Source organism: Rhipicephalus sanguineus, chromosome 11, assembly GCF_013339695.2.
Source record: "Rhipicephalus sanguineus isolate Rsan-2018 chromosome 11, BIME_Rsan_1.4, whole genome shotgun sequence".
Taxonomy (NCBI): Eukaryota; Metazoa; Arthropoda; class Arachnida; order Ixodida; family Ixodidae; genus Rhipicephalus; species Rhipicephalus sanguineus.
The window spans coordinates 33686381-33758469 of NC_051186.1; the positions used below are offsets into that span (position 1 = coordinate 33686381).

At 47.1% G+C, this 72089-nt stretch overlaps 1 protein-coding gene and 1 long non-coding RNA gene across 2 annotated transcripts in view; both read right to left on the reverse strand.

The window, feature by feature from the left end:
* Positions 1-9347: 9347 nt before the first annotated feature.
* LOC125756394 (keratin, type I cytoskeletal 9-like) lies at positions 9348-57337 on the reverse strand. Its single transcript, XM_049411093.1, has 9 exons — positions 57310-57337; positions 54963-55079; positions 34067-34195; positions 23076-23114; positions 22682-22746; positions 20922-20975; positions 15536-15598; positions 11949-12011; positions 9348-9503 (listed from the first exon to the last, which is right to left on the reverse strand). The coding sequence occupies exons 1-9, from the start codon at positions 57335-57337 to the stop codon at positions 9348-9350; spliced, it is 714 nt and encodes a 237-aa protein (XP_049267050.1).
* Positions 57338-66566: 9229 nt separating this feature from the next.
* LOC119375587 (uncharacterized) overlaps positions 66567-72089 on the reverse strand; it is a 7918-nt gene continuing 2395 nt past the window's right edge. Inside the window, exons 2-3 of the long non-coding RNA XR_005180400.2 lie at positions 69586-69618; positions 66567-66614 (exon numbers count right to left, since the gene is read on the reverse strand). This is a non-coding gene — a long non-coding RNA (uncharacterized LOC119375587). The remainder of the gene's footprint in view (positions 66615-69585; positions 69619-72089) is intronic.

A 72089-nucleotide genomic window follows, 5' to 3' on the forward strand; every position in this document is an offset into this window, starting at 1 on the left:
CGTAAGAATTTAGAATTATGTCGCGAACAAGGTGGGTGTGAAGTGTCGTTCAAAACTTGATTATGTTTGAATACCGAGCCAGAATAATTTCTTTCAAGACTCGGACGTCGTGCCAGAGCAATTTGAAAGAACAGGTCGAAAGTTGCACAAATTAGCGGAAAAGTGACAAAATGCCATAAAGATAGTGATCTGCTAGTGACCAAGGCTCTCAGCATGCCGGTACGTTCTAAGCAAAATTACCCGAAAGTGGAGTAACGCAGCGCAATAGGAGCGCGCGATGAACGGATAGACCTTTGAAGGAGCAACCGCAGAGGAATGCGTGCCGCGTGCAAACCAGTTAGTCTGCAAAGGCAGCCAAGGGATCAACCGCGCGGGAGAAGCAGGCCATGTGCAGAGATACGTTTCGTGTGCAACTGTTGTCAAGGGAACTAACCGTCCTCTTCGCTCTTGGGCGAGTCTTCCTACTTGTTTTCGTGGTGGCGTGTTGTCGGTTTTTTTACTTTTATTTATTGGATACTGTGAGCCTAAACAGGCCCATACAGGAGTGAACAATGAATACATAGGTCAATTTCGCACAGAATAACAAAACAGTTATCACACTTCAGCACAGTGTTTTATGCGACAATGTTGTCTACATTGTTGGAAAAGAACAGCAGAGATTCATTTTTACATAACTCAATGTTATGCACACACTAATCTCACAGTGTAAAAGTGAATTTAGAAATGTAGAAATTCAGCAATTTGAAGTTGTCTCGCGCTCGGAGAGTTCGACAATCTAGGAACTACACCGCGGTGCCTTCGATATACGTGGATGAGCGTGTAGTGCTGCCTTTACGTTTCGCCGCACCCATAAAGTATGGAGCTTGGCTCCACACGTGGCGACGCCGCTCTGTATATCTCCGGCGTAGTCATGGCACTGCGTCGTCACCGGCTGGTAATGGCGGCCGGGAAGACAGTAGGCCTATCGGATCTATGATTTCAATCTGACTCTGGGCAGAAATCGTCGCTGGATTCTTTCGCAAGTAAGTGATCATTCTTTATTCTGCCGTACCTGTCGCGTGCGCAAAATGCATTGAGCTTGCCCGCAACGGGCTCGATCGTGTCGTATATCGCACGCACGAAATAGACCACGAAGGCCGGATTGGGCGTCAGCTTGCCCGTGCTTTGTGAGCACCTGGAAATTGGTCGCCATCACCGTCGGCTGCCCGGGCACTCGCTCATCAAGTGTTCGCCGCGGTGATGAGCTGCGGGCTCGCGATATTTGGCAGAGGCCTCGTCGCTGCGATGGCACTCGTTCGAAACGCACTGCGGTGGCCGGCAACGATCTCGGTTGTATGTCGCGTGCTTGAAGTGCACCGGCACGCGCTAGCTGGGGCTTTAGCTAGCCGACTTTGGCTGTGCCTCGGAGATTTGTGGGAATTAGTCGTCATTACCGTCGGCTACCCCGTCGCTTGCTCGCAAGCAGATCCTTCGTGGCGGCGGCCCCGCGTTTGCTCGCTGGACTGTTGCTCGCTTGAGGAACTTTGCGGAAATTTGACGCCATTAGACAGTTATAGTTTAGCTGGCTTAGTGGAATAGTGGGCTTAGCGGAATAGCCAGACCGAGACGCGCATGCGCCGTACGCTAAACGACCTGTAGAGTTTACCGTACGCACGCTATTTTTCAGATTTAGCGTTACCGTCTTTCCGTGGTTAACGTAGTGTACGTAAAACATGGCGGCGGTTTAGGACGCCCGCTTCGAACTGAATTTAGCGTTGATGTGGAGGGATCCACTTCTTTCGTAGCAAACTACTGTGTAAAATGTCTTCGCTTGGCTTCAGGTATCTTCGACGAGCAAGTATTACGGATAACTTAGCGTAGTTTTTGAGACCGCTTTAAATTTCGAACGTCCCTAGGCCTAACAACAAGATCGGTGTAAACAAATCTGAAACATCAAAATTTTCGCTTTTGGTGCGTGGTTCACATTTATTTACATTTATTGTTACTAAAAAAAGTAGTAATATTGCTGCGTGCGGGGATACACGTAAGCATTCTCAATTTTTTGCTTTTCACTTTTTTTAACATACTTACCCTCCACTAGGTGACGCCAATGTCGCAAGTTGGGCACATAAACACTATCCTGCTATACTAAAACGCGCTGTCCGCAACGAATGTTTGCGGCACGGTAACGCTATTCCCTTAACCAGCGCTATCACGCTAGCGCTAAACTTTAACCGTCTATAACCGTCGGCTTCCCCGTCGTTCGCTCGCAAGCAGCTCGGCGCCGTTCGTGTGGGCGGCCCCTCGTTCGCTCGCTCTTCTGCCGGAGGTTTGCTGGCGGCAGCGGCGTCTGACGGGCTTTCTCGAGCTGTACGACGCCGCTCGCAGAAAACTCGCCGGCACGGTGGTTGGCGGTGCCTCGGCGTGATGGCTGCAGGTGCCGCACTTGAGCTGTTACGCTATCTGGCTCGAAATGCGTCCTTGATGATGTATGACATCATGGCGAAATTATTGGCATGCCATATTTTAGGCGTGTGTTTTTATTTCACCTTGCACGTATTTGCCATGTGCGTGCGTCTTCGTCCTCTCTGTCCCGTATGGTAAACTATTAGCAATCTCTTTGTGCTTTGCAAGATGCAGCCGTTGTGTACAACGTGCAGAATGCTGTGTGCGCTGGCGCGTGCAATGCTAGCCATCTATCGCTTCCGTTGGAGAAGCTTCATAAAAAGGACTGTACGAGATATGGCAACCAGGCTGGACCTGTATAGGGCATTTTACAGTGAATTCAACGAAAGAAAGGAGAAACTTTATATGTATAGAGAAAAATAAAACGTTTCTTTGTCTCACTTTTGTCTTTCGTTGTCGCATAGACTGCGAAAACAGTGATACACACATGACTCAATATTTTGTCGCGTGTTTCTTTCCGTGGCATTTGTTGCTCACCGCGGAAAAAAAACACGCGAAAAAAGTATTGAGCCTTGCGAAGAGTTACTGTAGAAAATCATCCCTGGGAATTAACGGATCACTTGCACTGAGGATAAAGAGCTCATCCGAATGCAGTATTTGAGTGGGTCAACCGTTCGTCCGGTGAGGTGCTACTGCGACGACTGACGGTTTCCCGGTAAGGTGTAAATGTGAGGACTATATGTTAGTCCACTGAGGTGGTCTGTGGGGACCAACAGTTGTCCGGCAAGTGTAAATATGAGGACTGAATATTAGTCCATTGAGGTGATCTGTGGGGACTAACTGTTAGCTGCATGGGGACAAACTTAGACACATGGTTGTGGCAGCCCATTAATACGCAAAGGGACGAACCACACACCCATTTAACACCCTTTTGCCTTTGAGTGTACGCATATTAGATTTGTAAATTTCGACGTTTGTGAAGCGGTAGTCAAAACAACCTCTGCAGCAAATTTCAGGCCACATCAAGACGCCTCCGACGATATTTTATACAAGGAACAAAGGACGTATACTTGACGCTTTTCTTTATTACATGCAAAGAATAAAGGTGAGAAAGTTAAAAGGCACACTAATCAGAAAAACGATTTTTCTGGTATTTTATATTATTCTTCCACAATTCCAAAATAACCACGCTTGCCGCGAGAACACTCTTGCTAAGTGAGAAAACGCACAATGAGAAAATGCGGGTGGCGACGCCACCTTGAAGTTCTCGCACCAAGCGCAATGACGTCATAGATTTTGACGGCGTATACTATATCCTACGTGGTTCCTCATCGGTAAAAATGAAGTACATTGACCTCCGAGGGGGCCATAAACTTAACATACGAAGATTCAGGAAATTTCTTTGAGCCAATGTTGCCAAAATAAGACAAGTACACTTTGAAATCCGTGGCGCCACGCGCAGGAAATTTGGCGCGAAATTTAAAAATGCTACGTTGACCTTCATTTTCTTCTCTAATAATAAACTTATGCTGGTGAAATGAACGGCATAGAGTCCTCAACGTAGACTTTATCAATATAAACCAATTCATTGTTTCACTTTACTGTCCCTTTAACGCAATCCGCTTATTACATTAGGCTGATCATTCAACGCCGACACAAAAGTCCACTTATCAGCCTAGCGAGAGGTGCGTATCGGCAGACAGAGAGGATGAGATTCTGCTGCAGGTGCGAAACGCAAGAAGTGTTTCTTTAGATAGGACAAAAACTATGACAGTATCAGCGATGGTTTAAAAACCAACAAGGTTGAAAAAATATACATATAGGTGGTCTTTGAGTCGTGTACGTAAGCTGGTAATCATTGTGAATACGCCACTCAAGTGGCACCTCATTACTGACTAAATGCTTTGGCACTTCAACAGAACAACACGATGGTAAGTCTTGAAGAAGCACCGTGAAATTTCGATTTCGTTTGAAAGGAACAGCTTTGTACTCCACTGACAAGGAACAATGATTAATTTTCTTAATAAGGTAGAGTGCGTACTCATTTTTTTTCAGTCCCAGTATTTGAACTGCGCCTGCTTGCACAGTACCTACTGGCTTTATTCTTGTTAGCGGTATAAGTGCCGTATATAGAGGTCTGTGGGCCCCAGGAATAGTACGTTTAAAACTTTGCTGATAACTCTTTTTAACACAAAGTTCGGCTAGGACGCAATGATTTAGGTGGCCCCATTCAGCTGGTTGAAATAAGAGTTCAGTACCCCTTTTTGTTTCTCCTTAAGACTATAGTACATCACATTGCATTTTACTGATGAAATTCGCGTACACCGGATGAATTTCACAAGCGATCGACTCACGAAGGAAAAGGTACTTCGTAATGACAATCGAGTGAACCTATCTTTTTTGCTACAAGTGGTGTTGAAACGAAGTCAACGGTTTCCTCGTCTACTCTCTTTAATCAATTTCTAGAGTTGCATTAGCAGTGCAAGCATTGTTGTCTTTCATCAAGGGACAAAAGTGCTTTGCTTGGCCGCCACTGCCCACAGCACGGATCGCGCTACCGTTCGTTAGTTGAGAGCAGTACAAGAATGCGAAAAGATAGGACACCAGTTATCTAGCTACATGTCACTTTTGTGGGAATAGCGATTATAAGATATGCCCATGTGACAAAATTCTGGAGAACATGTGCACCAAAGAATGTCCTTGCATGATGTATCAAGGTGGCAGAACACTCGAAGGAGTATCGAAAGCGCACGCTGGAGCGCATTTCATCTTGTCTATTCTATTCCGTAGCGTGAGTTTCCGGAAAGGGCTCAGTTGGTGATTCCATCCATTTCGTTGCCAGGTATATAAATAGATTTGAATGTTTCCTCGGAATTGATGCCGAAACAGTTTCACCTGCACGCTGAGACGATACAGAGACATGCCATAAAAACTTATCGCGATGGAGTACACAAGATAGATGGTGAAAGCGATTAATTGGCACAACTTGGCTTTCGGAGCCGTGGCAACATTTCCGAAATGTATGAGACAGCCGTTCACTGTGGTTTGACATCATAAGAGTTCGATGCGGCGCTGTTTAAGCAGATGGCTATGTTAGGTAACCGAGCAAAAAGATATGCATATCAGTGATAGGAAAGGCCGGGTAAATTGCTCAGGAATTTCAGCAGGCATTCGCATCAGCAGTGTAGTTTTAAAACAATGGAATGTCTGTAATATCTCTGGCGCTCGCTTCCGTAAATAGGCAGCAGGTGCACTTACCTGCACCACCTGTTACACTACCTCCTGATGCCCCACCGCCAAAGCCATTGCCAGCGCCATAGACACCACCGTGACCACTGCCATGGACACCAGCGCCAAGGCCACCACCTACATATAACATGAACATATAACATGAACAAGTAAAGGCATGTTTTCTTACATGCACCTCTATCAAAGCCTTTTATTTGATTACATCTGGTAGATGCTGGGTACAACGAAATAAGAGATCACGCATTGGAACAAAGGGAAACTTAATACACCACCTCCTGATGCGCCACCGCCAAGGCCGCCGCCTACACAACCTGGTAGAAGTTTAGGAAAAAATAGGAGCTTGAAGCGATGAACAATCCCTAGAACACGGGCTGTCGCCGAAGTGAACGTTTCGACAAGCGGTCTTCTTCAGTGGCAGCTTCGAAGAAGACAAGACCTCTTGTCGAAACGTTTGCTTCTCCGACACCCCATGTTCTAAGAATTTTTCATCGCTTCATCAACATATAGCATAAATAAGAAACATGTTTCTTTACCGGCACGACCATCAATACCGTTAATTTGATGAGTTGTCATAGCTACTGGGTACGGCGACATAAGAGAGCGTGCATATGGAAGTACTCAGTTATTGGAATAAAAGACATTCCGAGAGATCTATGCAGGCCATGTGACGTAGTTAGTTAGGCTTATTTCGAGAACAAGGCAGATGTCACATGTAAAACAAAACCTGTTATATTTCAATATGAACGTGGCATTATTTGCTACACGAATCGGACGTGCCACATAGAGTACATTCGGAAAACTGGTCAAATGTCGCATAAGGTGGCGGGAAGGTCACAATATGCTCGCCGAAAGTATATTGATCTGTGAGTGCCAAAAGTTCTCACCATGCTGACAAAAATGATTAGATTTGTGGACTTCGAGGGTTGTCAAACGGCAAAATTTGCTTTCCTTTTGTAAAGCTCTCTGCAACGTAGTTCAGGTCACATAATCACGCCTGGGGCGATCTTTTATATAAATGGCAAAGGGCGTATATTTGACATTGCTTTTTTTTTACAGCGAAAGCTGTTGTGAATCACAACAACCAATTTTGGCGCCGTAGTTGTCTGCCGCCGCCGTCTGTGTCCGTAACCGCTATCGCGCGAAGTCAAGAAATTCGGCAGATCCCACGCCTCGTGGGAATCGGTTTCACGCGAAGCAGTCAGCGAGTACTTCTATGCTGTAACTTATGGCTTTGAGCCGAGCGTTACGAGGTGGATCGACGTGTTTTTGTATGTGTAATAGTTGTGTGCACATCGTGAGCTTACCAGGCACGTCGACAACGCTGGCGTTTGAAGGGTAAATTGTGGTGAGACGTTATGCCAGCCCTCACGTTAGAGTACATACGTCAGTATTATCGAAACTAAGTGCACGTTATGGTGGAGTCATGTGAATGTCATACGTAACCTTTGATAACGTATTTCTCCGAGTCGAGCAATGCTTTGCTGAATCATAGGAATACAAATGTAATGTTTATTAGCCTGCTATAGAAGCGGAGCTAACACTGGAGCCACAGACGTTAATCTGATATGACGCCTCTATCGTAGGAGTACATATGCAGTGTTTATCACTTCATTGTAAGATAGCCATCACCACAACCACAATTGACGTTGCACGGACATTACACCTACATAGGCTGTTTTTCCAAACCAGTATATAGACCTGACATTCCTGTGGTAGAATACCTGATAGCCACGCAGAATGCTTGAGTTCGATTCCTGCTGGGACTTTTTTTTATTATTTCCATTCGTCGGGTCAACGCTGCCGATGTCGGTTTTTCCTGCGCTCTCGCATTTAAATACCCGACGCCAGTTCTCGCCATTCCCGGGTAGATATAAACTGTCAATCACCTCTAGCGCATACCCGTACACCGCAGGCCGTGGTAAACGGGTATGTGCGATACATGTCTCGAGGAAGGTTTGACAATGTACGGGACCGTCATATTCACGCGACAGTCATACTGATCCGACAGTCATATTCATGAAATCCCCTTACCCTCCAATGCCAGGTTTGGCCTACACTAAGTTAAGGAGGCGATTACGAGAGCACCCAGACGTAGGCGGCTAAGATAGATAGATAGATAGATAGATAGATAGATAGATAGATAGATAGATAGATAGATAGATAGATAGATAGATAGATAGATAGATAGATAGATAGATAGATAGATAGATAGATAGATAGATAGATAGATAGATAGATAGATAGATAGATCAGGCCCGTAGCCAAGAGTGGCGGGTCAGTTGGGGTAGTAGGTGTTTTTACCAAAAATTAACAATTAAAATAGGTGTTTTTCTCAAATAGTCAAGGTTTTCAGCAAGCGCCCCCCCCCCCCGTCGAAAAATATTCCTGGTTACGGGCCTGACGTAGACAGAAACGCTTAAAGTGCCGAAGCCTGGCCGAGGAATGCTTCGCATTTAAAAAATGAAATGAGAAAAAGTATCTGGACCAAAGATCTGAACCTGGGCCCTCTGCGTGGCAGCCGAGTATTCTACCACAGAGCCTCATTGTTTTCTTTTTCTTTAATGCACAGAGCCTCACTGGTGCTTAAAAGAACTTCGCAAAAATACCCTATACAGGTGTCATGTCGGGCAAGGAATCCTGTTAACACCTGTAATATAGTGTCGTAGAAGACTAAACTAACAACCAGGCATCCCACAATGCAAACTGCGCAACAAGTGGGTCGTTCAATGCTTCCAACCCATTACAAAGGCTCAGCTATAATTCTCCATCGTCATCGGCCAAAGCACAAACAATGTGCACGTAATGCCTTACAGATCTTTGGCAGATAACAGGCTTCTCCTCAGAATGACGAATAATGGCATAGTGGGTGCTTCCCTACTTCATAAAAATTACGGTGATTTATGGCATAGTGGGTGCCTTGCATGCGTATTTGTATTAGTTGCCCCAAGAGAGTTTTTAACGGGCTCTAGAAAGAGCGGTCTTCCAGCTTTCGCTGACTGTGCTGTGTGTTAGGCGCAGGAGTGGCAATTTTTTTATAAAACGCAAGTAAATGTCAGAATGTTTGGCTCCAACAGCTCATTAGGTTAGGCTGCACATTCAACGCCGACGCTGGAATACACCAATCGAATTTGCGAGAGGTCCGTATCAGTAGACGCAGGAAAGGACACTCCTCTCCACATGCGAAAAGCGGGAGGCGTTTCTGTGGACATGTCGAAAGCTGCACCACCAAAAGCGATGACACGAAAGCTGGCAAATTAGATGACAACGACAAGGACGACAACAACAACAACAAGTTCAGGTGGTAAGCGAGTTGTGTCCGCGAAACAGTTTTAGCTCCACGTTCAGACGATTCAGAGACTGGCGTCAAAACTTGTTACGACGCAACTCACAGAAAAATGGTGGACGCAATAAATGGACACGATGTGCCTCTGGGTGCTCTCGCACAACCTCTGAAACGTATGGGAAGGTGTACACTGCTATTTGGCATCATAAGGTGTCCATTGCAGTGTGGTTCCAGCAGACGAGTGTATTCAGCAACTCTTAGCAGTAATACATGGATGTCTGTGAAACGACTGGTCGTGTAAATTATTCAGGAATCCTAGCAGAAACTTGCATCAGCAGCGTATCGCTTCAAAATAATGCAATGTTTGTAATGTCCTTGGCGCGCGCTTTCGTAAGTAGGCAACCGGGGCACTTACCCGCACCACTTATTGTTACACTGCCTCCTGATGCGCCACCGCTTTCACCGCCCAAGCCAGAGCCAAGGCCGCCAATATGTCCACTACCGTGACCAGCGCCATGGCCACCAATGCCAAGGCCCCCAGCGCCAAAGCCACCAGCGCCATGGCCGCCATTGCCATGACCACCACCTATCGAACATGTAACATGAATAAGAAACATCCTGTTTTCTTATATGCTCCACTATCAAAGCCTTAAATGACACACTAAACACGAAATTTGACCGTCGGCGTCAGTGTCCCACGTCGTCGATGTCGTTGGGGACGAGTAGTGCGAAAAATCATCATCACGTGTTGACGTCAGCAATTGACGACATCATAACGTGACAGATCGCCAAAATTTGTCACGTCGTCATGACGTTTCAAATTCTGGCGTGACGTCATCTGACGTAACGCCACATAATCCCGTTGTAGCGCCCTCCTTTTGGTGGCGAACAAAACAGGAGAGCGCGCGACCTCGAGAGAAGAAATTAAAGACGGCGCTTCTCAGTGGGACGTGAAGAAACGGCTCGTGTTTACTGCTGGCGTCGATTCTGGTTCAGCCGTCTCTTTCCGTCGCTCCTGTAGCATAAGCCTACACTGTCATCACATGGCATCGTAGCTTGATCAAAGGTGCGCTGGCCACGGAGGTAGTGCAAAACCAGGGGAGGCGCCTCCGATCCTGTAGGCAGTGCGGAACCACGCTAGTTGCACAAAGCTTTCCGAGGTTGGCGGGGCGGGATAAATAAATCTAGGGAGCCTACATGACTGGCCGTCTCCCTAATACATCAGCTGAGAAGAAAAAGAAAATGGCTTTTGCCTTCGAGTCGCCTTAGATGAACGCACAAGGGACACTGTGATTTTCCTTGATTTCGAGAAGGCTTTCAATAAAGTACCCCCCAACCGGTTATATCATAAACTCTCAATACTAAATTTTAACGCCTATGTATTAGATTGGATTCGAAACTTCTTAACTGACAGTAAAAAAATTTGTTTACGCTAATGGTCACTCTTCTGCTCTTTTTCTCGTTGGTTCCGGTGTTCCCCAGGGAACTGCACTTGGTCCCCTGCTCTTCCTTGTATACGATAATGACTTACCGACTACAATTTCATCAGAATTACGCTTCTTTGCTGACGATTGCGTGCTCTATCGCCAGATTATTAACAATAGCGACCTACTATCCCTTCAAACTACTAATCGTTTTCTCATCGAAACTTGGTGTAAAAGATGGCCAATGAGCTTGGTACTAACATGTACTCTCTTTTATATTTTTACCCCAGGCTGTGCTATGCCGTCCGCGCATATTCAATTAATGGTTCCGTCATCGCCTCTGTAAGCGCTTGCAAATACCTTGGTGTCAATCTCTGCTATAGAGACGGACACCAAGGTGTAGAGACCATATCAACATATTAAAAGAAATACAAAATCGGGCAGTATGGTTTATTTCCTCTCATTATTCCTATACCACAAGTACACCAGTTCTGAAGTCGCGAGCTAACCTACCTAACCTTGTGCTCCTCCGAAAAGGTGCCCGTCTTTCCCTATTCCACAAGTTATTTCATGCACCTCGCCGGGCCTCCAATATTTCGCCAGCCTTCCACCGTTCCAGCCGCACCAACCATGACAAGGTCGCGTGTCCTCCTCCAGCCCGAGCCACTAGTCACCTATATTCATTCTTTGTCCGAACATCAAGTGACTGGAATGGCCTTCCCACTTCAATTGTGCCTCATGAAGACTCTCTTCATTTTAAGTGCAGTATCGAAGAACTAACATGTGTTAAATAAAATGCATGCGCCGAACCCTCACGTAAAACCCCTCCTGGTGCCTTTCAGGTATCGGAAATAAATAAATAAATAAATAAATAAAGTCATCAATAGATACTTTAATCCAAGCAATTGCGATGTTAAATGGTTCTTGCTCTGTTTATTTTCATTTACACCAAAATGCCTTTGATTTAGTCATTTAAATAACTACGTCGCAGTTGTTTTCATACACGCATGACTACTTATGGCTACTTTTACTGTCCTTAGGTCAAGTTGGCTACTTTTTGGCTAGTTTTTCCAATTTTCGGCAATTTTTGCCTTTTCGACGTGGCAACCCTGCATAGCGTGGGTTGCTAGAAAGGGCTTAGTTGATGATTGCATCTGTTTCAATACCACATATATCAGTACGTTTAAATGTGTCCTCGGAATTGATGCCGAAACAGTTTTTGCTGCACGTTAAGACGATTATGAGATGTCGTCTAAACTTTTAAGATGGAGTTCCCAGAAGAGATGGTGCAAACGATAAATGGACGCAGTGTGGTGCTCGGATCTGTGGCACCTTCTCCTAAACGCATGGGAAGGGTATACACTGTTATTTAGGTATCATAAGGGTTCCGTGGTAGCATTGTTCAAGCAGACGGGTATGTTAGGCAACTCTGAGCAATAAAATATTCATGCCTGTGGAAAGAATGGTTTTGTAATTTACTCAGGAATCCCGGCACACATGTGCATCAGCAGTTTAGCTTTAAAAGAATGCAATGGCTGTAATATCTTTGGCACTCGTTTTTGTAAATAGGCAGCAGGTTAACTTACTTGCACCAGTTGTTACACTACCTCCTGATCCGACACTGCCAAAGCCGCCGCTAGCGCCAAGGCCACCAGCGCCAACACCAGCACCTGCAGAACATATAAAATAAATTAGAAACGTCATGTTTTCCTACATGCACCACTGTCAAAGCATTTGATTTGATGACTGTGGTATATACGGGGTACAACGGGATAAGAAATCATGCATGCAGAAGTACTTAGTTGATGGACAACAAGACATTCTAAAAGCTCTAGGGAGGCCATGTGTCGTAGGTATTTAGGTTTATTTTGGCAACAAGGCAAATGTGTCATGTAATTTAAAGCCTGATTTTGTTTAAATATTAATCTAGAATTAGTGGCTACACGACTCGGACGTGCCCCTAGACTGCTCTGGAAAAACTGGTCGAATGTTGCGTAAGGTGGCGGGAAAGTTGCAAAGTGGTAGCCGTAAGCATATTGTTCTGTGAGTGACAAAAGCACTCACTATGCCGGCACAATGACTCGATTTGGGGACTTCGAGGCTTGTCAAGCGGCAAAGCTTGCTTTCCTTTCATAAAGCTCCCTGCAACAGAGCTTTATGAAGGGCACAAGACATATATTTGACGTTTTTTTTTTCACATAAAGCACGAGATATAAAGGTGGGGTCGTTTCACGCAGACAGCTTATTAGTAGAGGCCGGATTTTAGACAAATGCCTATTTTGTTCCTTGCTCTCCTATCGCGCCACTTTGATATATATGAGCATGAATTAGACGTTAAGAAAGGCTTTTATAGAGTTTTTATAGTGCCTATAAATGCCCATCTTTCGCGTTCGTGCCTAAATACCTACAAATGCCTATAAATGCCAAAATTTGCACTTATATGAACACTAATAGCCTCAAGTGTCACTCCCGGGTGCAGTTTGAGACCGTTATTCATGTTACCGCGCAACGTTGACTGTTCGGAACAATGGGGTTAAACCTAGTTCTCTATTTCAACCAACTCCCTTAAACAATCGCTAGCAGCAGTGAAGTGGGACAAGCCGGCGAGCATTCGCCGCCGCACTGACAGGGCGCGAGCGGTTAGCGAATGCGAAAACGCAGAGAGCCGTCAGCGGAAAGGAGAGTGAAGAGCAAAAAAAGAAACAAACATGTGATGTGCATGCGGCTTTTGTGTGGTTTGTAATTGATTTTTTATGGTGTTCACGGCAGTAGCGTAGACAGAAGTTTTTTCGGAGCAGGAGTTGGGGGGGGGGGGGCGTTCTACCACACTTTATGTATGCTCGTGCTTGCGCTTGTATCTGTGCACACGTGCAAAACGGAACAGTTTCGGGGGTGAGCGGTTAACCCCGTTAATCCTCATTCTGGCATTTTAGTGACCTGGCTATCTGCTCCTGCTCTGCTCTTCTCAGTCATGCCGAAAAGACCCAGGAGTGTGTTGATTCGACAGTGGAGACTTGATCCACCGTGCACAACACAGTAGAGACCGTGTTCTGCGAACCGTGAGGGACAAAGCACAATCGCACGACTATGTTCAACTGTTGGTACCTTTGTGCCATCCTAAGCAATACACTTTTCGTTTTCCTGTCGTATATAGAGGTCGCGCACGTCTTCGTTTGAAATTCCTTGCATTTATGTTAAAATTTATTCTGCCTATATATACAATAATCGAGGCTAAAACGTTGTTTTGTCTGCCTATTTTTGGCACCTAAAACAAGCTTTTTTAATGCCTAAAAAACCGGCCTCTACATATTAGGTACTATAGGTTAGGCTGGACATTCAGCGCCTATACTCGAGTCCACCAATCGACATTGAGAGAGGTGTGCGTCAGCAGAATAGGAAAGGAGACTCCGCTGCACATGGGGAAAGCGGGAGCTGCTTCTTTGGACATGAAAAAAGATACACCAGCATCAGCGAGGACACAAAAACCGGCAAGTCTGACGACGACAACAATTTAGGTGGTCTTCGAGTTGTGTCCTCAAAACTGTTTTAGCTCCATGCTAAGACGACTCAGTGACTGCCGTCAAAACTTGTTACGATGCAACTCACGGGAGAGATGGTGCAAGCAATAAATAGACACAATGTGCTTCTCGGTGCTGTGGCACAACCTCTGAAATGTATGGCAAGGACATACACTGTTATTTGGCCTCATAAGGGCTTCGTTTCAGCATTGTTCAAGCAGACGGGTATTTTAGGTAACTGAGCAATAAAATGTGTTTCTCTGTGCAACGAATGACTGGGTATAAATTATTTAGAGATCCCAGCACACACTTGCATCAGCAGCGTATAGCTTCAACACAATGCAATGTCTGTAATATCTCTGGCGCTCGCTTCCGCAAATAGACAGCAGTTGCGCTTACCTGAACCACCGCCTCCTAATGCGCCACCACTTCCACCACCAGCACTGCTGCCAGAGCCAGCGCCAAAGGCAGCGCCATGACCACCTACGCCAACGGCAGCACCTACAGAACATTTAACATGAATAAGAAACGTCACGTTTTCTTACATACACCGCTATCAACGCCTTATATTTGATCACTTGTGGTAAATACTAGATACAACAAAGTAAGAGATCATTCATACAGAATTACTTAGTAATTGGACGACAAAGAACTGTACATGAGCGACGAATGGCGCTGTGGCGGTGAGACATCTCATTGGATCAGCCACACAACAATGTTGAGAGAAGAATAGCGATTGATTTACATCTTAATCAAATCGTAGGGTCACGGTTATTTGAAGTTGGAAAGTTTTAATTTGCGATGCCAGATTGACCAAGCTCTAAAGCATGCCTCTTTATTTACGCATGTACTGCTCACTTTGTGAAAAATTATAGGGCAGGTACATCTATCTGTTGGGCCCCCTGCTCCACCAGAACAGCTTGTAATATATGAAGTGAAAGAAAGATAATTAAACGTAGAATGTTTGTCGTCGTGCTTTTTAAAAACACAGTTTTCAATTGAAGGCGTACGCACATACTGACAAAAACTGATGTCTCTTCACGAGCCTTAATGCCCAGGTACGCACGCTGCACAAAGCACTCCTGCATTAATCTCTATTACAACAGCATGACAGATACAAATTCCATCTGAACATGGAAGATACCTCCAATAAGCTCGCTCAATTCTCTCATGTACAAGGTCGAAGCGCTCCCGAAAAAGTTGGCGGTGGTGTTGTTTAACGTCCGTCAAAACATCTGCCTTTCTTTGTCAAAAGTAGACAGAGAAAAATGAGCAAAACTGTTTAGCAAGCATAGACACCACCGAGCCCAAGAACAAGTTTTGGAGAAAAGTGGTAATGTTGTTAGAGAAAAAAAAATCAGAAAAGTTGATTGGTGGATGACAATAACCAGCGACATTGAGTTGCGGAAAGGGGGCCATCAATTAGAATACGCTTAGGAGGCACATGAGCGCTATTTTAGTTTCGCTTAGGTAACATGCATAAAGTAAGGAGGATGCACAAAATTGCTAGACGTGTTTAGTGCGCATCGCTTATAGCAACAGTGGCGGTCCAGTTCACATTAGAATATGGGGTACCGGTTGTCGCACCACTAAAACCTTTCCAACTTCCAAGTATTGTATAGCCTATCATGTACCGATAATCTTCGATTTTGTGAATCAAGAGGATGTGTCCCTACCCAAACCGCCGGGCACACCACCTGCTGATCCACCTGCTCCGGCGAGATTAACACCTCCAGCTGCTGCAAAAAAAGGTATAGCATGCAGCCAGAGAATGTAAAACTTCCTCGAGTACTGTGGAACTATTTTATTCTAAGAAATTTAACATTTTTCAGTTATATTATTCTGCAGTACGTGAGTATGCCCGCAAGGTTAGCGTTCTTAGCTAGTCGTAATCTACACCTTGTTAATAAAGTCACAGTTTCGCCGTAGCGGGGAAGCAGTGAATGCGACAGCAACAAATTGTATTGCTATACGAAATAAGGCTAGCAGCTAACTCTCTTGGTTTCGATCTCGGGCCACTCTACAATTTATGCTTGCCTTTGAGTGACTTAATGTCGTAAATGCTAATTTACAGTGGAGCTGAGGGGAAGCCTCAGCTCTGTTTAGGCTTTCCTCAGCATTCGGGACCACGCCCTTACGGTCAAAGTTCACATTTGCTGCTCGACGCAGCACCTGCCCCACCTCCATCCCCCCTCCTCCAGCGTCCATGCTCCTTCGCCCGAGGATAGACAGGCGGGGCGTTTCCTCTCTGCTTGAGGCACAATCGGCTGCAGGCCTCGCACGCTGGCTGATGCTATCGTATGCGCCCTCCGTGCGACGGAAATGAGCGGCTCGTTTCATCTCTGCTTCACCGTTCGTCGCCCCCGATTGCGCGCTTTTACCCGCGGGTAGAACATGTTATCGACTCGGACTTTACACCGAGCATGATGCCGACGGCGACGGCAAAAACGCCTAGAAAGTGTCCATAAAATTATATCGCAATAAAAACGAAATCAAGTAAATGAGCCCATTATAAACAAAAGTATATCACTTGAATGTCCAGTTATATTAGTATTCGCTCACAGCTAGAGCGCTAGGAATGGTGGGTATGACAGTTAGACCACAAAGAGACACTGACACTTGGCTTAGGAGTGCTTTGATCTGGGCGAGTTGGTGTGACGTCTGCAATGTTAAACAGCACGAAAGACGAGTACAGAAGAAGACAGCACTGGTCTTGTGTCTGCGTGTTTTCTTGGGTCCTCCTCTTTCGTACTGTTTAACTTAGCAGATACTGACACACTGACATACACGTGGTGAACAAGTAAAACGATACGCAGTGTAAGGAAGCGAGATGAAGGACAATCCGGAAACAGACAGGGCAAGCATTTGTGTCTCAGCTTCTCTTCTCTTGGTCTTTGCGTTATCTCTTCTTCAACATTATGAATGCAGCTGCGGTGAATATTGGGAAACGGGATAAAATAGAAGCAAGGTACTAAGTTTTACACACGCTTCGGCGTGCAATGTAGTCAAACAAGGAGGATACCACGTGACTTCATGCGAATAAGGGATGGAATTTTTCACAAACCTGCAGATAAAGAACCCGGAAATATTTAATACCATCATATTTACAGGTTGTAGGAAAATACAGACGTAAAAGTATAGGTGCATCTAAAATTAACGCATTATTAGTTTTTCAAAGAATTCCTAATATTCCGCTTCTACTTCATTCTTTAAATTTTTTCTGCCCACTCCTTCCTTTAATGAGGCGGCATTGGTCCAATTTACCATAGCGTGTAAGTAAAACGAGCAAGCAAGCGAGCGAGCTAGCGGACCGCGTATTCATCAGTTCGCATTACCACTGTAAGAGTTTCATTCAGATAATAAAACACTGTGTCATTGCACATGTACAGACGACATTTGATTTCGTAAGGAAGCAAGTGCCACTCTTACCTAATCCACCCGGCACACCAACTCCGCCAACTTCGCCAGCGCCTCCGGAAGCACCTACAACAAGAACGACGAAGCGTGAAACTTTCTGCTCTTCATACGCTAACAAAATATTTTGTTTCGTGAATAGCACGCCCTCGTAATAGGGCGAAAGTATTATTAAGTTCCCGCGGAAGAAATACTATATTGAGGTGAAAAGAAGCCCTGTGCAAAAAGTGTTTGAGTGGTCTGACGATAGGGGGTCCCTGTTTTTATAGACATCTTAGTGACACAACCACAATGTCATGCGATTTCTGAACGGATCGAAAAACATTGAAGCAAAATTGTCAAATTAATTGATTATGCAGATAAGCATGTTAGTTGAGATTTACACTACTTAGTTTATAACACAACGAAATGTTCCGCTGCTAAAGAAGTCATTCATTGCTCACTCACAGCAGTGTTGTCTGCTCCTCTGCGGTAGAAATAATCAACGTCGTTGTCACGACTCGGGGCCGAAGCACAAGCTTCTCCCAAGATATGGCATGGGGGTTGCGCCTCTGGTGTATGGCTTGCCCCAATCGCCGGTATGAAGGAGTCAAGGGCCTTCTCCAATCAAATAACAACAAGCTTTAATAATAAAGATATTTCCACAATTGTGGAACCGAACAGTTATCTTGGAAACAAGGGTGAATTAGTTATACATTCCACAATTATTGCAAATAAGTGCAGCATTCATGAAAGTTGAAATATGTAGCGAGAATGAGCAATAACGGATGGATGACCAAACAGCAAGAGCTGAACCAATAATTAGAGTTCGCAGTCCACTAAGTTCAAGCGATTGACATACGTAACCGGGTGCAGCAGAGTCCTTCAACACCGGCGCCGTTCATGAGCGACCGTCGAAGCTGGCGAGATGGTAAGCTGGCAGGTTGTACCACCTGGTAAGCTCAGGTGGTACAACGATCGCCATGGAAAAACATTGTTCTCAGCGACGAATCCGGCACCAAGAAGATTTCCTGAGATGGTAAGCTATCTTTCTGAAAAATATGCGTGGATTCAATCGTAGCCTCCTGCTACAAGCGGGTGTACGAGATTTTTCGCTTCCGTCAAGGGCTAATATATTCCTGCCTGAATGCCCTCCCAGCCACTCGACTGAAGGACGCTTCACGGAGAACTTGGTCGTGTACAATGGGCAAGCCAACTCTCTTTCTTGAACACACAGGTAGCTGTCGTAAGAGATGTGCTTCACAGAACCTTGACACCAAAACACTGCATGAAATTCATAAGGAGTTAAGGCCACAGAGTCAAAGTAACTCGCCTTTGCGAACGACGAGTATACAATTAAGGCATCTGCGCAGATTTTCGACTTCTTCCTTGACGAATGCGTACACGGCGTTTATGTCCATTTAAAATTCACGTGCTTGACAGGAAATTGCTTGAAAATAGGTCACTCATCAAGTCACCATTAGTATTTTCACTTTTTGATGAAAGTATGTCTGCGGGATATACCGACGCGTTTCTTGCAATTGTGGCACTAGGGATATTCAACAACACATCAGTAAATTGCTAGAGAAGAACAATACTGATTATCAGTTCGTCGCGTATTGAAGCATAGGAAGGAAATTCGCCGCATAATTGTGAGCAGGAGTTCCGCACTGAACTCAGAGCGTCAGCGTTAATGTGGATTTCGCGAGCGTGGAAACCTGCATTAATTATGCAATAGTCGCCCCTGCCATACAAGCAGCTTTCAGAAATATAGTCAAAGGGCTTTTAATTTATTGCTTGTAAAATAAGCTATTCCATCCAATTATTGGTCACTTCTCACGTGCGGGAGCGAGCCCTACACAATGTAAAACAACAGGAACAAAAATTCACTGACAATTACGTTACTGCCTAACGCGAATAGTGAGCGCAGCTTGGCAACGCCAACTGCGTTTGAAGCTTTGGCTTTCCGCAATCGTAGCAATGCAACATTCCTTACGTATTGCCACAGAAACTGCCAGCACTCGATTGCTACGCATTCGCTCTCTTTTGTCCTTCTTTCTAGAGCCCGTTCTAAACTCTCTTGGGGCAACTAATACACGTACACATGCAAGGTATCCACTACGCCATAAATCATAATTTTTGTGCAGTAGGACAGCAGCCACTACGCCATTATTCGTCTTTCTGCGGATAAGCAAGGTACCCGCTACACTTCTGTAAGATATACGCATTTTGTGGATGCCGCATGTGGCTGATGACGGTGAAGAATTATGCCTGAACACATTGCAGTGGGTGGGAAGCAATAAACCACGCAATTCGTTGCGCAATGAGCATTGTGTGATCACTGGTTGTTATTTCATTCTTTTGCCACGCTATATTACACAGGTTAACGCGATTCCTTGCCCGACATGACGCGTGTATAGGGTTTTTTGCTAATGAGTTTCAGGCACCAGCGTGGCTCTGTACAATAAGAAAAAAAACAGCGTGGATCTGTGGTAGAACACTCAACTGCCACGCAGGGGTCCGGGTTCAAGTCCCATTCTATCCTGGGTATTTCTTTTTCATTCATTTTTTCATGTCTATTGGTTACGCCCCCGACGGCGACGTCGCTCAACGCAGGAACCGGCGCCTAAGAGCTGCGCTCTAAAAAATGATGGTATAAGTCATTTTAGCGATCGTGGTTTCGGTGACTTTGCTATGCGCAACAAATAAATTAGGTCCCGCTGCAATACATCTTTTATTTGGTTGCTTATTCGTGGGCCTCATTGTTTCTTTGTTTGATTACATCGTAATCCAAAAAACAACTAAACAACACAGCAGGTTTATGGAGGAGCTGCGATGTCAAGCTGGCTGCCATTTAAGAAAATACTTTGAAAACGGTGGTACCACCCTAGCCCACCGGCACAGAGTACTCGGTGAGAAATTTAAGAAAGCGAAATTTGTTTATTATTTTCTCCAGTAGTAATCAACTGTTTCCCACTTTATGAATGACAAGGACAATACATTATAAATCGTGCTCTATCAGTCTAAACTAATTATATCGCTTATTTTTAGAGTGTTCTTCAGCAGTGTTTGCTCGCCTCGACGATCAGCCGCTTTCTGAGCAGTCAATCTTGAAATGTCGGAAAGGATCGCGCTTCACACCAGAAAGCAACGAAGGCGCTGTTGAAGTTTCTGCGAGCGACCCGCCTCGTTCAACGATTGTGACACTCCTGTGTGTTTGAAACTTTTTTAGCGCTCACAAAAGACGAGGACACAGAAAGAAGGTACAAACGACCGTGTGTCCTCGTCTTTTGTGCGCGCTAAAAAAAGTTTCAAACATGAATTCATACCAACTCGCCCAGCTATCAGTTTTACTCCTATGTGTGTGTGTGTGTGTGTTTGTGCTTCCCTCCCTCCCTATCGCAATCCTCTCTTTCTTCCTTTTCTGTCTCCCCTTACCCCTTCCCCAGTGCAGGGTAGCAAACCAGATATGTTTTCTAGTTAACTTCCCTGCCTTTCCAAATTACATTTCCCCCTCTCTCTCTCTGATGTTCACAAAAGCGTTCCCTGTACGCACTAAACACGTATATCCCCAAGCCTTACAAGTGTTTCGTTGGTCGTTTTAAAGCTTAAGAGAAGCGTTCACTATTGCGTTGTGGTAGTATCTAAACTTATCAAAACCTGTCGCACCTGCCACTCCTGAGTATACGCCGCCACTGCTCCCAAAATGGCCACCACCATTTCCTGAAAACAAAAACAAAAAAATTGTTTTATTGCATTGAACGGGCGCAATGACATCAGAAAACGTGTTATTCTGTTATTTGCATGTTATTGCCTTATTATACTGAAAATGAATGAATGAATGAATGAACGAATGAATGAATGAATGAATGAATGAATGAATGAATGAATGAATGAATGAATGAATGAATGAATGGAAAACTGCGAGAAAACTGTCGCCTGGTTGCAGGCTCCATGCCTAAATAAGAACAAGGTTCAGCGGAAGATGTTGATTTTGAAAACTTGAAAAATAATCCTTGAACAGGGGATGGCGCTGGCGTCTTCAAGAACAGGAGAGGGCGCTGGCAAGAGCGTAGACTCTAATCAGGTGAAGAACAACAACGTCTCGCCCCTATCGACGTGAAAGGACAAAGGTAGAAGTGTGCTTACAGCAATGGTTCGTTTTCTGAAGGTTTTGACTTTGTTTTGCTTAACTGGGATGAATGTTCACATTTTTTTCGCCATAGTGCCTGTGGCGTACAAAAAAGTGGATGTGTCCCCCGCCCCCCCCCCCAAAAAAAAAACAAAAAAACAAATTTTGCACTTCCTTCACCCAACAGACGCCGAACCACTGCCGCCATAGCCATTGGCTAGACAACCTCATTAAAAAAGTCACGACAAATGTATTCCAATGAAATATTATGCGCTCTGACCTCACGGAGAATTGCTCAAGGGCTCGTAAACCTAGCGTCTAACTGTCCATGCTTAACAGCGCACCATCGGTAGATCTCGGAGACCACCACCGAACGTATGACACTGTGCCAAATAAAAGTACGGAAGAAGTCTGTCACATGCGTAAAAAGTTTAAGCTTGTGTTTACTTCCTGTATATAGCTGATTGACAGACGGGGATGTTAAGTTTGTGTTTACTTCCTGTATATAGCTGATTGACAGACGGGGATGTTAAGTTTGTCTTTACTTCCTGTATATAGCTGATTGACAGACGGGGATGTTAAGTTTGTCTTTACTTCCTGTATATAGCTGATTGACAGACGGGGATGGTGCTTCAGTATGGCACTGCAACTATGAGAGAGGCGGTTGTTCTTCTGCTCCCAAGGAAATTTTGCAGCGACGTGATGGAGACCTTGTGAAATCTCAGTCATGCTCCAAGCTGAAAGCTATTAGCACCACCTAACCGTTCGAGCGGAAGAGTGGTACACTGAATTAACCATGTGTTCTAAGCGCTTGATTTCGAAAAGCTATATGTAAGTCGCTGGATGGCGGTGCTCTAGAGCATAAGAATATGTCAAGATTGGTGCGCTTTGCGGGATGGACCGTTCGCCTAATTTCTTCTAAACATTTGAGATTTGAGATTTCGTTTATTTCACCATAATCGATACATTTATACCAAAAATGAACAATAAGAGCGTCATGTTCACTTCAATGGCCCCGTTTATTTTTTTACCTTAATTTACACTTAAAGGGCCCCTAAAACCACCTACGCTAAATTTTAACATTTCAAGTAAGCGTACACACTGAGTTCGGAATGCCGTCACGATCGGCAATGCCGAACGCGGCAGTGCAACCAGCCGCGGGCGCGCCACAAATTCCAATTAGGAATCCCCTGTCCTCTTCCGGCCTTCAGTTAATCCCTACCGTTCCCCGTGACGCCATCATTCGCGTCAGCACAAGTCATCAGAAGAAATAACTGGTTTGTCTGCTCGCAGCTACGTGCGCTCGCCGCTCTTTCTCCTCGCACGTGGAGGAAGAACACTTGGCCAGGAGGAGATACGAGCCTACGAACAGAGCATAGCGAAGGAAAGAGCGAAACAAGCAAGAGCCTCTATTGGATCATCTAACACGTGTAACTCCGCTATTGCGGCACTGTTTCAAAACATTCTCCTGGCTACGCGTCCATTGTAGACTCATGTACAACTGCAACACCGCAAATAAATTTTGACCTCTGGGTGGTTTAGGGGCCCTTTAACACCCAGTCTGTTGATGTGCGGCGTTAGTCTGGTCACAATTGATAGCGAAGCCATCAGTTGCGCCCATAGCTATTTATACCACGGGTCATCACCATATTACGAGCTAATCCATGTAAGCAGGCGGAATATTCACTCACCTGACGTTGATCCGACCATGCCAGCATTGCCGAAAGGAGCTGAAAGAAAAAAAAAAAGCGGCAACGCGTTGCGCATAGCTCTTACATATGCTGAATTAACAAAATTTATCAACTGACTGAGTACAGTATAATATTGTAACAAAACTGAGAGCTGACGGAGAATTGTCCAAGTATTTGTATTTCGTTAAATGAAACGTGTGTACACGACACTTATTTAGCGATTAAAGTAAGCGGTTATTAATGCATGATTGAGATAGCGCTCAGAAAGTTCTAACTGTATGCGCTGTTTTTCATATACTACTGGGATTTCTCGTAAGCGACAACTAGAAAATAGGCGCGTATAACAAAAGTATTAGGCGGTCATTATTGTCGGCGGTCATTCTTGGATATCAAGAAAATTAAACATGGACACTGGACTATTCAGCAAGCGTCATGACTTCAAAACCATGAACTAGTGAGCGGGACCAGAATAATAATAATAATAAATTCACCGACGATTACGATACTGCGTAATGCCAATTCTGAGCGCAGCTGTTTATGTGTTTTCATTTTGTGACAAGTTGAGCAAACGCGCATGCGTCAAGGCGACGCGGTGCGGCGCGTCTGGGAGTATAGAATGCTTGGTTTTCGCGTCAACGTAACGTGGTGAACCTGGCGTCGCCAACTTCCTCCGCCGCTGGCTAAGGCGAACGCTGCGTCGGGCTATAAGGACAATGCGGCTCATCCTGGCAACGAGGGGGCCAATTCCATCGCTCGCGATTCGACTGACCGAGCAAGGGCGCCCCCGCCGGGAATGGATACGGGCGACGCGCTCCTCACGTACCACGACATCACATTGCACTACCACCTCCCTCGCCTCACTTTCCCCTTACAGCACAAATCCCTTTACCAGCACCACCAACACCTATGGCTTCAGGCCCCTACCTTCCTTACTCCCGCACGTCTTGCCTTGTTCCAACCCGGGATGTACTCGCATACGTCTTCATGCGAATCGCAATTAAACTTTGCAGCGGAATATCTCGAAGCAGGGATAGAACAATTCTACGCAGAAACACGACTTCTTCTAACCTTTACATACAAACACGTCCATTTGCTGCAGTCTCTATAAAGTTCGTTATTCAATTTTAGTTATTTGAGCGGCTGACGGCAGTTTGTGTCCCCCAGGCTACGTAGCTTATTGTAGACGTGCTTTTCGCGTACCTTTCAGAGCTGAATTTCAAGAAAACCATAAAATTAAATTTTGATCATCCTCTATAACCTGCGGCCAAAAAGAAAATAATAGAAAGCAGGAGGGAACAGGTTTACAAAAATTCGCATGGTACCTGTGCATTAGCCTTAGGCGAATCTAAGGCGAAAGCCGTTTTCTTTTTCTTCGGTCGATTGTACGCACACACCCCACCGTCAAACCGAAAGCGTTCCGCACCTAACGTAGTTTTGCATTCCCTGCGTGATCCTCTCACCGTTGACCAAGCAACAATGTCATGTGATGACGTCTGCATGCAACATCATCATAACGCCAAGATGACGATAAAAGGACGTCACAAGTTCTGGTGATATGTGACGCCATAATGACGTCATGATGTGATGTCATTGCTCGGATAAGGTCACGCGAGTTCTTGGTGAGACCTTGGGACACCTTACGAGACCTTAGAGGGGTCGTGAAAAGAAAACGATACTACCCGGTTCAAATTTTTGCTGCTTCACTAAGTATTAGACATGCTTCACTAAGTATTAGAAATACTTCGGCAGTCCATAAATAATGAAGCTCGTTTGAAATCTCAGTTTTCTTGGGCTTCTAAAACGACCATGCAGTGCCGCCGGCGCCATAGGCACTAACGTGTGACGTCCCCTCAAGACATTTTGCTGTAACATGATAGATTTATACGAACGCTACAAAAGAAAAAAGCCACAGTTTCACCGCAATGGTGAAGCATTGAATGCGATAGCAACAAATTGTAGTGTTACAGGAAGTGAGGCTGGCAGCTAACTGTTTTGTATCCGATCTCGCGTAACTACAAAACGCTGGTGTAGTAGAATACGGCCGCTCCAGGGAGAGATGCTTTCTGCATAGACACTTCGAATTGAGAGCGCAGCACATACAAGGGTATACGAGCCACCCGCTGTGATGGCTTTCGAGATAGCGCGCGCGCCAGCGATCGCTACCGCGCCCTTAGATCCAAAGTTCAAGGTAGTCGCGACAAAGTTCAAGGTAGGCGGGACAACCCCCCCCCCGCCCCGCTCCCCACCTCGCGTCATTTTACATGGTTGTTAAATACCGTAGGGCGTTTCCTGTGCGCTTCGACGGCAGGCCTCCCGAGCGGGGTGATGTTATCGCATGCACCCTGCGAGCGACGGAAACGGGCCGGCTCGGTTGATCTCTGCTTCGGCCGCGTTCGTCGCCCCCGCTCGTGAGCTTTTACCCGCGGTAGAACTTATCAATTTGGACTTCATACCGGAAGAACATGACGGCGACGGCAACGGCGGTGGCAATGGTGACGGCAAAAACCCGTCGAGACTCTCCATATAATTGCTATCGCAATAAAAAATAATAGAGCAGTTCTTGCGCTCACAGTTGTATACTGTGCAAGTACAGCACGTGATCTGCTTGGTTCCGCTTTCAAGTACATCCTGGCTCCATTAGGTGTATATTCTTGCAACGCCTCCTAAAAAAGCTGTGTCTGGAACGTCGCTCTCTTTTCCATAGAGAGTCTCCTGCCGACGAGCCGTCTCGGAGGCCATACCTGCTGCCGCGTGTTACGTCCAGGCACCGTGGGAGGGCGCTCACCGCCGTACCGCTTAGTCATGTGACAAAGCGTTGGCAGCGGCTCAGAGGTAGCTGTGAGAGCTGTGTGTCCTTAGAGGGAGCGAACGCCAGAGGCGCTCGCCTACTACCGGAGGGCACAGAGTCTCCTACCTAGAGAGATAGAGGATCCTACATCTAGGGAATTACCTAGAGGGATATCGTAGGTACAGCGTAACACCATAGGAAGGAACTACGCAGACAGGACCCTATCGGAAAAACTACCATGGTGGATACTGGAAAAGGTGGTGGATATAGTGGAAATAATGCTGGGTATGATGGAAATCATGGTGTTATAGTGGAGAGTGGTGGGTGGCAAGGTGTACGTTAGCTGGGTAAGGTGGAAAGGATGGTGGACGATGGTGGAGAGTAGCAGCAAAATACTGGGTAGGGGTAGGAGACAGCGCCCACTATGGCGCGAATGGTGGAAAGCAGCGAGGGAATGGTGGGTGAGGAAAATGATGGTGTACCATGCTGCACCATGCTGGAGAAGCTGCGCCAAACACCATCATTATACTCGAAAGCAGTGGCAACTATGAATAGTATAATGTGAAATATTATTGCAGTGCAAATGAACAGCATTTTGGGCGAGTTGGTAATGCCTAATGGAGCAATGTAAAACTCAATAGACAGGATCGAACTTGTTTTGTATTTGTAATACACCCCTTGTGAGCATGCGTTTTCTTTATTTCTTATTGACTCACAGGAATAAATCTACATTTTTGTGGTGAGTGGTCGAGCCCTTTGAGCTTTCGTTTTCAATGCTACATTTGTTTGCAGTCCACCTATTGTATTGATCGCGAAAAAATGCTCAAGAGTGTATTGCTTAATTATTAGTAAATTTTAATACGATTTTCCTGGCTGAGAATATTGATTCGAGCACGAAGAAAACGCAGAATTAGTGATCACTGCATAGCAGTTAATTTTTGGACTTCCGTGGGATGTACCTACCCGAGACCACGTCTGTTGCGCTTTAACATTCGCGCTGAATTTGCTGCTCGCTCACATTTATGATAAGGCTGAAAGTAAACATCAACATCATGTGCGCTACGGATGTAAACGTTGAGAAAAAGGTCCGTGAAATGCATGCTGCAACCGAATCACCTCGCGTAAATAGATTGACAATGTACTGTATTGCAAAAACAATTTGCGGCTTGAGCCGAGAACCTCATTTCGACGGGGGCAAGGTGCAAATTGCGCACGTAAAGAGCCCCAAGTGGTCGAAGTTTCCGGAGCCCCCACACTACGGCGTCTCTCAAAATCATATCGTGCTTTTGAGACGTCGTGAAACCCCAGCAGTTATTATTATCTGAGCCGAGCAGCTGCTTCCCAGCTCCCTCCTCGCTGCGAGTATGCGGAGACGCTGGTAGCACCTTACAACCTCGCCTCCGAGATTAATGTCTACTGCCCGCCTCTGAGGCCGTGTTCGCCATATGCGCTGTCTCAATGGCGACGATGACGTCACGTCCGGCAGCGTCGGAAGTGAAATTTGTTTAGGCCGTGGCCACTTGCGTCGCCGCTGTCGTCCTCCCAGATTTTTCTTTCCTGACATGGCGGCGCGCTGCATACAACGTGGTCATGGCGTGGTGATTGTGTTTGTGCTGATGCGGTTGATTTTTGTGCGTGCCCGTGCTTTGTGTTTTATGTTGCGGTCATTGACTTAGGCCGAACATCTTGAATCAGTATGATGCGTGGTACACGGCTGACTAAGTGAGCTGCAGGCGCCAGCTTGCCAAGTACGATTCCTTTGTTGGTGATCAACGATGAAGAGTGCCGGAATAGTTTCTCGCAACGCGCGCTGTGGCATGGAGAATCGACGTGACAGTTCGTGCACTCGGGAACTCACCATATTGCCTCTAGACCGACGGATGCATGCAAACGGGGTTGTCAGCCAACGCCGACTCGTCACATCACCTTAAGACCGGCGGACGTCGCAACGTGTACGCTGCATGTTTTCTTGAGAAAGGTAGGTGGCTTTGAGTGCTACTCTGTGCACGTTATGCATTATTATTGCTGTGTGTGTATTGCCAAGGGATATTGAATACGGTGGTGCTGAATGTCTTTGCAGTTGTGTTGAAGCTGCTCCCGCCTGACGTTTGAGAACAGCTTAATCGCTACTGTTACAGAGTGCTTGGATATGTGAGACGGGCGCACTACCCGCCGTAAAACTGAAAGCATAGATGAAATTTTCGACAGAAAGGCGCTCGTCTTACACAGGTATTTAACAATCGTCACTGCATTTGTAATAACCAAATTAAATACTTATTGCTACTGCCACCGGGTTGTGCTGTGACTGGGAATAGGTGAGGCGCGATAAGTTGCATTTGGTGATGCAATAAAGAACACTGATTATGCTAGCACCCTTGTGCACTCATAAGTTTTTACGTCGGAAATAACGGGCATTTGTTCAGAAACCACCCCTGAAGGACGATGTAATGTGGTAGGTGGGCTTCTGGGGAAGGCGAAATGGGGTGGGGGTTCGCCACTCCAGCGATAGCGTCAACTGCCGGCTGTGTATCCCCGTTGGCTGGCCGCTGGCATCGTGCAATGTTGATTTCTTTTGCTGGTGCAACGTTTGAAAGTTATAGGCTGTGGTTTCGGTGTGTTTTTTTTTTTCTCTTGCTCAACGCGGGCTAGCGAATCGCGCGTTCATTTAGCGAGGGGTAGGTAATTTGCCGCGAGAACTGACCCACTTGTGGTTTTAATAAGATTTATTTCAAGGGCTACCATCACGTGAACGCTGCTGGCCTGTTGCGAGGGCAATTGTCCCCGCACAGAATGCCGGCGCTATTTCGCTTACGGCAACTCGCGAAAAAATAATGTAACAGCCGGTAGTACCTCACCAGCTGTAGTGATTTGTAGTGCAATGTTACTGTATTAATTAAAAATTCACTTAGTCGTAAGTTCAGCAGACACGTATAAACTGCGCGAAGACGAGCGAAGCGCAGAGAACACACACACCGTGCGCTTCGTGTGTGTCTGCTTATTTCTGTGTTCTAACGTGTTGTCTTCGCCCAGTTTAAAGGTGTCTGCCGTATCTATGAACCAACTAGCCCAACAACATGTCATACTTGCAACAAGGACTCACTATAGTATCTATTTATTTGATTGAAAGGAGCAGTGTAAGACGCATCAATATATTGATTACTAAACAAATCATTTATATTTTTTAATGGTGCTTTTTAAATATTTTTCAGGTTGCTTGGAGAAATGAACCTCTTTTAGCCGCTTCAATTATAGCCACCGAGGAACTACCGTGATGTAGTGGTGAGGGTTTCCTACAAGGGTTCTCTGCAGAAGCTGCTTGTCGAGGCAATGGAGGAAGCATAACGCCAACAAATGTAGAAAAGGGAATAAACTTATTCACTGAGCCATTCTGTTTTTTGCTTAGTGCAAACATGGTATTATGGTGCCTGTTTTGCCTGATAACACATTTGGAACCAAAGCTGAGAGTTACCAATTGGTTTTCTGTGGTTAACCTGAATGTCTTGTGTAACAGGCAAATATGTTTTGAAATATAACTGAAATAGCATTGAATGGGAAATAGTTCATTGACAAATATGCCCGCCATCTCCGTACCTGCCACGTACCTTTATACATCATAATTTCTACCCACCAAGGCTACCGTCCACCATCTGCCCACCTAAACTACTGTCCACTATCCACCCACCTTGTCCACCATCCACCACCGTCCACTATCCACCCACCACCGTCCACCATCCACCCACTACATTAATCCACTATAATGGTGGATGGTGATTTCCACCATGTCCACCATTTGACTTTTTCCAATAGGGGAGATAGCGCTGTGTTGTTTTTTCTATTGTTGTTGCGCTGTACCTACATTATTCAGCATAACCAACTAACCCAAATCAAGCTCTTATTACCTAGCGGGGACTCTGGCGCTGCGATCGTTCAACCACCATGGGAATGATGGGTTGTACAGGGATTTGCCTAATCTTCGTTCTTGCAGCTTCGAACGCACTTGTGGCTTTGTTTTTTGCTGGGTTTTGGCGTTTGTTTCAGATAAAAGAATGGATTGTTGTGAACTTCGTGAGCCGATTTGAATTGGTGAGCCTAAAAAGGTTAAGGTGGTGAAGTGGAACTGCTGAACATTTGCTGAACTTGGTCTTGCGGCAAAACAGCTGCGGCCACACGGAGCCAAATGGAGCCGAAAGAGCGAACTTTAGACAAATCCGTGTACTACCCATCATTCCTATGCTGGCTAAAGCGGCATGCATTGCAGCTCCCATAGACATAAGCACCAGAGTTCCCTGTAGTAAATGTTGTAGGAAACTCTATGCCGTAGGGGGAGGGTAAAATACGAGGGTAGGGCAGCGCGTTCGCGGCTCACTTTCTAGCCAACGCCTAATATATATATATTTTTAAAGGGACCCTGAAACGGTTTTGACGATTTTGTACGAACACATTGAGCCGGTAGAGCAAGTCCTAAGGATCATTTACAGACCGATTTAAGCTCTGTGCGTAAACTGTGTAATTTATTACAAGGCTTTTAAGATGCGAATCGCCACAGATCACAGCGGCTCAGCCAAACGCGTTTTCAAACCGCCCACTTCCAGTGCGCGTCGTATTGGAAGCGCGACGTCACGCAGGCGGCTGATCTGATTGGATATGTCCAGTACACGTCACTGAACCTCCTGTGGGCAGCGAGCGTCGTCTGCCTGTGTTACAACAACGTACTCCGTGTTGACGTGAGCTGAGCGACAGTGTTTATCTCGAGGTTTCTTTTCTTGGACATAATTAATTGCCCTAGCCGTGTTGTGTACCACATTGTAAAGCTGCGACATCGTGCAATGTTCGTGAGGCATCTGGCGAGCGGAATCTCTTCATCTCGTCGCTGCAATGAGCGTCGCGCTCTCGCTATCCTTTCAACGCCACGATCCACGTTTTTGTGGCTGTAACTGCACCCCTGAAGACACGACAACATTGCCCGAGTTTACACGTATCGGTGATCGTTCTCGAGTTATGTTTGTTTGTCCGCATGCTTCTGCAAATTGTCGCCGTACAGGAGAATAAAATAAGATCTGCTGGTAGTGTGGCGGCACCTGTCGGAGCAGATACCAACTACTCCGCGAGCTTCGTCTTTGTTGGGCCTCCGAGATTGCGCGCAACCCGTCGGCGAACATGGCTGGGCGAAGCTCACCGTCGAGTGCGCTCATGAGAGCGCTGCGATCGCCGGCGATGTCAGGGTGTCTGTGAGTTGAGGGTGCAAGGCAGTGGTGAGGAGGAGGGTATAGATATAAATTCCGTAGCGGCCTTGGTACACAGTGCGTCGCTTAATTTCTGGCGCGAATGATTTGGGGATGCTCCTGCCTAAACGCTGTCAAAACTTCAAAAAACCGTTTCAGGGTCCCTTTAATGCGGAGCATTTCTTAGTCGAACCTGCGGCGTCGGCCGCCGTCCACACCCCCAATGCGCATGCTCGACTCGTCTCGTGCGGGCAGCAAGCCTCTCCTCTCCCTCCCTCGCATGCTCGGCTCATCTCGTGCCGGCAGCAGGCCTCTCCTCTCTCTCTCTCCCTCCTCTCCGTCCCTCCCTCCTCTCGATCGAACGCGGGCAGTGTGTATATAAGCGGCGGAGCGCGCGTTCGGAATTCAGTCAAGGGCCTGGCTTTCGCTTGCCTTGACGCTTTGCTTGACTCGAGTAGATGCGATGGAAGCAACAGTACCTTCAATCAGCGTCCCACCACTCGTTGAAGGCAACGTTACCCCACCCTCACTGTCGTCGACGTCAACGACAGCAAGTAACGCAGAAGACAAGGCTGCGAAGAGACGAGCGTACGACGCTGAACGGAAGCGTTTGAAGCGAGCTGCGGACCCGGAACTTTTTCAGTGCCAATGGAACCGCTCGCTCTCACTTGGAACTGTTGTTCCGCCCCAGTTCAAGGATGGCCGTGGTGCGACGCCACCTAAAGGGCATGACTGCTTGCGTCAAACGCGTCTAAATGAGCCGTCCCTCTACTATATCGTGCATCTGTCAAATTTGTTCCCCCGTACTCCTTTTTGCTCCACTGTCTTACTCTGACTAGGGCCGACCTCGCCCTCGCAAACCTGCGTCGGCGTACGGCTCAAAGCCCAAAAGCCGACTCCGCTCTAAAAGACGACGCTGCAGCTTGGGAAGGTTGGCCATTTTGGTATGGCCTGATTTGAGTGCGTCACGTCATTACGGCACCGCAATCGAAACAGTATAATGCTGTGAACCTCAGTCAACTATGGCTCAACAACCCTCACTGAATCGCCATGTTTTGCGACGACAGAAACTTTTGATTGGCTGCTTGAGATGGCGTTAGGTGTAAAATTGAGGCTAGTGGAGGGGAACGCATGCAGGGAAATCAAAGTGGTGCTTTTGTCGCTATTAAGTGAACCTGAACGACCAAACAAATTAAGGTTTATTATTGAATGGAGGGCCAGGATTCCGAATACACACGCCGTTCAAAATTTTCATAAAACGTTTCACGACCCCTTTAAGGAGTGCTGGCACGACCCTTAAATATTTTCGAATTATCGCTTTAAATAAAAACACTGGTGTCGAGAACCCTAAAAAGAGTAGTATTGCGGTGTCTGTGAATGCATCGAGTATATTTTTAATACCGCTACATTAAAGAAAAAAGCACTTTCGGTTTCGATATCGAGAGGGCGGCTTCTCAGTGACGTGTCATGGCGTGGTGACGTCACAGGAAGACAGCAACTCGCGACGGACTAGCGGCAGATCCGTCGTCTGCTCGTGGTTCACGTAAACAACAACGACTGAATCATCGTCCAGTGACCACAACAGCGACTTCTGTGATTTAGGCTGCATGCAGTGCTCAGAGTTCGCAAGCTCAGTGGAACTGTGCTGACTCGCCGGGATAATGTCCATTGCGGTGGGGCTGACTTCCTAATGCTCGGCGGCGAAAACTGCAACAACGCTGCATACCAAGGAATCGAAAAACGTCCCTTTTACGATGTCTCAAAATCGTGCCAGTACTCTATAAGGTCTCGCAAAGTCTCGCGCAAGTCTCGCGCAAGCCTCGCGCACGGGAGTGCCAACATTGCCGCTTGAGGCTTTCGCGTCAATAACATATCCAATTACCATAGAACGAAAGGAGAGGAATGGTTCGAGAAGCTCGTTTCTTTGTTACACATAACCCAATGACGCTAACAGATAATAAAGCCAAGGAAAGAAAAGGAAATGAAGTAAAGTGGACGAAAAATACGTCTGCCGTCGGTGGGGCCCGAACCCACAATGTATACTTATTGCAGCATACCGCCTATGGAAGAGACGCAAGTTCCAGCAATATATCAAACTTTGCATTCCCTCAAAAAGTGATGTATTTCAGGTGACTGTACAGCTAAAAAAGTTATATGAACGAAATGAACGTTGTTACTATTGGCTTTCTTCAAGGCACGATGTTTAGACAACACAACTGGTCTTATCTTGTAGATATTGAGCGTTGCTTAAGCGGCATGTTTAGAATTTGTACGAACATTATCGTACTTTGCCTATGTGTATGCGTCGCCATGGAAGTGAGAATGATAGTTTCGCAGCTAATTTCTTGTGCTCTTGGAAGAGCAATGTTAACCTGAAATAAAACAGAAACATTCGTTGAGCAGCGTCTTTGACAGTTCGGCTCATCACCTGGAGTAACCTAAACCTACATGACGCGGGTTCAATTCTGGGAAGCGACAGATTGATTCCTTTTTTTGCAATTAACTCACTTGGGATGCATGGACACACTTAAACGAATGTCCCTGACAGTTTTGCCGTAATGTTAGGGCGTTGAGACTTACACTGCCGTATTATATTTTTTCTAAGGGGGATTTGTTTCACAGTGTGCAATGGAGAGGTACAGAAACATAGCAAAAATTACCCAGGCGTACACTACAAGAACGAAGCAGTTGTTATGACGCCGTTGTTGCCTTGCTGTTTATTCACAGACCCATATATCATAGCGTGCGTAATTGCTTGCATTATGGAAACATGTTGGTCTGTTATGTAAATTTTGAAGAACATTAAACAGTGCTACATAGCCAGCTATCTTCAGAATGGTTAACATAACTTCGATTTCCTCAGTGCGCGAGACGTTCGTAACAATCACTTGAACGACTCGATGAGGTAGCTGATGAGGTAGGTCTTCGGGGCTGCTAGCATAGTCAAGAAAATACGCCTAAGTCATTGAGAAATTTACTACCTGAGCCGCCTCCTGAGACACCGGGAAGGCCACTTCCAAAGCCACCGCCAAGGCTACCGCGAGAGCCAGTGCCAAAGCGACTACCCAAGCCAGCGCCCAAGCCAGCGCCCAGGGCAGCGCCGGCAGCAGCTGTGAAAGGAAAAAAAGAGTCGTTGCAGTTTCGCCAACGATAGCGAAGGTCGACAACTCCACGAAGTAGGATTAGTGCCTTTATTCATCATATATATGAGAAGAAAACAGTGTATGAGGTAGAATGGTTGTGCACAGTACATTTACTAATGTTCGGCTGATTAGACATTCCTTTGGGAGAGCCACCTTGAAAAAGGTTGGCCAGCTAGCCGGCACACACACACACACACACACACACACACACACACACACACACACACATATATATATATATATATATATATATATATATATATATATATATATATATATATATATATATATATATATATATATATATATATATATAGCACGCAGGAAAAATTGTTCAGTGTTTCAACTTTTACTTCCGGGTCCTTTGTTAGCACTTTATTGTTTATATATATATATATATATATATTGTTAAGCTGTTTATCTGTTTATTGAACGGCACTCGGCGACAATGCACTATGGCGACAGTCAAGGCAAAAGCACGGGCTCCGAGCGCGAGAGGCGTTTAGAAGAGGACGACCCACTAGGAGTCGCTGGAGAGCGCAACCGTTGAACAGTATCAATTGCTTCGCCGCAATATATATATATATATATATATATATATATATATATTGTACCGGTGCGCATCGGCGCCCGCTCTGTGCCAGCGAAAGTGAAGACGATGACGTTCGTGTGTTGCGCGCTCGGTCTGTTTTCTGTGCTGACGCTGTCTCGCATTTGTGACCCTTGTGCCAGGCGCCGTGCCGAACCTCTTGAGAAGAACCCGCCTGTTGCATTTGGTGGAGGTGCTGGGTAGTTCCCCCTCCTCGTCCTGGAGCTCCGCAACCGCACTTTACCATCTGCCTCCGCAATGACCGAGGACACCGTTCCCTCTCCAGCCCCACCTACACCGACGTCGGTCATGTGTGCTGGGGTGTTTCTTCAACGTGACCCTCCGATGTTCAGCGGCACTGACGAAATGGACGTCGAAGACTGGCTGGTAGAGTTTGAGCGCGTGAGCGGTCCGAACAAATGGGATGAAAGTGGAAAGTTGACGCACGTCAGCTTTTACCTGACCGATGTGGCCAAGCTATGGTACTTCAACCATGAAGCCGATTTCACCAACTGGTCGGCTTTCAAAGAGAAACTCACTTCGTTCTTCGGTAGGCCAGGCGTGCGAAAGCTTCGCGCCGAACACCGCCTGCGTGCCAGAGCCCAAAAAAACGGTGAGACCTTCACAAGCTATATTGAGGACGTCATCGACCTCTGTAAGCGGGTGAATGTGTCAATGGCAGAATCTGACAAAATAAGGCACATTCTGAAAGGCATAGATGACGATGCGTTCCATATGCTAGTAGCCAAGTGCCCTCAGACAGTAACGCAAGTCATTGAACTATGCCAAAGCTTTGATGAGCTGCGTAAAGAGCGCCTTTCTACCCGTCGCGCCGGAATTCCGACAGCGGAACTCTCAGTCTTGGAAGCTAGAAGCACTGGCGCTGAATATTCCGCCTTGCTGCCACAAATTAAGCAGTACGTTCGCGAGGAAGTGGCTCGCCAGCTCTCCCTTGTGGCATGTGTCAACGAGAGCCCCACGGCGCTGGATCACTCGCTCCGCCGTGTCATTCAGAGTCAAGTTGCTGAGGCTCTCCCACCTCCTGTTCCAACAACGCAAGTTGCGGCGCCTCTCACTTACGCTGAAGCCGTTACCCATTCATATGCTCGACCGACGCCAGTACCATCCGGCTCAGTCACCAACTTCTACTCGTCGCCACGCCCTGTCCGCCCGGTACGCCCTGTTCACGCACCACCCTTCTCGCCTCCCGGACCTTCTCACAACCCCTGGCGTACTCCAGACAACAGGCCCATCTGCTATGCCTGCGGTATTCCTGGCCATGTTGCACGCCACTGTCGTCGCCGCGGTCTGCATTCGCATGATGACGCCACCAACCTCGGCTACATGCCACAGCAACCAGCACGCCGTACCCCTGCTGACTCATCGGACACTTATTCGCACCGTGCCACTTTCGCCTCCCGTCGATCTCCTTCTCCCCGGCGCCGCTCCATTTCTCCCATGCTCCGCCGTCCCAACTCTGCTCAGGAGGAAAACTAAGAGCCGCAGTTCCCGAGGCAAGAACTGCGCCTTCGTCGAAAATTTCAAGGCCTCATCTTTCGCCCCCTAACGAAATCGCAGTTTTTATAGACGGTGTCGCGACCAACGCTCTTGTTGACACAGGAGCTGCCGTTTGTGTTATCAGTGAACTATTATGCCGCAAGCTCAAGAAAGTGACGATACCGGTTTCTGACCTTCTATTACGGACGGCGAGCTCACAGCACGTTAAGCCTTCGGCCGCGTGCACAGCACGTGTGTTCATCAACGACGCATTCTATATTGTCGAATTTGTTGTCCTCTCGCATGCGTCGCATGACGTCATCCTTGGCTGGGACTTCCTTTCCGCACACCATGCTGTCGTTGACTGCGCTCGTGCTCAACTCGCTCTGTCCCCTTTGGGTACCACTGTCCCGGACTCCCCAAGCCCGTCGCCTAAATTGGTCGTCGCTGCTGACGTCGTCATTTCTCCGTTCTCTGCTGCCTTAGTGTCCGTTTCCTGTGACTCTGTCTGTGATTCCAGTGCCCTGTTTACACCGTCTGAAGACTGTGCGCGCCGACGAAACCTTTTACTCCCTTTCGCTGTCGTTACACTTGCGAATGGTGCCGGTGCAGTCTACGCTTGCAATCCATTCCCCTGCTCATCGACTCTGTGCCAGGCGCCGTGCCGAACCTCTTGAGAAGAACCCGCCTGTTGCAATATATATATATTATGGGTCATTCCATATCAAGTGTATCAGGTAAATTTTGGTCCATATCCGATCATGCTGAAATGAATTGGGCTGGCATTTGTGAATGTCAGAAGTAGTTATTGAGGCGTTATATTTCGGAAAAATATTTGTGTTGCCTAGAGGGCGCTTCGAGTTTAGGGCACGGAAGTGAAACTGTGTCGTACATAACAATTTATATAAAACTGTTGAGGCGTTTATTGGACGGTAGTCGGCGACGATATGCAATGGCGACAGTCGAGGCACAAACACGGACTCAAGAGCGCGAGCGCGAAGAGCCAAAGGCGACGACCCACTAGAAGGCTATAGATAGCGCAACCCATTACTCAATAAAGGCTTCGCTACAATTTCCCCGGGTACGAAAAGGGAGCCGTCTGGCGACCTAACAGCTCGTCACTATGAGTGGGTCATAGTAAGCCTTGAGACGCTCCACGTTGACGATGTCGCGCCCTCGACGGCGCATGTCCGAAGATGGTTCGATGGGTTCGATCACGTAGTTGACCGGGGATGTGCGCTCGACGACCCGGTAGGGGCCTTCGTATTTCGGCAGTAGTTTTGTAGAGAGGCCAGTTGCAGTGGTAGGGACCGAGAGCCATACGAGCGCTCCAGGGAGGAACGTGGACTCAGAAGTGGTGGTTCCACCGCGAATGCTCTTCTGCCGCTCTTGTTCCTGCGTTGTAAACGTCTTGGCAAGCTCGCGGCACTCTTCCGCAAGCCTGGCTGTGTCAGATATCGGCGCACACTCAGTTGAATCCGGCTTGTATGGGAGTATCGTGTCGATGGTGTGCGACGGGTGCCTTCCGTACAATAGGAAGAAGGGTGAAAAACCAGTTGTGCTTTGAGGGGCGGTATTATAGGCGTAGGTGACGAAGGGCAGAATGGCATCCCAATTTGTGTGATCGGCGGCGACGTACATTGAGAGCATGTCGCCGAGCGTGCGGTTAAAGCGTTCGGTGAGCCCATTCGTCTGCGGGTGGTAAGCAGTAGTCTTGCGGTGAACAGCACGGCACTCTTTTAGAATTGCTTCGACGACTTCCGACAAGAAGACACGGCCTCGATCGCTGAGAAGCTCCTGGGGTGGACCGTGACGCAGCATGAATCGGTGTAGCAGGAAGGAGGCAACATCGCGCGCTGTAGCCGCTGGGAGAGCGGCGGTTTCGGCGTATCGCGTAAGGTGGTCAACAGCGACGATGGCCCAGCGGTTACCAGCCGATGTCAGAGGAAGTGGTCCGTACAAGTCGATGCCCACGCGCCCGAACGGACGGTTCGGGCAAGGTAACGGTTGTAGACCGGCGGGTGACACGTGCGTTGAAGGTTTTCGGCGTTGGCAATCGAGGCAGGAGCGAACGAACTTCTGCACGTAGCGGTACATCCCTCGCCAGAAGTATCGTTGTCGAATGCGGTGGTAAGTTTTTGATACCCCAGAGTGCGCGCATTGTGTATCAGAGTGGAAAGACTCGCATATTTCAGAACGCAGACTGCGGGGTATCACAAGTAGCCACTGGCTGCCGTCGGCGTTGTAATTGCGTCGGTGCAGTAGGTCGTCACGAATGGTGAAATGGTGGGCTTGACGACGCAACGCGCGAGTGATTGGTGTTGCCGACGGATCAGTGAGCAAGTCTATTAGCGAGGCGATCCATTTATCCTTGCGTTGTTCGGTAGCGATGGTGTGAACGTCGATGGAAGAAACAACATTGTTAGGTACCGAGCAGGGGGCATCGTTGTCAGGCAAGGGGGAGCGCGAGAGGGCGTCGGCGTCAGCATGCTGGCGTCCGTTGCGGTACAGCACGCGAATATCGTAGTCCTGTAGGCGAAGTGCCCAGCGGGCGAGGCGGCCTGAGGGATCCTTCAATGACGACAACCAGCATAGTGCATGATGGTCGGTGATGACATCAAATGTGCGGCCATATAAATAGGGTCGGAACTTTGTAAGGGCCCATATGATCGCCAGGCATTCCTTTTCGGTGACGGTGTAATTGGTCTCGGCTTTAGTAAGCGTACGACTTGCATATGCCACGACATATTCAGGGAATCCTGGTTTGCGCTGCGCAAGGACAGCGCCAAGGCCAACACCGCTGGCGTCTGTGTGTACCTCTGTAGGGGCCGTAGGGTCGTAGTGGCGTAGTATGGGAGGCGACGTCAACAAACGACGGAGCTTTGCGAAAGCGTCGTCGCACTCCGACGACCACGAATGGAGGGGCCCGTTACTTCCGAGGAGCTTCGTCAGCGGTGATATGATAGTCGCAAAGTTTCGAATGAAGCGCCGAAAGTAGGAACACAGTCCTACGAAACTGCGCAGTTCTTTGACGGACGTAGGTTTCGGGAACTCGGTCACGGCCCGAAGTTTGGCTGGATCGGGGAGAATTCCGTCCTTGGACACGACGTAGCCGAGTATTGTCAGCTGCCGTGCTGCAAATCGGCACTTCTTTAAATTCAGTTGCAGACCAGCGTCGCTCAAACGCGTCAACACATGCCGGAGGCGTTGAAGATGCGTGGAGAAGTGTGGAGCGAAAACGACGACGTCGTCGAGGTAGCACAAGCACGTGTGCCATTTCAGGTTGCGCAGAACAGTATCCATCATGCGCTCGAAGGTGGCGGGCGCATTACACAGCCCAAACGGCATGATGTTGAATTCGTACAAGCCGTCGGGCGTGACAAAGGCGGTCTTCGGTCGAGCGTCATCAGCCATAGGTACCTGCCAGTACCCTGAGCGCAAATCGATAGACGAAAAGAATTCGGCTCCTTGTAGGCTGTCAATCGCGTCGTCGATTCGCGGCAGCGGATAAACGTCCTTGCGAGTGATCTTATTGAGTCGTCGGTAGTCCACACAGAACCGCACAGAACCGTCCTTCTTCGCAACAAGTACGACAGGAGACGCCCAGGGGCTGTTAGATGGTCGAATAACATCGCGTCGAAGCATGTCGTCGACTTGCTCGTTGATTACGCGGCGTTCTGTGGGAGATACGCGATATGGACGTTGCCGCAGTGGTGGTTGGGCGCCAGTGTCGATGCGATGCGTAACGGTGGACGTGCGGCCGAGAGAAGTTTGAGCAATATCGAAAGAAGCGCGAAATTCTTCCAAGAGGTCTAGAAGCTGGGAACGCTGGTCCGGCGTAAGGTTGTCAGCAATGGAAGAAGCAAATACATCAGCGGGCGATGAACCAGACGTGGTAACAGAACTGAGCGTGCCGGAACTGGGGCAGTGCGTGCCATCTGGTTCGTCCATAACTTGTGCGTCTTCGAGGGGTTCCACGCTGCCGAGACATTCTCCTCGCACCAACGTAACACTGTACGGAGATGGGTTGATAACAAAAATTGACGTGCTGCCCTGAGTGACTTGCACGGTGGCGAAGGGCACCAGCAAGCCTTTCCTCGTGCAAACACGGTCGGATGGCGAGAGGAGGGCGACGGTGTCGGAGAGACTGGCGCAGTAGACGGACACGGCCGCTGACGAGTATGCAGGCAGCCTGGTGTCGTCTTTGACGAGTGCCTTGCTCACAGACGATGGACTGTCAGCCGGCGTCAGATCAGAGAATGGTGAGAGCTCTATTTCGGCGGGTGCGCAATGAATAACGGCGTCGTGGTGGGAGAGAAAATCCCATCCTAGGATGACGTCGTGAGAGCATGCTGGAGTTATAATCAATTCGACGGCGTACAGAGCATCCTTAATCATGACGCGGGCTGTGCACACCGCTGTAGGGTGAATACTTTGGGCGCTTGCTGTAGGGAGGGAGAGCCCGGGAAGTGGCGTCGTCACTTTTCGCAGTAGTCGGCTAAGTTTGGCGTCAATAACGGATACGGCGGCTCCAGTGTCAATAAGGGCAGATGCGCGCACACCGTCCACAAACACGTCTAACACGTTTGATGGGCTTCGCTGAGGGCTTTCGCAGTTCGATAGCGTCGCAGCCCTTGCCTCGTGGACTGCGACGATTAGTTTTCCTGGTCACGTGTGACCGGCCGTGGCCGCATCGGTGACAGTGATCGGCGTCGTGGTGACGGCGAACGGTGGGTAGATGGAGCTGGGCGAGACGACGGTGACATAGGCGGCGGTGAATCGTAATACGGGCGGCTTGACTGGCTGGGGATGGCTGAGGCTACACGAGGCGGCTGCACGCGATTGCAATAGCGGGCGACATGACCGGCGCAACCACACGCGAAGCAGATCGGGCGGTTGTCAGAAGTGCGCCATCGGTTCGCCGGGGTAGGTCCCATCCATGGAGCAGGACGCGGTGGACGAGGCGTCTGCTGATACGACTGCATGATGGGCTGCATCGGTGGCCTAGGTATGGCGTCGGCAAACGCAGCCGGCCCACTCGCTTCGAAGGCTTGAGGTCGGGCGACGGCTTCGGCGTAAGTAAGTGGGGCAGCCACAGGAATCGCTTGGGGTGGCCTGGCTACAACCTGCGCGTAACTGAGCGGCGCAGGTGCCGGAGGGGGCTGGTGGTATTCCGGCATGACCTCCGCGATTTCCTGCTGAATAGCGCGGCGTAAGGGAGCCAGTAGCGTGGTCGACGGCTGTTCAACATGCTGCGGGCGAGGGAAGGCCAGTAGGGAGAACTGGCGGGCAATTTCCTCGCGCACGAATGACTTGATCTCGGCGAGCAAGGCGGACTGATCAGAAATGGCCGACAAGCCTGCGAGATCGGGGTCACGTGATGGAGGTCGACGGGTCAGCAGTCGCTGCCGGCGCAGCTCCTCGTAGCTTTGGCAGAGCGTAATCACCTCGGCCACAGTACGAGGGTTCTTGGCGAGCAGCATAGTGAAGGCATCGTCGTCGATGCCTTTCAGAACGTGGCGGATCTTGTCAGACTCAGGCATGGCCGCGTCAGCCTTCTTGCACAAGTCCAGGACGTCTTCAATGTAGCTCGTAAAGGACTCACCGGTCTGCTGAGCTCGTTCACGTAACCGTTGTTCGGCTTGCAGTTTACGAACGGCAGGGCGGCCAAACACATCGATGATGGCGGTCTTGAAAGCAGACCACGTGGGGAACTCGGTGGTGTGGTTGTTGTACCACAGGCCCGCCACACCCGCGAGGTAGAAAACCAGGTTGCTGAGTTTGCCTGCCTCGTCCCATTTGTTTGGTACGCTCACACGCTCGTACATCGCAAGCCAGTCCTCAACATCGGTTCCATCCGCGCCGGTGAAGATAGGAGGGTCGCGGATGCGGGGGACACCGGGACATGCGGTCGTTGTGGAAGGAGACGTTTGCTGAGCAGCGTCTTGAGGCATGGTAGTTGGTAGGGTACGGGATCTCAGCTCCAGGGGCATCGAATAGGAGCACAGCACTCTCCACCAATTTGTTGAGGCGTTTATTGGACGGTAGTCGGCGACGATATGCAATGGCGACAGTCGAGGCACAAACACGGACTCAAGAGCGCGAGCGCGAAGAGCCAAAGGCGACGACCCACTAGAAGGCTATAGATAGCGCAACCCATTACTCAATAAAGGCTTCGCTACAAAACTACTGGTTTGAGCCAATACTACGAAACAATTTTTTTTTCTTAATTTTAAGGCGCTTCTCTTTCATGACTATGATAGGTTATTCATCTTTTTTCAGCTTTCATTATTTTTGTCCTTGACGAAAAGTCACAAAATGCTGCATGTTTATCATTTCTTAGAAAGAGCAGCGATTTTTCCGCGAGTAATATATTAAAATTGTGGGCTTTGTAGGTTCCTACAGTAAGTGATGAAAATACTGCGTGATCGAAAGAAGAAGAAACGTTGCCACAATATTCTGACAAATTTGGGGGAAAAAAGCGTTTTGACCCATACTGCGGCTTCATTTTGACAATGTAGCGGTCCAAGTAAAAATATGACTTTTTCATCGTTGTGCAGTATCCTTTGTGGGTATGACGTACAGGAAGTTTGAGAAGAGTAGGTTTTGTTTTAGGCGAGAAAAACGTCTTTCTAACTGAACAACCCCAAGGTTGCACGAAGTGTTCCATTGTCTGGCGTTCACTGCATAGCACGTCAGTGCAGGGTTCTAGCGTGGGCCTTTTCGCCGTTCATCAGCAACCACAGCGCAACAAAGAACACGGGACAAGGAATTGACCAGGACAGCAAATAATGCAAGTCATACAACTGCTTGCAACTTATTTTAGTAATACTGCTGTAATAACTTCAAAAATGGCAATAGTGCTAAAATTATGGAATGGCACTACCTGCTTGGACCATCAAAGGGCAGGTAATATTTCACCGCTTCATCATCCAAAGGGGCAGAAGTATAATGTAAGCAAAGACCTGCAGAGCTGTTCTAGGGCGTTGTGTTTGCCTTCTGATAATTAACATGCATGGTCTTACGTAATATATAACGGCATAATTAAGCTAGAGTTTGCTTAAGTTGTTTTTATGATAACGGCATAACTAAGCTATAGCTTGTTTAAGTTAATTTTATAATCTTTCAGTTATAAGCCAACGCGTGCCCTATACCTGAACGATAATAAAAACAACTTAAACAAGCTATAACTTAGTACCCACTACGCGTCCGCAAGGCAACACGCGAACCGACGTAGCTACTCACTTTGTTAATGCTTTTGCTGTTGATGGTGATTGAATACGTCTGATTGCTTTGTAATGGGTGGTCATTTAAAGCCCTCGGTCATTGTGCAATGCTCAAGTCTTAACGCCTGGCGCGATTCTACGCTTCTGCCCCGTAACATTACATGAGTTAAAGAGACTGTTCGCATCACATGACATTCGTATAGGGTTTTCTTCGGAAGCAGTTCTAAGGAATGGCGTGGCGAAGCTGCCCCAATTTTTTTGCTATGTAGATTTTTATTGAAGCGAAAAGCATCAATAATAATTATCAAAAAACTATAAAGTAACTGCGAGAGGTTCAGCGATTACAGGCTTTAGAAATAACATTGCTTCACCTGTAAAAAAATCGGCCAGTTTGCACTAAGTCCCGCAAAGATTGGCATAGCGAAGCACAGGCCCGTCGACCGACAAGTGTAGCTTCGAGATGCGAGGCTTCCTCCGCGGGAGTACGCATTTTCTTAGGACGCCCATGAATCTCTGGAGACGATCAGGAGCAGCTAGGCTATGCACTATAGAGGCTGCGCGCGATGTGTCGGTCGGTGGGCGTGGCCTGCCTTCTGCGCATGCGCGGCTTGGCCAGGTGGTGCGGTATCTAGTCGCTAGACGACGCGAAGCTTGCTTCCTCTGTCTATCTTTTTTCTCTCCCTCTCTTTCTTTCTTTCTGTTTCGTTGATCTTCTCTCTGTCTCTATTTTTCTTTGTGTATTTCTTTCTGTCTATTTATCTCTTCATCATTCTTTCTGTGCTACGCTCTACTCTCTCCCCCCATCTTTTCCTTCCTTCTCACCCTCACATCTCTCCTCCTCACGCTCACTTCCCTTTCCTATCTCGTGGCTACACTATATTGAATTGTTTATTCACAACAACAAGGTTGCGAGGATGACCAGGCAAAAAGCTGCATTGAGCAGCTTGAGGGGAACCTGGCCACCTCATACACTGGGCGGCTTCACAGCGGTCGAACACACGATATACATAATCAATGGACTAACTAAAACAGAAAAACAATAAACATCCACGGTCGGAAATAAATAAACAAGGTTATTGTGGAAACATGAAAACAAGGGAAAGAAATTAGGCGAAGTGTTAAAGGCATATAAAAAGACAAACAAATGGACCCATGGCAGCACAAGCAATCACATAAATACATCGCGTAGCCTTTTTAACGACAGAGTTGATACACTGAGACCATTCTCCTTGTATAATTGATTTAGAGCAGCAGGTAAACAAAACTGTAGCATTTGGTGAGCGTATTTAGTTCTTTTATTACATAAGGCTATGCTCTGCCTTGCTAGCGTGCCTGGATAGACGATGGTTAGGACCCTCCTCTTTCAGATCAAGGTACGCGGGTTCGAATACCACTTCGTGAAGAATTTCCTGTAGGCAAGAATTTTAGATGTGAAGTATCTTAAGGTCGAGCTCAATCCGGCGGTGGTGGTGGTGGTGGTGTTCGGCGTGACCACCCTTACTGCGCATGCGCATACCCTCTCCACACACCTCCTCTCCACTCACCCTCTCCCCTTCCCCTCTCCCCTACCCTCTCCCCTTCCCCTCCCTCTTTCCCTCTCCCCTTCCCCTCTCCACTTTCCCTTCCACTTTCCCTCTCCACTTTCGCTCTCCCCTACCCCTCTCCCATACCCCTCCCCCCTCCCCCTTTCCACTCTTCCTCTGAAACGCGGGCTAGACATGCCGAAATTCTCTCCTGCGCAACGCCGCGATGAGCTCGAGCGCATGCGTCCCCTCCCCTTCTCTCTCCTCTCCTACGCTGCCCCCCTCTCGCCCGCCTGTCGACCGCGTTCCCCGCTCGCCCTGTGAGAATTAACGGCCAGGCTAGATGGAAGATACGACGCGCGTAGCGTCCCTCTTCGCGTTCCACGACGCGAGGTCGGTAGCATGCCCAACAAACGCCAACGGAACGCGATCGTGCAAGTGCTCCGGCTTCACATCGCCTCATGGTCCCCTTTAGCGGGAGATGGTGTAATTTTTTTCTCTTTCTTTATATCTGTCTTTCGCTGTCTGTTTGTATTGCTCTTATTTTAATCTCTCTCCCTCTCTCTGCACTCGTTCTCTTACCCATCAGGGTTATTACAGGTCACGCCGTAGCGGTGAGTAGTGGAATCATCCCAAACTCTGTCGCACATACCCGTTCATGATGATTATAGTTTTCGGGTGCGACCACACATTTTACGTGGAGCTAGAACAGCTTCGATGCAAAAATTTTTATTCGTTGCCATTATTCTATGTTAGGTTGGACCATGTATGCTTGTACTAATGAACATGCAGATTCGAAGAAGCTGCCTCTCGAATTGTACGTACTACATTAATATCAGCATGGCAAGCTACCATTCTTGACTATGTTGTATTGTGCAGGCCCTGTAACATTACTGCGTCAAATGGTACCACTTCCTCATCTTCAGCTTGGAGAAATGGAGAGTCCGGGATGCCCAGAGGCAAGTGTATTGTTTTATCTATAGAAAACCAACCAAGCTTAGAGGGCACAGTTGGCGAAAGATTGCGCGTTGGCGAAGTTTGGATGGTTTATACACAACCGGTGGAAATTTTTCGTCTGCCGCTCTATTGCTAAACGAACTGCTCGAGAAAAAGCTCAGCACCACCGACGCCCGAATTCTGCCAGGCTCCTATTTTTCATTACGGGTTAACGTAGACGTCCGTGATCCTTTTTATTTTTACACCGAAGCTGTATTGGGGGCAAGGAGTTACTGAGTCGCCCTCCATCAGATACGCCTCAATTGCTGCTAGGTAGGATACCTCCGCTGCACTCCCCACGGGTATTGCTGTCGGCGCTCTTCGAAAACACCTCACGGAAGCCTTCCAGCACATTTCTGATAGTTCACAGTCGCAGTCTCTTGCAGAAAACGAAGCGCCTGCTTCACGCGGTCACCGCGATGGAGACCCCTGAGCCGGCTTCTTGCGTGCAAGGTAGTAAGTCGATGAGTGCAAACTATATAAAATGTCTTGTTAGAGTAGACTACCTCTATAACCAAATGAAGCATAACAGAAAAAATGTCTCAAGCGAGCGATCGCACGGGTTCGTGGCGACCGACGGTGCTTCTGCATGTAGCCAGGGTTGCCAGGTTTCGCTACATTGCGCCAATTTGGCTACTTTTTGGCTACATTGTGGTACTCTTGATTTTAGCCAAATGATCAATATCTGGTGACATCGCAGCCATTGGCGTTCGAGTATGTGGTGTAAAAACATGGCAACGAAAACAGAAAGCTTGCTTTAGTTCAAAAGGATGACTCAATGGTCTAAGCAGGGGAAAGGATCAATGGTGAGAATCATAATATAAATATTACAACAACTGCACCTTCATAATCTGCCACTAAAGTTGGCTCTCGCAAAATAACAAAAGCCTTCTGTATATGTGGCTGGTACACAGGAAACATTGTTGCATAAGGCCTCACTGTGCAAACCACCTAATGCTCAACGCGACTTTAAACCCCAATTAGAAGTCAAATGATATCTGAAGGGCTCCGCATCCAGGGTGTTGTGAACTCATCTAGAGTAGAAATCCAAGATCCGAAAAGCTGTTTGTGTCATTTCTTACGATTAGGTGCGAAGTATAGCTCTAGAACATATTAGCTGCTCGGATTTCGTTATAATGCGCGAAATAATTGCGAAGATGACAGCAATTTATGCTTCAATCCCATCAGCTGTAATTTTTACCGCACTCGTACCGTGGGCTCATTTTTGGTGTCGGTACTTCTAGTCCTTTTAAGAATAGTCCTGCAAGGCTCGCGAAAAGAGTGTCGTTTTTTTGCAACAGCGCAAGAACTTCGTCATCCTGCACAAAAGGATTGTTAAACTTAACGATTTATGCTTGAATCTCAATAATTCGGATATCTAAGTGTTTGTGCCGTGCGCGTTTGAATTTTCGCCGGAAGAGAGAGATAATAATCTTTAAAGAAAATCCCGGAGGAAGACTTTTGCATTTAGTCATTTATATAAAAACGTCTAAATTATTTTCACACACGCGTGGCTACTTTTGGCTACTTTTACTCCCCTTGGCTCAAGCTGGCTACTTTTTGGCTAGCTTCTTCAAATTTCTGGCTATTTTTTGCCTTTTCGACCTGGCAACCCCGCATGTAACGTTTGCATGTATGTCCGTATTCACGGTCACGCTTTCGCTACGGGCGCGTTTTGGCACCGCGCTGTGAACTTCAGGCCCTCAAAATATGAGAACTTGTGAGTACATATACAACTATTGTTGCGCAGACGCTATCAGAGCAGTTCAAAAACAATTTCGTTACATCGACGTCTTCGGTGCGCCTGTGAGAACTTGTGATGCGCCGTCCCGACGATTCAATGTTTTTTTTTTTTTCAGTCTAAATTCGTGTACGTTTTAATCTCATTTGGCAAGTTGTCTCACACTCCGTTTTGACCGGCTTTCTCAACGAGCAATTAGAGCTGCTTCTGTTTCTTAATTCCGTGCATTCGTTTCGTTTGGTGCTCACAAAAAGCGTGAGCAAATACTATGCATTTTACAATATGACCCTTAATTATTGTTCCCGTTGCATTCCGGTGAACTTGTCGCTCTCTGCCATCAACAAATTCATAGACCAAAGCTTTACCACTTCGAGATTGCTGGTGGAAGGAGAGTGGCCTACGAGGCCAAGCATGTAGTAGCATGCAACGCCAAGGAAAAGAAAGAAAAGACAGTAACGTTCGCCGGACTTGTTCTGCAAACGTCGGCTGAAAACAAGGACCCGCATTAACTTGAAATAGCGGTGAAAGAAAGAGAAGTTATTGCAGCAACCTGCTGCCGCAAAGCAAGGTAACAACAATGCATAAACAGTAAAAAGCTAAATTTTAAAGGGCCCCTCACCAGGTTTGACAATTTTGAGATAACGAGCGCAATGCATACACTGGGCGTTCACGATCACGTCTGCCAAAATTTGCAACGCTACGCGCCGCGGAAATGGGTCAAATTTCAAGGTGAACGCTGCTTGCCCTTCCTCTCGCGGGCGCGCGCTTTAGAGAATGAGGGGATGACGTACATGAGAAAATGGCCCTACGTAGGTGGTAGTGCTGTGACGTCGCTCCTCTACGTAGACGACTGTGCTCTGACGTCGCCAACAGTACCACGTGACACTGCGATAATTATTTGACACGACATGTGTAGTTTGTGTAATTTGTTGCTTGAATAGAATAATAAGACTTGAGAGAAATAATGGGACACACAAAGGGAATGTGTGCGTCTTTTTCATTTTTTTTTCGTGAATTGCAGCGAGATTCGGGGCTAATGTGCCGCCCTTTCCCGTGCGTTCGTGTCCCCATGGTTAACGCATCGAGCAGACGCCAGCCCTGGAAACGAAAGTGATGTTCTGGCGCGTTCGAGCACTCGTTATGCTCGTTTATTCTACCGCGTCCAAGTAAACGTTAATGCGGCACTGGCTCATGATACAGCCACTGTCGTGCCCGTACAAATGTCTCAACTTTCATGCCCGTCCCGCAGAAACAGGCAGTACACCACAGAGAACGCCGACAAAACGCCCACGGCCGTTACATAAAAAAAAAGTAGCGGCCGTGCAACGCCACTCGCGTGCTCGGGCTGGCTCGGGCACGTCATGCGCACGTGGCCATGCATGCGCATGACGTGTTCATGCGTATGTGTCAAGTGAAGAGGACAGGGAAGAGATCTGGCTTGCTAAGGCTACACGGGGCGAGTGGCAAGGGTTTGAAACTCGCCTCCTCGCATCATGGTTTCGCGCTGCTACAAATTATTGTTTTTCTCAGCTCGTAATGAACCGATTTGAAAAATTCTTGCGGCATACTGCTCTTCATTCGGCACACAACATCTTCCAGCGTCTAACTAAAATTTGCTATGTGGCCTGGTGAGGGGCCCTTTAATGCGCAGCATTATTTGGCGATTACTCCAACAATTTTGGTAGCAGTGTCGTTTCTGACGCAAACAGCGCGGCATCTTTCGCGCATAAATAAATAAGGCTCCAAGAAAATGCATGGGGTTGAAGAAACCCAAATTGAGTTTTAGAGTAACACAAATAAATTTGGTCCTCTTACAAAAAGCACGTAGTGTTTGCGTCAGGAGAACGCAAGCTTGAGTGTCATTGCCGACATAAATGCCGCACCCATCAGCCGCAGCATTTGACTGGCACGCTATGCACATCCACCAGCAAACGTCGTGTAGCTTATGAAGGCAAAAGCCTTAGATGTCTCATCAAACGGGAAGATTGACCGTCGGCGTCGGCGTCCCGCGTCGGCGGCGTCAACAAGGGGGATGCAAAAAATAATCACGTGATGACGTCACCGTGTGACGTCATGGCGTCAACGATTGCAAAAATTCGTGGCTTCAATATGATGTCACCATGACGTCCCATAAGGTGACGTCCCATGCATACGTATTTACAAGACATGGCCGCTATGCACTGCCTGTGTGATCGGTGGGCCGATCATGGAGGCAGTGCAAAACCGTGTTAGGTGCAGAAAGCTTAAAGCTGGGGCGAATACATCAACTCACAACAAGAAGAAGAACATGGCTTTCGTCTTCCACTCATCTTAGGCGAATGCATTAGAGACCCTGTGAGTTTTACAGCGAAAGCTGTATGAGATCACAACAAGGGCCGTTTTTGGCGCCGTAGTTGTCCGCCGCCGCCGCCGGTGTCCGTAACCACTATCGCTCGAAATAAAAAAAACGAAATAAGGAAAAATTTCCAGGATGGAACGAGGTTCGAACCTGGTCCCTCTGCGTGGGAGCCCAGTGTTCTACCTCTGAGCCATGCCGGTGCTTGAAACTGCGTTGCAAAAAGACCGTATGCTGGCTTCATGTCGCGAAGGAACTACATTAACACATGTAATGTAGCGTGGTAGAAGAGTAAAATAACAACCAAACGTCACACAACGCGAATTTTGCAACAAGGCGTCACACAATGCGAATTGCGCAACGAGTGGGCTGTTGAATGCTTCCAACCCATTAAAAAGGGCTCTCCCATATTTCTTCATCGTGATCAGCCGCAGCATGAACAAAGTTCACAGAATGCCTTAAAGGTGTTTAGCGGGTACCACGATTCTCTGCAGAATGACGAAAAATGAAATAGTGGCTGCTTCCCTACTTCAAAAAATTTTGATCATTTATTGCCTAGTGGATTTCTCGCAAGTGCACTTCTATAGGTTGCCAAGGAAGCCCATAAGGCTCCCATGATGCATTTCCTCGGGGTCTTAATAAAATTCTTTCCCTGTCTCTCTCTTTCTCACGTTTACCTATGTTATATAGCGTGGTGGGAGAGTAAAATAACGACCCGACGTCACACGATGTGAATTGTGGGTCGTATAAAGCTTCCAACCCATTAAAATGGCTCAGCCATTATTCTTCATCGTCATCAACCGTCGCATCAACAAACTGCGCGTAATGCCCTACATGTGGTAGCTCGTTTCTCCTCAGAATGACGAATAATGTCGTGGTGGGTGCTTCCCAACTTCAGAAAAATTATGATTTGTGGCGTAGTGGGTACGTTGCTAGCTTATTTGTATTAGTAGCCACAAGAGAGTTTATAACGGGCTCTAGAAATGCCGCTCTTCTAGCTCTCGCTGTGACTGTGCTGCGCTTTCCGCGCAGGCCTGGCGTTTTTTTAATCCAACGAACCTAAAGAATGACTTGCGTATCTGCAGCCGATTTAGTGGACGCTAAGCACGGGGCCGACGATCAAGAGGTCGCACGGGAGGGTTCTGAGATGGTATCTCACCTGGTAAATGTTAGTGCCTTTTCCATCCTGTGAGAGATAAGTACCATTAGCCGGCGGGAAGCGCGCACAAGCGATCGTCTCAGGGCGCACTGTCTGCTACTCGTGGAACATCGCAGCCCCGACGCAGTAGCCAAAGTCCGTCGCAGAAGTGCTTGTTGCACACACGACTCGTAGCCGATGACGGCTTGCCGGTTCTTAGCTTCAAAACCCACGCTTAACAAAATTTCTTTTTACGCGGAGGCTGACACCGGACTCTGTTGAGGAAATCCGGCACTGCGGCGCCCAGCAGTAGAACACCGTGTTCATCGCCTTCGGAGGCAGCCACTCCTATTACGATCGGTTCAACTGCGTTCAAAAGACGAGAAAACATCTTTTGAACAGGTCGCAGCGCAGGTGAAATTTGAAACTTGTTTTCAAAGCACGCGGTAGCGCTACACAAAAAGCCGACGCGGCCGCAGAGGCTACATGATCCTGCCAAACACGTTACGCCTATGGTGGCGCCGACGTTTCGAGTGGTTGGCCTCCCGCCCAATATGGCTAGACAGAACGAAAATCTGTCTGTCCTCATGTTGCTAGAAACTGCATTGGCTGCGCCGTCAGTGACGTCGTTCTCTACGTCGTACCCAAGCACGCGCGTCATTGGCTGCGCCGTCAGTGACGTCGTTCGTTCCGTCGATGCTATGCCGCGGAGCTCGCGCGCAGCAGTTTCAACTTACAACTTCAACCACGGCCGGTCTGGAGGCGCGCACTCGCGCGACCGGTCTAGAGCGAGCGCGCGCCTCCAGACCGGCCGTGCTTCAACATGGATCGTACGAACGCCCAAACAGCAGGCAACTTTCGAAGAACAGGGCCGCCAGCACTACTGTGAGAGAACTCGTGTTCTCTGGGCCGATGCATGTACAAATCCGGGTGGCCAAGCGCGAGCAGCAACTGTGTACCGAGGATCCGGCAGCCTGTCAAGCCGCGGTAAATCGCGAAGTGGAGCGCAAGCGCCAATGGCGGTGGTGGCAGTGGTGCTGGTAGTGGTTGTCAAGGAAGAAGAAAAAAATGTTGCAGTGGCTTAGCTCGGCTATGCCAGGATATACGAAGCGTTGGCAAAAGTTCAGCTGATTACTCTTAGCTTTTCTGATTGTCTAGGAATAGCTTGATTATCATGCTTACTGCTGCTCCAAAGACACACACACACGGTATACGTATTATGGGGCGCATGTATATTTATTTTGCCAGGCAACTACTTCGGGATCCGATGAGTTAAGCTTCTCCGCTCTTCTGCGCCATGTAGCAGCATTTGCGCTCTCCTTCTCCATGGCTATACCACACTGGCAAACGCCAGAGAGAGGCGCTATCAAGCCGCTCCAGCGCAGTGTCAGACGGCGATTGCACAGCGAAGGCGAATAGCTGCGCGCACGCCGGCGCCAGTGCGTCGGCCACGGCTACGACGTCACTCCTCTGGAATGCGCAGACCGGCGGCGGCGGAGTGCGCGGGAGGTGCCGGCTCCGGTGCGCCATTTGTGTGACATCACTGATCCTCGCGCATGCGCAGCACGGCTCTTGAGGAGGCGCGCGAAACTGGCTCGGCTAGGTCAGTGTAGCTAACGCTACAAAAATTGGGGTACCCTTAAGGTTCGCCTTTAACAGTTGAACGCGATAGCGAAATCCAGCTCCTAGTGCGCACTTCAACCACTAAGTGCATACTTATTAATGTGTATTCTTACAAACACACGCACACGCACATTGACACACACAAACGCGCGCGCGTTGTATCTATAGTAATAGTACAGGTTTTCGATCTAAAGCACTTCCCTGTGCTAGAGTCGAGACATATTTCTCACAATGCCTCACAGACGGCAGCACATTATCTAATGTTTGCTGTTTGCTTGATCAATGCCTCCTCTAGAAAGAAGGCGTTGGCTTGATTAGTTTTCCGCTATATGGACATAGTTGTCCATTTTTGGGGCTGTTTGAAAGTTTGTGTGTGTTTTTAGCGGCGATGGCTGCACTATCCCGGCTTTTTTCGAAGCATGGCATCGCGCAAAAAACGTAGTTTGATGGCCTCGCCATTACGCCTACAAATCGCCGAATGGGCTCATTTTCGTCGTGACACCTGCCGAACAAAATGCGTTAAGGAGACTCCTTCCACTACACGGCATTTATGTAGTTTTTTTTTTCCGAAGCATTTGCAAGTGACATCGTGGCTTTGTAGTAGAACACCTGCTCGCCACGCAAAAAGCCCAGGTTCAATCCTCAATGGGACCGAAGTTTTTATTGTTTCTTTTATTTGCATCTTTCTCTATTTTTCGCTCACATGTGATTTCTCGCTCACAAGCGACGCCGTGAGCGACGGCGGAATTTCTGCGCAACGAGCTCTCTAACGCTGTCGCGTTAAAAGGCACTTATTTCTGCGACCTGCTAGGGAGCACGGCGCAGCGCCAATGGCGGGTGGATACTCGAGAGCTCGAACGCAAGCGACAACGGCGAGCCGAGGAAGCGCCGGTGCGGGCAGAGCAGCGTCAACGTGGCAATGACGGGAACGCGTCTGCCGGGCCCAACGCCCGCTTGCGGTGGGAGTTTTTCGAGCGGCACTTTGGTTCCGCCGGGATTAACCCACTGCTTAAGGGGGAACTCCGGGGATTTTTCGATATTCACCGATTTCAATTAAACTTTCAGCATATGTTCTCTTCGGTACCCTGATGATATGTGCCAAATTATACAACCGTAAGTCATTTAGTTTTTTAGAAAACGAATTTTAAAATTGGTCGCCAATTATGGAAACACGCCTTTAAGCGCGGGCCACCCTGTGTACGTGACGTATCTTGTCTACGTACCCCTGCTACCCCGGCCCGCCTCGCCCAGCAGACGGACGCTGCGCGCGCTTTCTTCTTCCAGGCGACGAAGGCAAAAGGCGATGCTTCCGCGCTCAGGTAGAAGCATTCGTCGCTGCAGTCATCGCTGGTTAGTTCGGACGAGCTGGCATAGCTAGACTCCGCGTCGGAAGACATCGCTGCTTGGTTTCCGCGCGGTAGAAGAATCACGTGTGCTACGGCCACTACGGCGGCGGGAGTGCTCCTCGTGACGTCACCGCCTACGAGCTGAAGCAGCTCCCTATTTCGGTTTCGGTTTCGACTCATCGTTCATTGCTTATTTAAAATTATTGACGGGTCTCGCAGCAAAATGAACCACCCTAGCCGTTACAAGACTGTTAATACTATTTGAAAACAGCATTATCTCAATATGGTCGAAAATGCACCGGAGTTCCCCTTTAAGCACGTTTCAGCTTCGCTCGTTAACCATCCGTACGGAGGGCTTGGCGGTGATCTTTTTTCTTGTATTAAGAATTAGCCATGCAAATGAGCTTTTGTTTTGTTGGGCGCAGCGCTATTCGCGCTGTGTATACGGTAATATTGCAGATGTATTCCATGTTCTTTCAGCCGCGTCGTGTTACATAGTGTTATCCCTGTACGGCCATTCCTGCCGTAGGCGCCATCTTGAGGCGCCCGCGGTATGTGTCATTCAATAAATGAATAAAATAATGATTAAGTATTAAAATAAATAAATAAAATTAAGTAATGCTGGATAGCCAGACATCTCTAAAATATTTTGAATACCGCAGCTTTTCACAGTGCAATGAAAATTCCTGCAAGCTGCTTAGCCGAATAAAATGCACTCACCAGCGCCGCCAGCCAACAAGGCCGATGCAGCATTTCCACCGCTGCCACCGCTGCCACCGTAGCCACCACCTATGCCAGTGGCGAAGCCTTCACCCGAGCTACCTGCAGTGCCGCCGCCTACGATAGTGAAAAAGAAAAGAAAGAACATGCCTCACTATCAACACACCAAATGTTGGTCAGGCATGAAGGGAAACACAGGAGGCATTCAAGAGACAAGCATCACGAGAATGCAAATATATCGCTGTTGGACGGCTGGGAAATATTGAAGGCGCTGGTCGCGTGCATCAAGCATTCTAGATGCATCCATGCTCTTCGAAGGGCGAATAATGACATTATATACGCTGGCGCCAACTTGAAGAGCCAACAAAAACGTTAACATGCTGTTGAAGGAAAAAAAAAAGAAAATTCTGCAGATCCTCCGCCTTGTGGGAATCGGTTTCATGCGAAGCAGTCAGCGAGTAGTTCTATGCTGCACTTTTTGGCTTTGAGCCAGTGGTGTAGTCAGGGTGGAAGGCAGACTGGGCCGCCCCCCCCCCCCTCCCGAATTTTTTTTTTAGCTATGGCATACAGAGCCCAATATGACACTTGACCCCTTAAAATCAAGGAGGTGCCCCCCACCCCGAAAAAAAATTTCTGCCTACACTCCTGCTTTGAGCCAAGCGTTACGAGGTGGATCTACGTGTTCTAAGTGCAGTAGTTGTGCGCACATTGTGGGCTTAGCAGGCACGTCGACAAGACTGGCGTTTACTACGTTAATACTGTAACTTTCGTTAATGTATTTCTCCGGAGTCGACCAACGTTTGAATGTTGCTTGCTGACTCATAGGAATATAAATGCAAGGTTTATTAGACTGCTATATATATATATATATATATATATATATATATATATATATATATATATATATATATATATATATATATATATATATATATATGTATTGTGGGCATTCATAAGACACATCTGCCCTCCTCGTACATGGTCATCATCATGGGTGTTGATTGCGTTTATTGCAGTTATAAAGTTAGGTAGCCAGCACAACAACCACAATAGATGTTGCACAGACATTACGCCTGCATAGGGTGTTTTTCCAAAGCAGTTTCTAGACCTGGCGTGGCTCTGCGGTAGAATATCTGACGGGCCCGCAGACTGCTTGGATCCTAATTATTATACTTTGCAATCGCCGAGCCAACGCTGCATATGTCGGTTTTACAGCGAAAGCTGTTATGAGGTCATTTCAACGGCCGTTTTTGGCGCCGTAGTTGTCCGCCGCCGCCGCCGCCGGTGTCCGTAACCACTAGCACGCGAAATAAAAAAAGAAAACATTTCCAGGATGGAACGGGGTTCGAACCTGGGCCCCCCTGCGTGGGAGCCCAGTGTTCTACGTCAGAGCCATGCCGGTGCTTGAAACTGCCTTGCAAAAAGACGCTATACAGGCCTCATGTCCGGAAGGAACCACACTACTCTATGTAATATAGCGTGATAGAAGAGTGAAATTACAAACAGGCTTTACACGGCGTGAATTCTGTAACCAGGCCCCCCACAATGCTAACTGCGCAACGAGTAGGTTGTTGAATGCATCCAACCCATTACAAAGGACTCTGCCATAATTCTTCATCGTCATCAGGCATTACATCAACAAAGTGCGCATAATGCCTTACATGTTTTAGCGGGTACCACGGCTCTCCGTTGAATGACGAAAAATGGCATAGTCGCTGCTTTCCTACTTCACAGAAATTATGATAAGTTAAAGCTTAGTGGGTTCCTGGCAAGTGCACTTGTATTGGTTGCCAAGGAAGCCCATAAGCCCATGATTCATTTCCTCAGGGTCTCAATAAAGTTCTCCCCCCCCCCCCTCTCTCTCTCTCTTTCTCACGTCAATGTACGTTATACTGCATGATGGGAGAGCGAAATAGCGACCGGCCATCACACAATGCGAATTACGTAACTTGTGAGCCGTTTAAAGCTTCCAACCCATTACAAAGGGCTGAGCCACAATTCTTCATCGTCATCAGTCGTCACGTCAACAAAGTGCACATAATGCCTTACAGATGTGTAGCGGGTACCTCGTTTCTGCGCAGAGTGACGAATAATGGCGTTGTAGGCGCTTCCCAACAGTGATAACGTAATGGGTACCTTGCTAGTGTACTTGTATTAGTAGCCCCAAGAGGGTTTACAACGAGCTCTAGAAATGCCGCTCTTTCAGCTTTCGCCTTGACTGTGCTGCGCTTTCCGCGCAGGCCTGGCGTTTTTTCTTAACGCTCTCGCATTTAAATTACGAATGCCTATTCTCGCCGTTCCTGGGTTGATATAAGCTGTCGATCGCCTGTGGCGCATACCCGTACACCTGTGCCACACGTGTACGGATGCCTCATGTGTCTGGAGGAAAGGGTTTGACGACGTACGCGACAGGATTTTCACGTTATTCATGTGATGACCAGACACTCATATTCGCCCAATCTTCTTACCTTCCTGTTCCAATTTTGGTCTACACCAAGTTAAGGACGCGATCATGAGAGCACCCAGACGTAGGCGGCTAGATAGATAGATACATAGATAGCAACGCTGAAAGTGACTTGGGTTCGTAATAAAATAGCACAATAGTGAATACTTGATTCCCATAATTTATTAAAGCCTCCCGAAATTTCCGAATGGTTAAAGGGACCCCGACGTGAAGGAATGGTTCCTTGGGGTGGTTGGTGATTTAGGATCGACATATTAGCACAGCGCAAAATGAACGAGGACGGAGAGAGTACACATGTGTTGTGTACACAGCGCCTGTGTTGCGTTCTCTCTCCGTCCTCATTCATTTTGCGCTGTGCTAATATGTCGATGCTAGACCCAGGGGTGATATTTTGATGGACCTTTTTCAACCACCCAAGAGCTTTAGAGTGCCACAACTGATTGAGGCGCGCACAATAGACGTAAATAAAACCAGAAGTCTCCACGCTTATTGAAAGACAGGTACGACCCCCAGTAGCTGACAACAAAGCAGGTCATATAGCTCACTCAGTCCACAAGGCCGCGAGGCGGTGCTTACGAAAATGCAGAGATAGAGGCATAAAACGAGCGTGTGGGGCTTTCGGCACCGCATTTAATTACCATCTTTCTTGTTAGTTAGTTTAATGTAGTAGTGTTTCCAAGGTCGTAGTACTCCTCACCATCATATTGCCCAGTTGAAAAATACAACCGAATACAACGACAGAAAATTCTGACATCTTGTGTTTTGAGACATGGCATGCTGCTGTTACCCTGTCGTCTTTCTCGAGGCATTGTTGGGGCTCTGTCGTGTCAAGATGTTCTTCTAGTGCCACATACGATTTCTTTGCGCTATTTCAGGGGCATTTATGCGGGACGATACACTGTAAAAAATAGTTGTAAATTTACAGATAAAATGCATGAAATTTCTGTACCGCGAAAGAAACTTTCTGTAAATGTGCCATGAAGGAAATCTGTTAAAAAGAGAAACCGAAATTTCCTGTTATTCGTGACCTTCAGCGAAAGAAACGACTCAAAACTTAACCTCCATAGTTTTAAATACTTCAAAGATTACAAATGTCCATGAAATAACATTTCATGTTTTTTTGGTTTATCCCACAATGCTATTTTGATTGACTAATATTCAGAGCCTCTTCTGCGGTTCTACGTTTATGCCTCGCGGGCCCCTACATTGACAAGATGGCTACCGCTCACGTCGAAGCGCGGCTACGCATGGCTGCAGTGTAAAGCGCGGCTACGGCACCCTCCTGCTCCTGCTTTTTGTGCGTCTGTCATTGAAAGGTGGGTGGTTTGCTTCTCACTAGACTTCCTTACAACAAGAACTCGTTGATATGCCTGCCCGCTTTCGAAATTCGCTCTCGCGTAGTTTCTAATTCTGCTTTGCGTCGGCAGCGCGTGCGACCACAACGTTATGAGAGAGCCGGAATTCCTTCCATGCTTTGGCAGAAATACTGAAGAGGCCTTGTAAGTGGGTGCTTGAGGGAACGCCTGTTGTTGTACCACATTTATTTCTTTGCTGGTAGCGGCAGCGTACGTCAAGGTATGCTAATTTGTACTTGGACGGTTGCAGAGCGCATACTAAAGCGTTCGCAGCGCACTTCATGTGCGTTCTCTGCGGGCAGCCATTAACGAGGTTTTGCTGTACAGAATAATGAGGGGTATTTGTTCACCTTACCCGCTTTGTTTCTTTATTACATCAAACCTGTGTATTCTGTGTTTCTGCACCTATCTTTTTCTTGATGCTTGGCCCGACTTTCTCTAAAAATTAATGAAGTGCGTACAACTCAACTCAGCTAACCGAGCGACGTTACAGAGCATATAATTCTTTCTTTTTTTTAATGAAAGTGCGAACGTTTCCTTTTTTTGTGTGTTTATCTACGTGTAATAGGTAGCTTTCTCCTGTATAGTGAACATGGCCCTGAGCAATGTTGTTGTGGCTTGGTGTACGGCGTTTAGTGTTTTGTAGTGGTCATTGCATGATAAGTTCTGCTCGGTTGTATAATGCTGTTTATCTTGAACATTGTTGGCGGGAATGTGCGAACGCATAGCTTCTTGGCGTAGTATCATTGGATGACCTTCCTTACGAAGCTTTAAGTTCCTGGCGAAAGATAGATAACCTAGGTAAACCTAGTTTACCGAATGGACGTGTGGGGCACGTCCACTCGGTAAACTGATACCTCGATTGACTAGCCAATGGGGCACGGGCTTGACGTGTACACGTGCTACCTTGCGTGATCGCATCCCGCCTGCGCTGCGGTGGAGCACGTCTTCTCCTCGGTAGGAGAAACTCGGCGCGTTTCGGATTGGCGTGTTCCCTGCTGAAGCTCATGTTAGATACGCGGTTGTTATCCGTGGCGTACACAACGGCGCGAAGCCGTAAACACCCCTGGAAAGTGGGCTCAAGTGCGCTCGTAGTAGAGGCGGTGAATCGTGGCACATGTGACATGTGATCTCTCAGTGAGCACCAACGCTGCTGTTCTAGCCGTGCTTGAAGGCTTATTGTGGACATCAGTCGTGACTACCTTTAAAGAATCCCGGTTTCCGGAGAGGCGGACTTTGTTTTTAGTGGCGTATTGAAGGGCGAATGAATCTTTCGGTGGGTCTCACCCGTTTTGTTCACCAGTGCTTGGCGGCAGTAGTTATTAGACTTCCATTGTCGAACAAAAGTACCGACACAAATTTTGAATGACGCAACCAAGTGTGTTCGAGATGTGTGTACGAGATGTGTTCGTCGCTGAACGCAAAATTTTTTAGCTCTTTGAGGCGCACGTTCTGTCGCGCGTGAGGTTCAGGGCGTCTGAAAAAAAAAGACATGCGCACGTTTTTGTCGACAGCTTTAGGACATCCGTTCTATACCTCCGCCCTATCGACATGTAGGCCACAAAAAGAGCAGCTTGGCAGATAACATCGGCTCCCGAACTGATCAGACGACTGGCATATGACGGAATGGTCTGTGTGTTTTGCCAGCCATGCTACCGCGACAGATGGGCTTTGTTTATTTGACGGTATTGTTTCCTGCCAAATGACGCCATGCAAAACAAAGTGTAATTACGCTAATATTACCACTGAAAAAATAACATCTACTCCTTTAAGCGCATCACTCCTTGAATGAAGCGAATTGCTCATTAGAAATGTTCTGCGATTTGTAAACATTCACAATATTCTATAGATTTTGAACATATGTATTGTGTTGCTCTTTTGAGGAGAAGCAAATTTCATACTATGTATAGTTTACAACACGTAATAGGCAGGAATTGGCGTACCCCCCCCCCCCAATTATTTGTTAGATTTTGCATGTCTAAATATGCACGCACGAACATACATAAGGAGCGGTTGAACCCCTCCCCTGAAAAGAATTTCTGGCTACGGCCCTGCCGGCAGGTGCAACTCGTCTTCTGGCCCAATGGCTTAGCCCAACTCGAAGGAGTTTTTCAGTAAAAATAAAAACCAATTGACCCTCTAGTTTTCATAAAAGGAAGGACATTTTGCTCCATCTCAGGTGGCAAGTTTTCTCAGATTGATACAGATCATTGGACAAATTTCCCCACCACGTGCCCTTTATAAGTGGATTCCTGGTAACGAAAAATGTGACGGAAATCGCAACTTGGTGGCTCGCTAGCCCAAATAATGAAATAGTCGACGCAAAGCAACCGCCATTGCGAACGTCATTGCGCATGCATTGTTGATTGCTTGCGTAAACACTTTCAGCAATGGAGGTTCACTGAGCGCGCCCACGTGCTCTGGTGTTATTCATCTGCATGCTTAGCCCCACGTCCGTGCAAATGCGCATGCCTTTAAAGGCTTTTTGAAAGCGTTAGGAATATGTTTCAATTAGGAATAACATTTAATGTTAAAGATTCATTCTCTCTGAATTGGCAAGAATGTTTGTGACAGTCAGGCATTAGCCTTCTTTCCTTTCTTTTTATAGCTTTACAGAAGTGCTTGCAGTTATCACAGACTTTTCTATTTCTTTCGGTAATTACAGTTTTTTTATTTATTTCAGCGATGTATGTATGCAGTCTCTGTGGTACCACCAAGACGTTTGTGCCACGTTTCATGAAGTATGCCGCATTGCACAAAAACATGAATGCATTCTGCATGAAGTGCCCATTGGAACAGCAGAGAAAAGTGTTCCGTGAGTTCCTTCTCTGAGCTAGAGCTACGAGATACCGAGGACGAAAATAGGACTGTAAAGAAAACGAAGAGTCCAAAAGGATTTATATGGTTTCGTGTCATGGAAGCCCGAATTACCTGCACTAAGACACAACATAATGGATTACACTAAGTTGGCACTGATGCTATAGTGCCCTAAGGTGGTGCTGCATCACGAGCTACCAGAAGGTAAGAGGAATATTTGACAGTGGCCTGCTCCTCAAATTGTTCGCTGCTTTAATGTACCTTCTAATTTTGAGAGAATTTATTTATTTTTATTTTATATCACATCTATAACGTCTGTAGTTCAATAAAAAATATTGTCTAACTTTTTAATTGTCTTCGTATGCTTGTTTGAACTTCAGGGTAGAGGAGCTTTAATGGCTACTTATCGCGTAATTTACTTCATAACTTTTATTATTGCAGGCAAGTACAAGTGAAGATCACGTCGGAGACGTGCCGTGCTCCTATTTCATCATTGCCAAAGGTATTGTTATGGATACTTGCAATATATTGCTGAATATTTCTAAACAGGAAATATTTTGTTCCAGGAGAGAACTTTCTGACTGCCGGGGTATTTACCATCTGTATTGATAACCATGCTGTGATCGAATCCACCACACGGTGCCAGGCATTCAAGTTGATGCTCTTTACACACTTCGCCTTTACTATTGAATACCGCAAGGAGGTCAGCCTAACCCTGGTGTTCACACAAAGGTAAAAAATGTGATTTTTCTGACTTTTTCAACAAGATTCATGCAACTAAGTTAGATAAAGCCACATTAGATAGTACAAAAGTAGACAAGTAGTGGGGAATTTCCAATATTTGATACTACACTCCCATTTGGCTAAGTCAATGAGGGTTCTGATCGAGGGTATGACTAAATGGAAATGTTCAGCTTAAGTGTAAAAGTGTCTACGGGAATCCTGAGCGGTCATGAAAGATTTAAAGTAATAACGTTAGTATATGGGACGGTTGACGTGTGAAGTATTTTTAATCACTGTTTAATGAGGACTTCGAAGGCGCACCAAGTAACATGAAAATTTTCATTAATTTAAATAGGAGATAGCACTTTTTTATGCAGTTCTGCTGCCGGAGCAAGGTATGTGTCCGGGCTAGTTGGTATACCATAATTGTGAGCACAACGCAGAAAGAGAAGGAGACACAATAAACAAAGGACCGACGTGGATTGGTGCAGTCAGGCGAGAATTCCCTGTAAGCAAAATGGGCAGAGATTGCATCAGCGACAAGTGTATAAGTTTATTTGGCATCTATAGCTACACACGACTTTTTCATATCTCTTATTGTTTGCAATGGAGAACATGTGCACGCATGCGCTTTAGTATGAGTATGTTCTTTCCCTGATTGTGTGGGGCAATGCCATAAAATCCGTGATGAAAATTGTGCCCGTGGTGTCCCATCATCCACTTTGTCCGGGTCTATCGCGCTACAATGGTTTCAGTGTAAATTTTAGCAGATCTAAATTGTGAAACCCATAGTGCCTACCATGCAATTATGCGTGTGCACTTAAAACATCGGATAGTTCGGCGGTGTTCTCGGGTCCCAGCAAGCACATGCATTGTTTAATAACACCTTTGTTTTGTTTATAGCATGCTAGCTTTGTTTTGACTTTGGGCTATGCTCGCACAATGTCACAAAGCTCATACATGTTGGAAGATGTTGAAGGTGAGGACCTTCAGCGGCACTCCGCAAGTCCACATAAAACTCGCTTGTTACATTCCGATAGACAAACGATCAGTTGCCGGCCAATTTTTCGGCGACAAAATGATCATCACGTGGGCGTGGTGGTGTTGCTCCCGGAGGTATGTAATAAGGGATGGGTTGAGAAAACGTTTCGGCTTAATACACGAGGTCTTGGGCCGCGGTCTCATTGTGAACGATGAACCTATGACAGGAATTGTGGCTTTTACTCCTATGCAAAATAGGTACTGGATTTGCACATTCACCAAGAAAAAGAAAACGCATTGATATAATAGTCATTTGTTAATTTTTTTCTTGATGCTCTCGATAATTGGGCATTCGGTTAATTCAGACGTTTTTTCCGGACCCGTGAAATCCGAATTAATGAGTTTTTATTGTATTTGGGTGAGTGTTTAAAAGCACATAAATCTTGCTCTGTGAGGAGCCTTATTTCCTTTAAAGTCCTTACACTGCAATAAGTGACATTGTATGAACCATAATGCAATTTTATCGAAATGAATCTTCACCTGGATAGTGAGGTTATTTTTTTAACTGATTCCACACACACCTTAAAGAGGCAATGCGAGGGTTTCTTGAGCGCTCTACCAACATAATCAACGTTGTTCTCAGTGTGGTCCATTATGTTCAGCATAGTCATGCAACAGATTGGTGCACCTAAAAATACCATTATTCGTTTTTAGGGCAGCCGCAGCAGTCAAACCTGACAAAGGGAGCGAGGTCGAGAAGTCAAGGAAGCAGCGCCGCCTCACACCACAAAGACCAACTTAATCAAGGCTCTGCGTGACTATGAATGCTAAGTGTTACAACGAAAAATTTGCAGTGTCATTATGAATATGCCGTATTTACTCGAATCTAAGCCGATGTTTTTTTTTCGAAATAACAATGTGCGAAAGTGCGATGTGCGAAACGATGTGCGAAAAGGGGGGGGGTCGGCTTAGATTCGAGTACGATGATTAAGTTTTTTTTTTTCTGGCCTTGCGAATTTTGCGGGTCGGCTTATAATCAGGGCCGGCCTAGATTCGAGTAAATACGGTATATCTACACATTTTCCAAACCAGTTTGAATCTACGGTGACAACATACACGCAGTTTTCCTTATTTTGAAGCTGTTTACATGCAGCGTTTCCTGTGCTTAAATAAAGATTCGTTTCTTTTATCATGAAAGGAGAATCTACTGAGACTTGCCTGTTTTTATTGCGTTATTTACTAGAGTGCTGGAAGCAACACCTCGCGGGTGTAGCTCCAAGAACTTCACAATGTCGGCTGCGGTAGTACAGTGGTGCCGGTGCTCGGCTGCTTACCCGAAAGTCGCGGGTACGACCCCGGCCGCGGCGGTAGCATTTCGACAGAGGCGAAATGGTGGAGGCTCATGTTCTGTGCGGTGTCAGTGCACGTTAAAAACACCAGATTGTCGAAATTTTGGAAGCTCTCCACTACGATGCGCCTCATAATCATATCGTGGTTTTGGCTTTTAAAACCCCAGATATTAAAAAAAATTGAATATATTTGGAATATGCGAACGCAATATATTGGTATTTTTGCCATTGCATTCGGCTAAACAAAATATTTTTACGGATCGCTTGTACAAGTGACATAACTACTTTTTAGTACTGAGGAATGCTTTTCTAAGAAAATATATATAAGTTGATCTTTATGCATAAAAAATATGTTCCCGAATTAAAACGCAGTAATGAAATAGCAGGAGGGCAGTAACAGAAAACACAGCCTTTGTAACTCGATATCCGAAATTGTACTTTTACCTAACGTTTCTGTAAACGATAACAGACACTATTAGCGAAATAACAGATAAATGAGAACAGAAAACAGTTTTTTTCAGTGTCTGAAAACTGAAACATGTTTTTAAACATAAAATTTCTGTACTGTAAAAGAGAAAATAGCAGTGAAATAACGGAAAGACGACAAACAGAAAACCAAGTTTTTTCTGTAACACAAAACTGAACATTGTGTTTATGCAGAAAACTTCTGTAAATTAAAACGGAAAAAATCTGTTAAAACACAGAAAACTTCAAAATAGAAAACATAGCTTTACAGAAATTTTGTGGCAAGGGAGCTGCCAGACAATTTCTCTTTTTTTCACAAAATATTTTTTACAGTGTACGGTGCCTGTTGTGACGACACATTTTTCTGCTGTACACTCAACGCTTGTTGTAATACTTTGGTTCTCTGTTATAACGGGGAACTTTTGTTGTTTCCTGTTCTTACAGTTCCCTTTTATTATCACAGATAACGCGTGCTGCAGATCAGGAATTTAAGTAGCTACGCAGAAATCATGTTGTACAAAAGCCATTTCTGTCATCCTCGTTTAAAGTTCTGTTGTCATATATTCAACTCGGTGCCATTTTGTTTTCTTGGGGGGGGGGGTTGCTTTTACTTTGCACCACGGCTTCGTCAATATGAGCTCTATATGGCATGCAATTTGCTTTCTACTCCCTAAAGAATATATAGACATTGTGCCCCTCACGAATGTAGGTGTCATCGTGATCCTTCCAAATATTGATTCGTTCTTTTTGTTATTTGTGTATGTTTTTATACGAATGCGCTTTTTGCCTTTATTTCAATAAATTTTGTAAATCGGTGCAGTGTATCAACTATAATCATTTCTAGACACTGCCCATGGCCGGCATCAAGGTAAGACAATTTTGCGCAGCTGTGTGCGAAATCAGCATCCATTTACCGCTCAACTATCACTTGGATTCACATAAATATCTTATTTCGTATTAGACGCGTAACATTTTCACTGCTAAGAAAAAGCGCTATATATATTTTCGTCTCTGGAGCCACTGATGGTTTAATTTTTATTGGTACATATTCGATCTTAATAAAGCGCTTTATATAGGCGCAGTAGGCATCCGCAATCCTACTTCCGTGATATGCTCAGATGCTCAGTTTTCGTGAATAATAGAGCTTTTAACGGCATAGATTTCACAAAAAAAACAGCGAATTTCCGCTTCCAACAAGACCCGCGTGGTCGTCCAACAAACCTTTATCAAGTGTAGGACGCGGCACCAAGCGCTGCTCTCTGTGTTGAGACGCACGTGAGCCACGTGCGAATGACGTCATCTGTTAGCCGCTATTTGTCGGAACGCGCAATAAACCTTTCGTTCTGTTGCTGAGCGTCTGGCTCCGAGTCACGAACATTACATCAAGAATACATTATTCCTATGAATTTCAACAGAACTGGCTTTTCTAAGGTTAAAGAGGAGGCTAACTCACCCGAAAAACCGGAGCAACCGGAACATCCATTGCCAGTCCATCCACCTGGCAAAGAACATATGTATGTACATGAACATTAATAGAATTCATCTTGCGCACAACACCTAAAACATGTTGTAGTGCATGTCATCAATAAGTCCCTGCCGGCGGCAAGTTATCTGTTCGTCCACTTTACTTTCTTCACATTTATACCGTAATTACTACAAATAACATCCCCTATACTTTCCTTGGCATCATTGTCTGTTAGTTCTCATTAATATAGCAGCAGCGATAGTTGGGCAAGTTGGTAAGGGTTTATGATTATGAAAGGCGCAACAAAAAGACACGCAGCTGACGATGAAGAAGACAATGCATGTCAGCGATTGAATTGTACTTGTAATACGTGAAAATTGGACAGAAGTGCAGAAAAATTGGGGGAACGTGAAAACGACCCCCTGATAATGGCAACGGCGTTTCTTCTAGATGACATGGCAACTTTTCAATTGAACATACGAGGGCACCTACTCTGCCCAAGTGTCGGTGCCGGAAAGCCGGCCAACATCACCCTTCATACAGCGTTTATCAACCTTGAGCATGTGGATGAGAAAGTCAACTGCTGCACGGCCATGTATTTCATTACATAAAATTGAAAATTGTGGTCGGTTCTCGAGAAATCGTGCTCGCACTTTTGCGGCGCTGTCGCTTTAAAATAAACATTGCCAGTAATATTAAACGAGCACCCCCCCCCCCCCCACCCCTTGAACGCGAAGAGCAAGCCGCGGAGCGTCTGCTGTTTTAAAGCAAGAGCGATAAAGAGCTCGTTTCGGAGAAATTCCTGCGTCGCTATCGGGTTGTGAGCGAAAAATCATCATTGTCCGTGCGCGAAAATTCGAGATAGAGACAAATAAATAAATAATAAAAATCGTCGGTTCCAGTGGGCATCGACCCCAGGACTGCTGCGTGGCAAGCAGTTGTTCTACCACAGAGACACACCAGTGCTTGAAACAGTTTCGAAAAAAAAAAAACCTATCCGAACGGCATGTTGCGCTAGGAGTGTCCTTAGCGCATGTAATATTGCGTGGCATAAGCGCAGGCATCAGAACACGCGAATTTCGCAACAGGTTCCAATTACAGTGCTCTCAGGCATGATTAATCATCAGCATCAGCAACATCCTCAACCAAGTGAGCAGGTGTTCGTGTTGACTTAAGGACGCGTAGTGGGTATTTCGCTAAAGATTTATGACGTAGTGGGCACTTCGCAACTCTTCTTGCAGTAGGCATTCTAGGATAGTTTGAAACGGCCAATGTTACGCGCGCAGACGTTCCTTTGCTTGTGACACGGTGGAGGCCTCCACCGAGGAGCGAACCCAGGTTAGCGAATGAAAGCGGTATGCGAAAGGGGTCCGATTATAAGCGTCCTCTATTTTCTTTGACCCGTACCGGTTTGTTCGCGCGATAAATTTTGCGTGACGTCCACCAGACTTTTCACAATGCATTGGGATGCGATAGGGCTTCTCCTTAGTTTTCCTGTCCTCCACGAAATTAGGGTGCTTCGAAGTCAGTGCCGCCTCCTCCGGGAGCAAGGTGGTGGCAATGTTTATCCAGGTGAGCGCCCTATTGGGCCGAATTCGTTGACGCGGGCGCCGCCTCTCCTTAAGGTGACGTGCAAACATAGTGATAGGTACACGCGTGGAACTACACAAATAAAGCTTAGAATAACAGAGAGCTGAGCTAGTTGGCAAGTATTCATTCTAAAAAGAGAGGGCGTGCAAACACGGACACACGAAAGAAGTGAGGACAGCGTTTGTGGTGTCCTCACTTCTTTCTTATGTCCGTGTTTGCACGCCCTGTCTTTTTAGAATGAATACAGAAATAAGCTTTGATATAAACAGCGAATGCATACATTATATTCAAGGCGTTTACCATAGCATTGCATCTGTTAGCATCTGTTATCCGAGCTTCTGTTATCTGTTATCTATCTGTTATCTGTTGTCTATTATCTGTTATCTAGCATCTGTTATCACTGCTGCGGATCGGCTGCGTCGGCGTCGCTGCCGCTGGGAGGCGGCACTCACCAGCGACAAGCTGACCGACCAACTTTGGGCCGTCCGGCAAGCCGAGGATGCCGCCCGGGTCCAAGGGCTTCAAGCCGTCACCTGACGCAGCCGCGGCGGCGGTCGGCCCCTGCCCTGCGCGGTGGTAGCAGTACGTCCCTGTACTGCTACCACCGCGCCGCCGGTGGTAGCAGTACAGGGACGTGCCGCCGCTGGTAGCAGTACCGCGTCGCCGGTGGTAGCAGTACTGCGCCGCCGGTGGTAGCAGGGCAGCCGGTGCCGCCGCTCACTTCGCGACATGCGTCGCGAAGTGAGCGGCGGCAGCAACATCGGCTTTCCCGGCACATTCCCAAAGCATGCGCCGCAGTGTGGCTCTTTCCCCGCACGCTTTACACACGCCATCACCAGCGACGGAGAGTGGGACGGGACAGGGGTTACTCCCCTCTTCCCCCCGCCTCACCCGGACTTTTATTAAAGTTTATTCACTCACTCACTCATGGCGGTTCTATCGGAGTTCTTACCACCCAATATCTTGCCTGCATGAGTACTCTTTTATCCTAGCAGTAGACAGCTTCGCTATAAAATTCGGAGAGCTGGTCAGGCGGCCGCTGGCCGGTGGAGCGCGCCGGTTGAAAAATAGCGCCATGGTCTACGGGTGCGCGTCGTCAAGATCTAAACTGCCTTGAGCCGAAATGCTGGTATTAGCATTTCGGCACACCGCCCTTATTGCACAACGCTAACATGCGCCTGTCGCCAGCCTTTTTGGCGCAAGGCAATGTCGTTCAAGATGCGCTATGGGGCAAAGCTTGCTTGCTAGGGAGACCGTGCATGCGCAGACCACACCTTTCTTGTCCCACCGGCGTGCTCAGCCTGTGAGTGGCCGCATATCTGGCTTTCCGAATTATTTTGCGAGCACCTGTACACCATTTGTATGCATTTTAACAGGACTGGTTTTTCTAAGGTTAAAGAGGAGGCATACTCACCCGATCCTCTGGTGCAACCGGAACATCCACTCCCTAGTAAGAAGCATAAACACATGGAAATTAATACAATTCTGCTATAGATATTTTGCGCACTACAGCATTTCGAAAACGCGCGGCACTGCAGGTCACCAATTGAATTATATTTGCAATACGCGAAAATAGGACAGATCTGCAGAAACAGCGGGGGAACGAGAAAATTTCCTCCTGATAATGGGGGGCAAGGACGTTTCTTCTAGATTATTCAGCTAACACTGCAAATTGACATACAAGGACACGTACGCTACTTCTATGGGAACGCGTGCGCGAGTTCTCGTTGAACCTCATGTCGTTGGTTTCGCTTCTAAAACTTGTTCGTCTGCTACACTGCGTCCATTTGGACGGCATTGAAGTCAGAAGGTCCTTATTTTGTGAAGAACTAGCGGCTTTTATGCGACTGATGTGACTGTTTTTGTAAATTTACACAACTATTCAATGCAGTTAGGTAGTCATTGTGTAGTGCTCGATTAGTGTCTAAAGCCGTAGACTTGCGTTGGCGTGTATGATTCCGTGTCCTTAGGCGTCCATTCAAATGCAAATAATTCTTAAACCACTTCTGATATCTTTATTTTAGAGGTATTGATTATTTATGCAAAATAATTGCACGATATGTGCGCTATGCACTGGTCGAATGATCACCACGGGCGCTGAAGGTGACGACAGCGAAGAGGTGCTCATTAGCACCACACCGATCATATGTTCCGTCCCCAACGGCACGCGCGCTGCATTGGGGACATCCGTACAGGTCAGGAGTTCCAGTAGGTCGTGGTTTTAGATGCGAAGTATCTTAAGGCGGAGCTCAATCCGGTGGTGGTGGTGTGCGGCGTGACCACCCTTACTGCGCATGCGCATACCCTCTCCACACACCTATCCACTCACCCTCTCCACTTTCCCTCTGTCCTTCCCCTCTCCACTTTCCGTCTCCCCTCCCCCTTTCCGCTCTTCCTCTGAAAGGCGGGCTAGACATGCCGAAATTCTCTCCTGCGCGACGCCGCGATGAGCTCGAGCGCATGCGCGTCCCCTCCCCTTCTCTCTCCTCTCCTACGCTGCCCCCCTCTCGCCCGCCTGTCGACCGCGTTCCCCGCTCGCCCTGTGAGAATTAACGGCCAGGCTAGATGGAAGATACGACGCGCGTAGCGTCCCTCTTCGCGTTCCACGACGCGAGGTCGGTAGCATGCCCAACGAACGCCAACGGAACGCGATTGTGCAAGTGCTCCGGCTTCGCATCGCCCCATGGTCCCCTTTAGCGAGAGATGGTGTAATTTTTTCCCATACCGTGGTATTGGACAAGGGACACCAAGCTAACCGGTGAGTACTTCGGCCTAGTGGCACATTTTCACCCATAACTCTCGACACTTTCCACGTTCGCAGTCAAAAGCAGCCGCCAAGTCGCGCCATCTTTCCATGCAGGTGACGACTTTTGTTTCTCCAGGTAAACAGCGTCCTACCACCTGCGCTGTCGTGTTTTCTCTGTCCTTTGTTTTATATTTTCATTCAAGTGCTAAGAATGCGTAACAGTTGGAGCTTAAGACTCGAGCTTTTTTTTTTCTCCCACAGCTTACCCCGCAGCATATGCCTTGTTTCTTTTGTACGAAACATGTGCACTTAGAAGAAAGAAAGAACTGCCATACGTTTTCCCTTGCCATTTCTGCAGGCAGGCGACGTGGCTAGTCGCAAATGAGCAAGGAAACAGAATTAATGCTACTCTCACTGCGTTAAAAAATATATCTTCGTATTTAAAGTTAAATAATTCACTTTGGGGATCATGTTGCAGTTGCGCAATTGAAGACGGAGATAGTAATAGAGAAGGTACTGCTTTGCAAAAACAAATCTGCTGCCTTCCTCTTCATACTGAAAGGAAATATATATTGTTGTTATCCTGTGTTTGATATTATGTGTAATTATTTACCTTAGTCTGTATTCCTGTGTATGTCAACCCATACAGAATATCTGAGTTTGAACGTGCACATGTGAACTTATTTTACCTTTTTGAACTCGACTACTTATAGACATGTGAACTTAATTCACCTATTTGAACCTGTGCTCGACTACTAGAGACTCATGTGTTGTTCGGTTGTACTGCAATTGCAAATCTTGTGTTCGAATGTGTAGCATTTTGTGCCCTTCTTCTTCTTTATTTCATATTTCGTCTGCTAAGCGAGAATGATTAGTCGGTGCCACCATAAAGGCACCCACCTCTCATATTCATCATTTCAATAAAAATATAGATGAGGACGTCCTTAGACGTATCTGTATCCAACATTTCATTAAATATTTTGGCATTTTAGGTAACATCCCTCCAGGATCATTGAAGAACAATGTTTGGGAGCGCTTACACCAAAGTGGCATGTGTTCATATCTTTTGTGGCACATAATAATGGGCGTTTCTCTGGCAGATGATTCTTTGTATAGGATCCATGCTAAGCAGACATGAACAAAAGGCCGATCGGCTTGTCAAGCTGCTTATG

Bases quoted from the DNA above. Each gene is read 5' to 3' on its own strand.
- LOC125756394 (XM_049411093.1), bottom strand. From the start codon at position 57,337: ATGAGGCATCCGTACACGTGTGGCACAG. The intron at 20,976-22,681 runs GTAGCTGCGAGC...TTTTGTTTTCAG, and splicing joins AGAAAGAGCGGCGAGCGCAC to GAAATGGTGGTGGCCATTTT. The intron at 15,599-20,921 runs GTGCGACAGGTT...CTTTTTTTGCAG, and splicing joins CGTATACTCAGGAGTGGCAG to CAGCTGGAGGTGTTAATCTC.